At 36.7% G+C, this 72,089-nt stretch overlaps 2 protein-coding genes across 5 annotated transcripts; both read left to right on the top strand.

Annotated features, from left to right (window-relative positions):
• The first annotated feature begins 3,025 nt into the window (after nucleotides 1-3,025).
• On the top strand, nucleotides 3,026-12,706 carry LOC114323010 (uncharacterized). Of its 2 annotated transcripts, XM_082869206.1 has the most exons (8): nucleotides 3,026-3,465; nucleotides 4,648-4,704; nucleotides 4,804-4,879; nucleotides 7,780-7,859; nucleotides 8,007-8,056; nucleotides 8,159-8,243; nucleotides 8,822-8,920; nucleotides 12,343-12,706. In XM_082869206.1, exons 1-7 carry the CDS (start codon nucleotides 3,166-3,168, stop codon nucleotides 8,912-8,914), a joined length of 741 nt encoding a protein of 246 aa, XP_082725332.1. In that variant the 5' UTR covers nucleotides 3,026-3,165; the 3' UTR covers nucleotides 8,915-8,920; nucleotides 12,343-12,706. The 2 variants fall into 2 exon arrangements, with proteins under 2 accessions (XP_082725332.1, XP_082725333.1); XM_082869207.1 differs by lacking the exon at nucleotides 8,159-8,243 and having other exon boundaries at nucleotides 3,045-3,465.
• A 1,893-nt stretch (nucleotides 12,707-14,599) lies between these two features.
• LOC114319893 (uncharacterized) lies at nucleotides 14,600-18,474 on the top strand. Of its 3 annotated transcripts, XM_082869209.1 has the most exons (4): nucleotides 14,935-15,170; nucleotides 16,773-16,867; nucleotides 17,181-17,506; nucleotides 17,983-18,474. In XM_082869209.1, exons 3-4 carry the CDS (start codon nucleotides 17,206-17,208, stop codon nucleotides 18,210-18,212), a joined length of 531 nt encoding a protein of 176 aa, XP_082725335.1. In that variant the 5' UTR covers nucleotides 14,935-15,170; nucleotides 16,773-16,867; nucleotides 17,181-17,205; the 3' UTR covers nucleotides 18,213-18,474. The 3 variants fall into 3 exon arrangements, with proteins under 3 accessions (XP_082725334.1, XP_082725335.1, XP_082725336.1); XM_082869208.1 differs by lacking the exon at nucleotides 16,773-16,867 and having other exon boundaries at nucleotides 14,600-15,170; XM_082869210.1 differs by lacking the exons at nucleotides 14,935-15,170; nucleotides 16,773-16,867 and adding an exon at nucleotides 16,937-16,957.
• Nucleotides 18,475-72,089: the final 53,615 nt, after the last annotated feature.

Raw genomic sequence — 72,089 nt, forward strand, 5'->3', positions numbered from 1 at the left:
ATTTTATTTTATTTTATTTTTTGAAATTATGCTATTTCTATCTAAAAAATAAAATAAAATAAAATTAAAAAACCCTTGTAATAAACCAAAAAAATAGCCAAAATATCGATAAAATAATAATAATATGGGTTTACTAATATTTCAATGTATTCAAATAACAAAGGTAATATTAATTCCCTTTCCCATTCAAATGAACATTTACCAAAAAATAAGCATATTATATGAAAACCTATCAACTAGCAAGGCAACATTAATTCACTTGATCAAAATCATTGATCCAACTCGATCTACTCTTAGATGAGAGACAAGATATGATTTGACTTGAAATGAGACCAACGCAAATTGATCAACTAAACTAAGATGAGGACAAAGCAAAACGATCAACCTGACCAAGATTAATCGGACTAAGATGAGAGGAGAGATTTGCATCGATTTGTTTGAGGATTTGAATCGATCGAGTTTAAAGAAAGAGTGAGAGAGTGGGATGGGTCATACGGGTTTTATTTTAAAAAATACATTTGAAGGAGTTTTTTAAACGAATTCTAACAATAATACGGTGCCGTTTTAGTTAGCAAAAATGAAGACATTTTTCAAACACTTTTAAATGTTATTTAGGTGGCGTATTCATAAACGTTGTCTAAATAAATGTCATTAAGTCCCTTTTTCCTTATAGTGTGGTTTAATATGTAGGTTATTGCCTGTATACAGGGGTGAAGGGAGGAGGGGGTCAAGGGAGTCCTGGCCTGCTAACTTGCTTCGATTGCTAAAATATGGATGCAATTTATGTACTTCATATGTTACTTTAATTGTATTTGCCCCCCCTCCCCCCTCCACTTCTTGTTTTTTTTTTTACTTATAAATTATATTTTGTTGAATGGTTATGAGTTTTTGTAGTGTTAATACAAATCATTATAAGTATGTTTCGAATGGATGCGCCACAAAACAAAACAAAAAATTAGTTACAAATTATTATGGTTAGAGCATCTTCAACGCTTACTCTCTTTTTTTTCTCATCAAATTTGGGTAAATATTTAGATTAAAAACTTCATTTGATACTAAGCATTTCAACGCTAAATTTTCAATTTTCATCAAACAACCCGTCGGCCAGGAGAGCGACCAAGAGGATGTCCAAGCAGTCGATTGGCAATGGGCAAAGCAATGGGCAACTTTGCAAGTAGCTAAGGTCGGCTGATGTATGATGAAGCGCAACGGCCCTCTTCAAAAATTTGATGAACAATGAAGCCTCTCTCAATTTGATGAAACTTTTGTTTTTTCCCCCCTCATTTGATATAGGCTTGATGTCAGGGTTGGAGGAGAAAAAGTAAACGTGTTTTATCAAATTTAAATTTGATTTCAAATTTAAGTAAGTGTTGGAGACACTCTTATATATTATGATTATGTTATGAATATTAAAATATTACATACTATTATGGTGAAAAATGTTATTAACTATTGCGATTTTGTTACAAATCATTGTAGTGTAGTTTTGAAACAGTATAAAATATGCATTTTAAAAGTATATACCATAATTTTACTAGTTTTAAGTCCTTTAAAAAAAAAAAAAAACCAAGTAATTTTATCTGTCATTCATTAGTGAAAAATCTCAAAATCCCAGAGATATTGATTTGTGATTATGTATCAATTTTAAGCAATAAATAATAATCCCAATCAAACAATTAAGACAAATCGACACAACAATTTTAACGTGGAAAAACCACAATTGGAGCGCTTCAATTGTGATAAAAAATCACGGGCCAAAGCCACAAAACACTCCACTAAGAAAACACAAAGAAATTACACAAGTGTACTCTTAATTACCTAACGAATCCATACCCGAATCGAACTGACCCCTACGTGCCTCTTCCAGCCCGTCTTCACTTCGAAATTGTCTTGCCCAATATTGAATCTACAACGCTGATGTTGAATCCACGACGATGAGCCATTCCAGAATCTACCAAAGTTTCAGGCCCAAATTCTACGAAATCCATCGAAGAACAACTCTCTCTTTTTTGAATAAAACAAACTAAATAATTTTTTTGATATAATCAACTCAATTCATGATTAAACTCTCACAGATATCAAAAGAAACAAGTAAAGAAGTTCCAGATGAAAACCCTAATACCTAAGAAGAATATTTGGAAACCGTACCCTAGAAACTGAATTAATCACAGATTTATAGAAAACAGAATTGCGATTTCCGTTCGAGCACAAGAATGGCCGCTCGAGTAGACTGACTAAAATACGTGTTTCAAAACACGGATCTACACTCAAGCGCATGAAGTGTCGCTTAAGCGCAAAAACACAACTCCCAGCTCGATCCCTGACATAGTCAGCGAAGTGACAAACATGATATGATTAAGATCACAAACTCCTGTGCATAGGCACAATTCGTGTTAGATTCGCATTTAAACACTCATAGCCTCACTTAACTAAAAGACTGAACAAAATTACAACTGAAATGAGTTTTGTCAAACGGGATTGCCAATAACAAAAACCTAACAATTAGTACGTAATAATTTTACAATTTTATGTATGCAATGCGATATGTAATTAATTACCGTTCATATACTGGATGAACAATGTGATATTACTTCTCATTTGCATTTTCTAGTGGTAAATCATTTAAATTTAAGTTCGCAAAATAACATTTTTGTAATTATTTTTTATCTTAATTTTAATAGCTATTTGTTGCTTTCAGTCGTCTAAATTAGAATTAATCCAACCGTCTAGACTTATTATAAACTTATTAATATCTTACTTTTAGCTACCCAATACTGTGATGTGATTCTGACTCTGCCCTGCCTATATGTAATAGTTATATATATGGCCTAGTTTGGGAACACTAAATAAGTACATTTTTTGATTTTTTTTGTATTATGTGTAGAAAAAGTAGAAAAGATGTTGATTGATGTGACCCAAAAAAAATAAAAAGATAAAATAAGTGCACTTTTTTGGCAGTAGCCAAACTTGGCCATGAATGCACATCATTCTGACTCTGCCCTGCCTATATGTACACTCTTTTAGATGGTAAGCTGAGACGGGTTTTAAAGAAGTATCCGACCGAGGAACGATTGTGTCTGTGTGTATCTACATACATATACATACATACATACATACATACATACAGGGAAGCGTCTCTGCATAAATAACGCATTTTGCTTAAAAATGGCGTCGCTTATCTGTGCCGTGCCCAGGACCCGTGAGGCCTTGTTGTATTCAATACTATTATCGTCTCGCTTCATCAACAATCCCACTCCAAAACTCAAATCATTTTCCATTCAACTCTCAATGGTTCCTCAACCCCATCGCCATTGCCATTGCCATTGCCCTTGCAGTAGTAGTAGTAGTAACGGAGGAGGAGTAGTAGGTGTTTCTGTTGGTAAAGAAGAGGGACAACTGCTCAGAAGCCCCCAGCTCGTCGCCTTAGAATATTCCGGCCTCAATCTCTCTCACAATTTTTCCCAGGTATATATAAATTATATCAATATAAATTTCCTCTTTTTTTTTTTTTTTTCCTGGGTTTTTAATTCATAGTTGTAATTTCAATTTTATGAGGGGAACGACCAACCTAGCAAGCGAACGAGGGCTTTGGCCTAGTTGTTCACTCGTTCTCTTTGCGGTGTTTGCTTTTTTTATTTCTTTATCCATTATGGATTGTATGTAGTTGTTTATTTCTTTCCAAGTTTGGGATTGGTTACTATTGGCATTCTAGCTATTGCTTTGGATTTTAATTGTCCATTTTTTGATTTAATTTTTTCATATGTGTAATTAATCTTTTACCAATTGAAAAAAAAAAATAATAATAAAAAATATATATGCAAGTTAGGCCATCTCCAACCCTCACTCATATTTTTACTCAAATTTGGGTACAACCTTTATTTGATATAGGGGACTCCAATGGCCAAATCACCCCTAATTGTCTTTACAAATTTGAGTGAAAAAAAGGGTCTCCATTGATTGAGCAATCCTACATCTACTTAAATTCTTACTAACAATCTTACTAAAAACATACATGTTCAAATATTATTGGATGTTTAAATATCATGGTTTTTTTGACAACCAATCACATTTAGCCTCTTGTATTTTCAGTAAGATTTCTACTAGAATTATTGCCATTGATTTGGGTAAAAAATTTGAGTAAAACTTATTTTGTTATGAGTTTGGGTAAAGGATTGGACATGCCCTCATAGAAAACAAAGTTTCCGAGGTAAAGTTGCACACACATGTTGTCTTTCTTGATGGGTGTGATTTCAATGGCAAGTAAATGGAATTGTGTAGTGAGGATTGCAAATGAATAATCCTCTCTGCAATTTGTCTAGATTTTGATCCTCTCCATTTTATTTATCGAGTGGAGATCTCCATTTCATTTTATAAGTTGCAACACATTATCATAATTCAAAATTAATGGTCTATAATGTCATTATAAGTTTTAAAACTTCCTTTAATCGGTTTTGAATCTAAAATAAAGATTTTATTTTATTTTATTTTTTATTTTTTTTATGTATGCTTTTCACTACCATTGACCATGAAAGGTAAATTTCCATTCCATAGTCATCCTTATCTTGATAAATATCTTCATTCTTTATGGAAATTTTGTGTTGGTTTGGTTGATTGTTCGCTTAAATGGTGAGCATGTGCTTGTTGCAGGACTTGGGTCATGTTCGAATTAGGCAACATGTGAACCCTCTTTGTGCGTCACTCTCGGTAATATCTCTCTTTGGGGCATTTCTGTTTATGAGAAATCTACTGTGTTCGTTATGAGCTTTTCTCACTCAAAATGTTTGTTTTCTTTATTTTGGCCAGGTGCCGGCACCAGTTCCAGACTGGAGTGAAGTATATAGGGACTCGACATTGCCACTTATGGTGGATATAGGGAGTGGTAAGAAACAAACGACTCCTGATGCTTTCAACATTATTTTTCTCTTTCTCTATTGATGTTATTGTCAGTTGACTTGATATACGTTGTTCCTAATAGCTTAAACTTTCAGTTTCGGGACAATTGGTGATCTAACATGGTATTAGAGCTTTGGTTTTCAGGAGGTCTTGGGTTCAAGTCTTTTCCTTTGCATTTGTTTCCAATTTTCATTTTGCTTCTTTGCATGTATGAATGTTTCACATTTTCACGTGCAAGATGAGGTTACACATGAGGGATGATGTTGGGTAGCTTGATATACATTGTTGAGAGAGAGTGTTGGATAACTTGATATAATTGTTGGACTTATTTTCTATGGACTTAAAACTTTTGAGATAATTGGTGATCTAATAGTTTTAAATTTGGGCTCTCAAGCTTATAATATGTTGTATATACATGATGAAAAGGTCTAGAGAACTAGCAATATTCGATAACGTTGTTTCATATTTTAGTTGTTTCACAACACTGACAGCAGTGTTTGTGTCCTATTGATGGAAGAGTCACCTGAATAGATCAAATGTCATTTGTCATGTTATTGCATATCATGAGCGTATTGAACCAAAAAGGTCATAATTTTAGGGCTATTTCCTTGTTAATTGTTTTTATGTCCTCGTGGACTCAGTTGTAGATAGATGACATCGAGTATACAATTTCTTGACCCTGACATCTTTTTCAGTAGACCATTATGATAGCTATGTCTATAACAATAGGGCTTTAATTAAACAGTTGAAGTTGACCTCTCTAATATAAATGAATCTGGAATCGATTGTTGAGCCGAGGAAGGGATCCCAAAGCATGCTGAATGATATACTAAGCTGTATTTTCCCTGAAGCAGGTTCTTGGTTTATGAAGAATGTCAAAGGTTTCGTCTGGGAAAAAAAACCTGGATTGATTGGGGTAGCCTTTGGTAGGGAATGCTTTCAAAGGCAGCAATGCCCTCCCCTTAAAAAAAGTGGTTGACCTTGAGAGATTTTTGCAATAAAATGCATTAAATAATTCAAAATGAACAGGCAGGAGAAGTTATATCTATATTCCAAATAGGGCCTGAGCATATTAAACCATAACCAAGTCTTAAAATATCACCCTGGGAGTGCAACTATTGTGAATGAAGGGTTCAAACATTTGTTCAAGGCTACATGCGCTTGATGCGTGGTGATCACCCATTGCTCCCTTTCTCGTTTATCTTGGTTGTGGATGTCTTGGATAGGAAATTTTGGGGCTGAGTTGGGTGATTGTGTGTTGTCCCAAAAGTGATGGTGGTAGATTAAACATTGTAGTCCCTGGGAATACATTCTTATAAAATTGACTCCGGAGATTTTGTTAAAGAACGAAGCTGTGTTTTTGGTCTTCGGAAAAGTTAGAATCTAATATTGATTGATGTTTGACGCTGCACCTTGGAATATTGCTCTAAAATTTACTTTTCAGTTGTTGACTCTCAAAATTCTCTCTCTCTCTCTCTCTCTCTCTCTAAATTTTTTGTATTTACTTTTTATTTATTTTTTAATGTATTTGGAGACTGCATTTAGCCTTTCTCATGATATTCATGGTTTCTCTTGGGATGTCAACTTTTCTAGAGATCTCAGTGAGTGTGAAGTCAAAGAGCTTACCTCCACCTCTCTTCTTGATGGTATTTAGATGAAAGGTGTTGGGGTTTATAAAATAGTGGTACCAAGACTTTCAAATCTTGTTCTAGTTTTGCTAGTCATGAAAAAGGAAAAAAAAAAAGGTGGTTGTTGGTGAAAGAAAGTAAAGTATGCCAGGGGTAGTTGCATTAGTGGGTTATTTTTTAATGATAGCTGCATTCTTTAAATAAAATATTGCAATTTACAGTGAAATTACTAGAAGTTGTGCACTCATTACAATCAATAAACTTTTATTTATAATGTCAAGATTGCAAGTTCACCTAAATGAGCTCTTTCCTCTTTTTTTTTTTTTTAAATAAATTTCCATGTTGAATCTAAACACGCTATTTCCTAGTTGACTTCTTTAATAGAGGTTCTATGAATACCATCATAGTAGTGTAATGTGATTAGGAATGCAATGAAAATGTCGAAAATGTGTTGAACATTGCGATAGATAGAATGATATAACACATAAGAATGAGACTTTGTTGAGTTGTAGATTACTTGTACCTGGAGTGAAGTAATACTCATAAACTAAATGACCCACAACCTCCTGAAGTTGGCCTGCCTTTCTACCAAAAAGAGTATAAATTTGTATGTCTTGAATATTATATCTTTGACCTTCCTGTCTACCAACAGTTATCAAATTACTTTCTCTGAATTTTTAAATCCTTCATATATTCAGTGAGAGCTTCTGAGCCAAGCTTGCTTTTATGGTTTCATCCTTTTGAATCAATTGTTATATGAATTGTTGGTTTGATTTGGATGAATGGCGTGCTCCTAGGGTCTACAGAATGGGGAAGTAACGGCAAAAGAAGAGTACAAACAATAGTAGATATTTAAAGGGAGGATGATATCTTGTGGTGTACCTAACAATGATCTGGCCAATGCATGTTGTAACTAACCTAACCTTTACTATTGCTTTTCATGTTAAACCATATAATACAATGACATCTTTGAGGAGAGGAAATTAAGAACAACCTTCTCATCAGTTCAGGAGTTGGCTTAAATTCCCTCGATAATGTTAAACCATATAATTAATGTATACAGATACAGATGATTATTTATTGTGTTGCAGCTGAGAAAACATATTTTTGATGTCTATATTATTACATGTGATGACCTGCATCTAATTGATGCTGAAATTGTTGTTAATCCTCATTTTCTGAGGTTAGATTTAATTTATGAACTGAGAAGTATGCAAACTTGTTTCTTGAATTGCTCTAACGACATAAAAAATTCCAGGTAGTGGCAGATTTCTTATGTGGCTTGCAAAAAGAAATCTGGATTCGAAGAATTATTTGGGACTTGAAATACGGAAGAAAGTATGGGGATAGATTCCTTGGTTATCAAATCCTGTTGAGAATTCCTGTGATTGAGTTAATGTATAATTGCTTGGTTATTTCCCCTTGAAATTTAAATAATGTGAAGAATTTGTTCTTATATAGTGACATTTTCTTTTGTGTCTGCAGTTGGTCAAACGTGCTGAGCACTGGGTAAATGAGTTGGCATTAAGAAATATGTAAGGTTCCAAGTTATGACTCCTGGTTTTATTTTTAAATTGATAAAAAGAGAAAATGAACGAGGTTTTATTGGCTATGTTGTGATGTATATCTGAATGCAGACATTTCATGTTTGCAAATGCAACGGTTTCTTTCAAACAACTCATATCGACATACCCCGGACCCTTGATGTTAGTTTCCATCCTGGTGAGTCCCCTTTGGCTATGTTTATTTGGGTTGACTGGATTAGGTTGGATTAGCATTTCCATAACAAATAGTCCTAGGACTACGAATCCTTTGGATTGTGTATCATATCCTATGTTTGGATTGAGTTAAGATTATAATGAGGGATTAATAAAATATTATCCAATCCGATGTTTGTTTAAGGGGATTGAAATGGATAGGACATGGGGCATCCAATATACTGACCATAATACCTCTATTATAGTTATTTGATAAGTTAGTCTAGACTTTGACTTAGTCTCCCAATTTATATCCCACCCCCTATATGGGATTGAATAGTTCATCATATGTAGGATACCATATTCGGATAGATTGTTAGTTCGTACTTCAATTTTTTAACCAAACATCAGATTTATAATTTTATTGGACTATTAGTCCAATCCCAAGCACATGTCCGCCCAAACAAACATGGCCTTCTTGTACTGGAACATTTATGAGAAATGCTTTTCACATTTTTATGTAGGAAGGATTTTCTTTAATGGTTAGATTGTATGGCTGTTGTTTAAATTAAAACTTACAATTGTTGGTGTGTTATTTTGCAGTGTCCAGACCCTCATTTCAAGAAAAAGTATCATAAAAGAAGGGTTTTGCAGAAGCCTTTAGTGGAGTCTATTGTAGATAGTTTAATGCCTTAAGGACAGGTATTGCTCAACATATCAATGATTTTGCAAGACCGGTCATATTTGCTAGAGCTAGTGAATGCATTTGCATTATAAATGCTTCTTTCAACAGGCTGGACAAACTGTCTATTTTATTATCAGTTATCTGATTATGACTATAAATGAATTGTTTTAAGAATTGTTCTGTTTGACTATAAAAAAAAGAAGTTACGTTCTGTGTAAACATGAATTTACGTCTTGGGACCGTGGAGACCTTAACTGGATGGAATTTTATCAGGCCATATTTTTTACTTGGTTACTCTGATAGTCACTAAACTCAAGTGTTCAGGAAATGAGAGAACAAAAAAAAAAAAAAAAAAAAAACTTAATTCTCCAAAGACATTTTAGCTTTTCCATTCAAGCCTGTAGTTAACTCTTAAAAGTCATGGGGGATACCGAGGCATTTAACTTATACTTACACATCACAAGAAATGAGAGAACAAAGAAGACTGAAGAACCAGAATTGGCCTTAAACAGAAATAATAACAAATTTATGAAGATAGCCACTTCACCCTATTAGCGCAACATCTCAGCTTCATTTTTATGTAGACATCCTATCCAAAGCAGACTTTTCCAAAATGTTGCATGTTTCTTCACGTGTGGCTTATGTTGATTAGTTCCTTGTGTTGATTCACTCTTTGTGATTGTTTGAACCACTGGATATAGAACCAGCCACTTTTATTTATCTCTTATGTACAGGGGTTGGGTAATTTGTGTATAGACAACTGAACTATGCTTATATTTTTAGTTGAATATGATAATTGATATAGACCCTCGTTAAACTTTAGGCCTCCTGTGTGTTATGTATGATTCCTAGTCTTGTCCTGTCAAAAAGGAAATGCTAAACATACAAATTTTTTATGCAGAAAAGTCATGCAGAGTTGCAATTATGATTCGTAGTGACGGGCTTTTTAATTTCGAATAAATGAATACATGTAAATTATGTTTGTGTAACGTTACCCTGTCAAAAGGCTTTCCCTGTTGCCAACATTACATCAGAAGATATTTTGCTTGGTTAAATGGCTTCGTTTTTTATAGAAGCCATTCTAGAGTTGACACTATTGAATCAGCACTAGGATTTCACAAAATGGCTTCAGAATGCATTTCACACCTCGGAATGCACCGTTCTTATAGAGATAAACTAAAGATAAATGCGCTTTCACATCTTCTTAACCCGAAATGGCTGGGGAGAGGAATGTCTTTCACATCCAACTAGAATAATGAGTAACCTCTTGATTTTTAAATGGCAGTTCCAAAAAAACGTTCTATATCAAAAAAGCGTATTTGTAAAAAAACTTGGAAAAAGAAAGGATATCAGGCAATCTTTTTTTGTCTGTCCTTTTTGTTTTCAAGTTTTTGTCTTTGATGGATGGGTTTTCTTTACCCATCATGTTCATATTTGCAGTGCAGAGAGAAATTCTATTTTCATTGACATTTGAATTCACCTTAGATGATGGTTGATCAATTCTTACATTTCAGTGCTAAGCCTATGTAAATAATCTTGAAATGTTTGATGTAAACAATCTTGAAATGTTTGTTGTTTCTTGCTAAGATTCATTTTTTTTTTTACTGTGCACATTTTTTTACTGTATTTATCTTCTTTTATTTTCTTTCCTTTTTCTTCTTACTTCTCATAAAAGAGAAGTGCATCATATCTGTATGCAAACCAGGTTTTTTTGGACAGTTATTCAAATATGTAAATAGGGAAATCAACTAGGAACTTGCAAAATCATTTTGTTTCTGAACATTGCTTTCTCCCAAATCCAGTCAACATTTGAATTTTATTTCAGTAATTTGCTAGATTGCTGCAAAATCACAAAGCTAGACACTGTTTTGACTATCTTGGGTGAAATCCTCTCTCTGTTTCTCTCACATGGTAAATGATTGTATTTAAAAATGCAAAAAGGGGTGTAACCTTTGTACACTGGGGGGGTATACAAAAAGATAACAAAAATATCATATACAGCATCTACAGAAGATAACTCCCCTATAAAATCAATAATGCAAAGATAAAGGATCACAAAATTTTCATTCCATCCAAAAATTTAAGGAATGTAAAAGTGCCTCATTGATTCTATGATTTCCCTCTTCCACTAGTCCTATTACCCACTCCTCCCCCTTCCACAAACATGACATCAAACAAAGTGGGATGACACCTATGCCAACTCTCATAAAGATGAACCACCGAATCTGCCATCACCCGGCTAACACCAAAAAAATAGAGAAGAGATGCTCCAAAGCTTGTTAGCTACCTCATAGAGTAAAAGGAGGTGGTCCACCAGTTCTTCAGCCTTCTTACACATACAGCAGTAGTTGAGAAGCATATTTCCCCTTTTCCCCAAATTATCAATGGTTAACATAGCCTCCAAAGCCGCGGTCCACACGAAGGACACCTTCGCTGTGATCACTGGAATCTGAATGCTTTTTCATAGAAAGAAAGCTCTAACACTGTGTTATCTAAAATTTTGATTGTTCTTGTACATAAAATGGGAATAGAAATGTGGTACGCCATATGCTCTAAAAAGTGATATGATTGGGGTAGATTTGTATAAATTATACTATAAGATTTAAAGATACTTCTAGAGTAATCTTTAATATATATATATATATTATTAGGCATATAATAAAATTTAGTTTTTTCCCTCCAAATTAATCATGTAGCAAAACATTTCTACAAGCATTATGACCCAATTTTGACATTGTCTTGTCAAAACTTCACTCACCTTATATTATATTTGATTTTTTTCCTTCTTAAGACACTTTTATGCTGTGTTTGGTTGAGGGATTTGAGGAGGAATTTGGAAAGAGAAATGGAGAAGGTAGGTGAAATGTGAAAAAAACATGCCTACATTTCACATAGTTTCACACACCTTTTCTCTTTCCCTTTCCAAATCCCTCTCCCAATCCCCCAACCAAACACAACGTTAAGGAAACATAGCGGAACATTTTTTTTAGATTGTTTTGAATCACTATATTTATTTTGGAACGGAAGTGTACTTTATTTCGGAATGTGCGTTCCAAAACATAATTCATTAGGGTATTAGCGTTTTCTGGTAACATTGCTCTAACATCGCCAAGAAAGTGATGGAATGATTAACGTTGCTAAGAAGAAACCTTTCCCTCTTGTTCTTTTTCCCCTCGAGTATATCTCAACTAGGCAGGAGAGTATAGATCAGGTGGTTAGATATTTTTTCTATTTCACATTTTCGTGAATTCATGAGCATCTCTCTGCCTACTTGAAAGTAATAGACTGTTTTATGAAAAGAGAGGGAAAAAAAGAAGGAAAGTTCTATAGCACACAACTTTATTACTTCTACATCATGATATTTGCAATGTAAATTGTATTGTCGGCACGGCTGTCGTGCATATAACACTTGCTGAGATGTATGATTGTTGTGGAACAGGTATTTATACAATCTGATGTGCTTGAAGTGGCACTTGACATGAGGGAAAAGTTTGATGCTGTTTCGGATGAGCTTATGCACATTGACAAAATTGACACCAGCATGCTTTGTGATGATGAGGGGTGGTTAGTGAGTAATCCAATGGGAATAAGGACAGAGAGAGAGATCCATGCAGAATTTGAAGGTGCAAAAATATACAGGAGGATGTATCAGAAGCGGATATAAATATAATTTATTTTTGTCTAGCCATTATTTGCTTAGGAAGGATAGCTTGTTATGCACTTTTGCTCCAATCCTGTTGTGTAGAACCATGTAATAACCCCAGGTGCCCAGTTCCTTTGTGCTTCAAGAATCAATTAGTTCAGCCCCTGAGTTTTGAGATGTGCAGAAGTGGCTTTTTTTTGTTTCTTATCTGTTGCTCACCGTCTTGGTGGTCATTCATTCTCATTTGAGATGTAATCCTCCATCAAACTAAAAATATGAAAAACCAAAATGATAGCCATCATGAAGCTGCCCAATTGCAGACTTTCTGGGAGTAGGTGGACAAATACTTCAAGATAATTTCCTAAAACAAAATCAAGGGTTAGGAAAACCAGCTCAGCCTATCAAGTTTTACAGGGAAGAGCTTATGCACAAGCATTGTCATCAGGCCGGACTAAACCGTGAAAATCTTAAGCCCAATCCTTGCCCAGCTGGTTTGACCTACATGAGTTTGCGGACTGGGTTGATAGTTCGGTCAACAGGCCGTCTCCCACATACCAATGAGTTGGGATGGCCTGTGGGTTAAGTTCAATGGATTGAGATTTAGGACTTTTTTTTTTTTTTTTTTTTGTTTTTTTTTAAAGTTCATTTTCACTTTTTCTGCTATTTTTTTTTCATAATTTTTGATGAGATTGCAGCGTGAACAGACGGGCGGCCCAACCCAAGCCTAAAGCTTGACCTCCATTAAAAACATGATAGGATTCTCACTTTTATATTTGATTCCTACGATTTAGCTTGGATCTAAATCTGACTTAAAAGACATGTTAAAATTCGATCCTATAATTGAAAATAAATAATATTTCTTATGTCATTACTAAAAAATTTAGATTTTTCTCGATAATAATTAAAAATAAAAATTCAGTTACGACAGATAAATCTAATTTATACTTGTATTGGATTAAACAATTCCCTATTTTATTCGATTTGATCCAATACAATTTAATCCTTCTATTGATACACGTGTTTTGTTTTTTTTTTTTTTTTTAATCGGTAACTAATTGTCCTTTTGCTTAGATCCTCACCCAAACACTAGTAGGAAGCAGGCAACCGAGTTGTTGAAGAGAAGTTTCATACAATGATCATGAATAACAATAATGGTCTTTTCAATCAGTTTCAGAAAAAAAGAAAAAAAGAAAAAAACGTAGTATCATCCTTCTATCATATTTTTTATAATATAATTATTCTCCTATCTATTGATTTTTGTAGAGTAATTAAGGTGGTCATATCACAAATATATCTATACTATTTATTTGTGTACTGAATAATATTTGTATCAATGATTCAGACAATCAAGCCATAAATTCAATTTGAAATCTGAGATCATAACTACAATACCAATTTGAAAAATTATATTATTTTAATCTATTTGTTTATCTTATCTATCTGTTTAGTGTCACTTGTTTGTCCAACTAATTTATCTATTTGTTTATATCACTACTACTACCAACCAATGCCAAATGCTACCACTAGCCACTTCTGAAAATTTTTCTGGATGACTGACAACTAACGGTTTGATAACAGTGGGTAAAATTGAAAAATATTATTGTTCAAAACAAATTTGTCTTTCTCATTGAATAATTTTATTAATCATCTCTTTATAACTAAGGGGTTGTTTAGAATGATTTAAATAAATATACTTCTTAACTTTTTATGAAAAAAATATACAGAAAAATAAAGAGGTGATATGACTCAAAAAAAATAAAAAATGTACAAATATCAAAGATGCCAAACAACCCCTACAACAAGACAATCCTTGGACCTAATGCCATACACCTCCCCACAATTTAATGGATTTCTCAACATATTTTCCCAATAATTCTAGTCACTATAAAAATTGAATCAAAATTTTACCATGAAAGTGAAATGTAAAGTGTAAATTTAAAATTGGTACGTTGTGAGTTGTATTCAGAATAAATTTATTTACATATTTTAATTATGGGCAAAATTTTGAGGAATTGGGGTGCTACTTTAAGTATCACACAATAGTAATTGTTGTGAGGTTCGTGAGAGTTTATTTCAAGCTTATTTCAATAGTAGTTCAGACCGCTTATATTGTTAAGTTGATTGAGTAGATCATTAATGAAAAAACAAAAATAGGCTAATTAAATAAAGTGATATTATATTTCTCTAATTTTACATATTTAATTTTGCTTCAAATGATATGATTTTAAAGAGAATTGGTTGATTATTATTATTTGCTATGTGGGTATGACATAAGTTTAAAGAGAGTTGATTTTAAAGAGAATTGGTTGATTATTATTATTTGCTATGTCGGTGTGATATAATTTTAATGGGAGGTGATTTTAAAGAGACTTGATTGATTATTATTATCTGTTATGTCGGTATGGTATAATTTTAAAGAAAATTGATTGAGGTCGGTAGAGGTGCAATTAATTAGGAGATGAAATGAAAGACAGTCGAACCACACATTCAAAGAGATATCCCTGTTGAAGCACTTATCAAAGAGAGACCCCAATTCGAAACATATTCTTTGATTTTTTGAACAACTTTCAACTCCAGCCCAAACCAAACCAGCTCATTAGGATTTGAATCCCCAATTCAATTCGGTAATCTCTCTCTCTCTCTCTCTCTCTCTCTCTCTCTACACATATTCGATTTTTAAATTTTGACTATGTTTTTTTTGTATAAACATATAAGCTGGTAGTGGTAATGAAAAAATGAGTCAGTAATCTTCTTTGTTGTTGTTTTTGAATAATGTTGGATTTTGAATGATTTCTTAGTCGTTGCTTGTTCGTTTTGTTAATAGCAGTTTATTTCATCATACCATTGTGTCCGTTTAAAATTGATCAATCTTTTATCTATTTTCATGCGTGTGTGTGTTGATTTATTTGTTTATTTATTCCAAATATAGATATATATATATATATATATATATATATATATATATATATATTCTTTTGGGGTTGGGGGTTGTATGGCTGTTGAACTTTGAATCATGGTTTAGATGTTGGATTTGTGTGTTTCCGGTTGCTTTTACTGTGTTTATTGATCTCAATTTTTGCTTGGTTAGAGTTTTTTAAAAATACTTTTCAGAAAATCATACTTTTTTATTTTTTGTGTTTTTTTTTTTTATTTTTACTGAATTTTTTTGATATTTTAAGCAATTTTTTTTTAATATTTAGACATACCTAACATAAATATAGCTAAAAAGTAAAAAATTGTGAAAAAAAATCTTTTAAAAATTTCCCAAATATAAAAAATACAAAAAATACGAGAATTCAGTACATTTTTTTTTGTATTTTTATGTATTTATTAATTTTTTAAAATATTTTTCCATAAATTTTTTATTTTTTAGATACATCTAAGCAAGGTGCATCCAAAAAAGTAAAAAAAATATTTAAAATTTTAAAAATATTCACTAAAAATAAAAAAAATACAAAAACCAAAAAATTTAATTTTCAAAAAACTTAATTCAAAAAACTCAAACCAAACACACTGATTAGCCTTTTGAAGACTTTTTAATAAGTTCCCTTTGTAATGGACTGTTTTCAGGGATTTTTTTTTTTTTTTTTTTGCGAACAAATTTAGAGGAAATTGTCTTTAGCTTTGTTTGGTTGGATGATTTGATGAAAGAAATGAAAAGGGAATAGGAAATGCAATCTCACTGTTTATTTGGTCCTAATGAAAAACACAAGGGAAAATAAAGTGAGGGAAAATATAATCTCACTCTTTGTCTTTTGGGTTCACTTTAGGCTTTTTTTTTTTTTTTCTTTTTTCATTTCCCAACTCAACGGAACATAGTTTGGAATTGGAACCATATCAATTGTTGGTCATTTTGGTTGATATGATAGAATATATTCAAACATCAATGTGATGAACTTTCTTAGAATACATGCTAGGCAACCTTCTTTGCTGGGTATTTTGTAACCAAAAATTTGTTAGGAGTTGATAATTTTATTCACCGAGAAGAAAATCGTTCTCCATTTATTTATGTAGATTGTTTTGCAATCCCGTCTGACTCTGCCACAAACAAAAGTAGAACCAGGAAACAATTCATATACTTTGCATACTCAACACATATAATGTGTCTTCTTTGCTAAATATCTGCCCATTTTTCTTTTCCTTCTATTTGATAATGTCAATTTTTCTGGATGAACAATAAGTTGCTGACATGTGATTTTTTATATTGGAAAAATGCATTCATGGAGAACAAAAGCATCAAGTCATTATGGGTTGAGATGAGGAAGTTGTAGTGATGTAGGACACTGTCGGGAAAGAGGATAGAGAAGAAGGGAGAGAGGAAGTACACAAGGGCCGCAACTCTAATCACAACCTCACTCAATATTCTTATTTCAAAGCTGAATGTTATGATGCAAAGCCCTAATCAACTTAGGCAACTAAATCTTAACACTATTTGAAACTTAGTTCTTAATAAATACAACTATAATTAAAAATAAAAAATATAAATATTAAAGACAATGAAATATATAAAATTTCCATGCCAAACTCTTGCATTAAGTACATATGATATTCTAAGGAACAATTGGCACACCTTTTTTTTTTACCCCATTGAAAAAAATCTTATATGTTCTACTGTTCTCTATTTACATTTTCAGTTCATAAATTTCAAGCTGGAGAAAAATGGGAGGTGGAAATCACAATGATGATGGATCTAGTGACAGAGGACTTTTCACTCGTCTTGCTGGCTATGCTGTTGGACAATGCCTTCCGTCTTTTGGGGCATGTCCTCCTCAAGGATATCCGCCTCAAGGATATCCCCCTCAGGTCTACCCGCCAACTGAATATGGATACCCACCACCAGCTGGATATCCTTTCCAAGGTGGGTACCCACCGGCAGGTTATCCTGGTCCGTCAGCATATCCTCCCCCAGGTGGATATCCACCAGCAAATTATCCTGGTCCATCAGCTCCGCCTTATCCAGGTATCTTCGATTCATTTGTTTCCAAAATTCTTTTAAGGATTTGGAGTCAACTGAGATGTAAAGGTGAATTGCCATTACCACCTTCAAGACATTATTGAATAATATTTTAATTGCCCCTAGAACTTTCAATTGTTTGCACGTGTTTATGCATTGTTTTTGAACTCAAAGCATGAAATAATGGTTTTGATTAAAACCAGAAATAATTGTTTGTATGAAATACTGGTTTTGATAATTTTAGGGTTTGGAAGACTGTTAAATCTTCATGTCTCATTATTGAACTGTATTTCTCGTGTCATTTCTCGGCCTTTTCGTACATCTACTTTTTCAATATAATCTGCTTGTTAAAATTACATCTCTGTTAGGTCCTGGTGATCATTGACCCTAAAGTATACAGATTTAGAGTGCTGTTTGTTTTGCTTGCTACAATGTTGTATTTCTTTTTTCCATTGTTGATAGCTTGTAATTTCTTTGTACAGATTATGGGCCTAGTTTGGGACCATTGATAGTTGGTGGCGCTGCTGCTGCGGCTGCAGCTTATGGGGCCCACCAGCTATCACACGGTGCCCATAATCTTACCCATGGAGGTTACTATGGTCGTCAAGGAAAGTTTAAGCGTGGGAAGCATGGAAGTCGTCAAGGAAAGTTTAAGCGTGGGAAGCCTGTAAGGTCCAAAAAGCGTGGGGGAAAGTTCAAAAAATGGAAGTGATACCACTCACTATTTTATTATCATAGATTGCTAGCATTGGCCTCTTAGTAGTGCTGTTTAGGCTTGCAGTGACTGACAATTGTCTTTTTTATTTTTATTTTTATTTTTAAATTTTATGATTCTGGATACAATTTGGGAGTTATGACACTGGCATATGTATGTGATTACAAATTTCTTGTATGTTATATTTCTACATATATGAATGAATTAGTCTCTTGTAGAAGATGCTGATATAATTCTTAAATAAGTATTTGCTCTGTAATTGTTGCTTGAAATTGCATTATAGATGGATCTGTATTTGCTCTGTAATTGTTACTTGAAATAGCATTATAGATGGATCTGTCATTTATTGTTGAAATCCATTTTTGCCAAAGCCGTAAGTCACTGAATAATTCTTGTATCAATGATTGGGGCAATCAAGTCATAAATACAATTTTGAATCTTTTGAGATCACAAGGACAATAACAAATTAAAACACTGTATTAAGCTAATTTATTTATTTATCTTTATACTACTCCACCTAAGTGTTTAGTGTCACTTGCTTATCCACATAATCTATGTGTTTGTTTATATCACCACCATCAGCCAATGCCAGATGCCACTTATAGCGATTCCGATTTTGACCCGACACTTGTTGTACTCCGGGCTCAAGCTTGTGGTTTCTGAAGGTTGTTCATTGTTGTTTTCCCCCTTTTTTTTATTTGATTTTGGCTATTTGGTTGTATTGAGCGTGTTTGGAATAAGTTGGTTGCTTGATTTTCAAACCTTGTGTTGCCCAGATTTTTGGTCCTCCACTCGAGCAGGACTTCTTGCGTTCGAGCGGGCTTTGCGAATTCTCAGTATTTTACAGGCTTGCAAAACTACTGGGAGAGTGTTTTCTAAGCTCAAGCGGCGTTTTCTTACACTCGAGTGGGTGGGCGCTCGAGCGGCCCTTCTTGAGCTCGAGCGTTGGTTTGTTGCCTGTAAAACTACTGGATATGTGTTTTCTACGCTCGAGCGTTACCTCTTGTGCTCGAGTGGTGAGCGTCTTTTTCATTGTGTCTTGGTGCTCGAGCGACACTTCTTGCGCTTGAGCGCACTGTGCATATATCAGATCACGTCACTTTTTTATCTCTCTCTCGAAAACTCTTCAAAACCCTAGATCTTGAGTTTCTCTCTCTAAAACTCATATTCCCTCTATTATTTCACCTAGATTCATTGGGTTATTCACCCTAGTGCCTTTGAGAAAAAGGTAGAGTACGTTGTGAGTTCTCTTTTCATTCGAACAAAAGTGGGTTTCGGTGTCTTTGGAGTTTTAACCTTGCTTGGCTCGTCTTCTATCTTTGAGGTAGGGATTTTCTATACTTTCATATAGTTTTTAGCTTAGTTATTTGTTGTTGTGTAACAATGGTGAGATTTGGGAGTCTTATAGGCAAACCTAGGGTTTGGGTTTAAAAATCAAAAGAGGGGTTTCTAAGTGAATGTGATATAGATGATTGTGGGATTTGAATATGAGGTTTCTTGTGGCAAAATAGTTGATTTTGGCATTTAGGTTGATATTTGGAAAAAAAAGGGAGTTTGCCTTAAAATGGTTTAAATATTTATTTTGTATAAATAAATGAAATTGGTGTTGCAGATATGAAATTGGATGAATATTGGTATAAATGGTGGAATTGGATATGTATTATCCCACATCTATTGAAATTTGAGTAAATTATCTGTTTTGAGATTGAATATCTGTTTAGAAATATCTGTATTAGGCTATCGGCGGAGGATAATTATGATTGTTGTAGAAATTGCATGAGGATTAGGTAAATTGAAACTAATCTCTTATTGGTTGTCATTGAATATGACTATGTTTTAAATACATTGTATATGTATGATGTTTGAGAGAAGAAAGGGGATGTACTCCATGTTTTGGGAGGAGATAGGAGATGGACTCCATTAAAATTAAGTTGGCCGAAGTGTCCAGAGTGAAAGTCCCGAAACCGCGCGTATACATGGGTGCTGATTCCCGCGGACGAAATTTTCGTAAAATGACAACTTGAAGTAATTGTATGGTAGTTGTGTTGATTTGAGAACCACTGACTTGTAGTCTTGGTTGGGTTATCTGGAAGAAAATGAAATTGGCTCATGAATTGAGATAAAATGAATTAACTTGAAATGAATTGGAGGGAAATAGATTGAGATATAAAATTTGGTACTTTACGATCTTGTAGAGTATGAATGATTTGGCACAGGCATTGTATATGCACATTGTACTTATATCTTTGTAAAAATTCATATGTTGTGTTAGATTGTTTCTACTGGGTTTTGGCTCACCCTATCTGAGAAAAATAATTTTTAAGTGTTGGTGATATGCCTCCGCTAAGGCAATAGCTTGGAGGAACTTTGGCGCAAGAGTTTCCTTTTGTCGTATTTTCTTTTGCATAGCCAAGGACTTTATTTGTGTTGAGCTAGTCTCACTTTTGTTGTAATCAAGCCATGACTTGGAAAGTTGTAAGCGTTTAGGGCATATAAATATCTGTTTAATTTTCATTTCTCTTTACTACTTGTAACACGTGCTGTACATTCATGATGAACTGTTTATGAATGTATGTGTTACTTTTGTATATCAATTTCGATTAATGAAAGCATATTGTTTCTATTACTCTCCCACTTATAGATTGGATTTATTGTATTTTTTGGAAGCGTTACGCCACTAGCCACTTTTGGCAACTTTTTTAGTGAGTGACGATCGATAGTCTAGCGATAGTGGCTAAAAGTGAAAAATATTATTATTCAAAATAAATTTGTTTTTCTCATTGAATAATTTTATTAATCATATCCTTATAACCAAAAATAAAATAATTCTTAGACCTAATGTCATACACCTCACTAGAAATTAATGGATTTCTCAATGAATTTTCTCAATAATTCTAGTTACTACGAAAATTAAATCAAAATCTTAGCATGAAAGTGAAATGTAAAATGTAGATTTAATATTGGTGCGTTGTGAGTTGTATTCGAAATAAATTTATTACATATTTCAATTATGGATACAATTTTGAGGATTCGAGGTGGTGCTGTGAGTATGACACAATAGTAACTGCTCTGAAACCAAGGGGCACAGTAATTGCTCTGAGATTTGTCGGCCTTGTCCGAAACTTATTTTGATAATTCAAACCGTTTATATTGTAAAATTCGTCAAATAAATCATTAATAAAAAAAAAATGAAGTTAATCGAATATCTGTAACACCAAGACCACATTGAAAAAAAAATAAAAAATAAAAAAAAAATTAAACAATTAGCATGATTTTGATAATATTTTTAAAAATAATTAAAATCCGATTATAGGGTTACGTATATCCAATTAACCTGAATTTTAAACATGAATAATATATTCAACAAATCTTATAATATAAATAATTCAAATTATTAAAATAAGTCCAAAACTATCTGCCATGAAAGCTCACAATAGGACCATTGTTCATAAGACATAGCAGCCATCCCATATCCAGGTATTGAGAATGTAGCACGACATGTTTTTTTTTGCTTCTTTTTTATACGAAGGCACTGGTTTTGTCGTGACGAAAGTAGGAGTGAAAACAAAATAATAATAAATAAAAATTATGGTCCATTACACCTCAGTGGAATTTAATATATATATATATATATATATATATATATATATATATATATATTCATACAAAAATTAAAAATTTTAATTATTAATATTTAAAAATTTTATTTTTGATTTGTAATTATATTTTTAAAATACCACTGATTTGATATTTTTTTCAAAAATTAAACCCACTTCAAACATGAAAAATTATGTATACGCATTATATAATTAAAAATAGGGATAATTATAAATTTTTTTTTTCAGAATTTGAGCCTTATAACAAAATAAGCTCTGATTTTTTAATTTTGTCAATTTGAACCCATATATTTTGATTTATTTTCATTTTAAACTATTCGCCTATTTTCGTTAAGTAAAACTGACTAAAAAAAAAGAGTATTTAGTCATTAAATTCAATGTAAATATACATAAAATATCTAAAATATAATTTTTCACGAGTTTAATGATTAAAATATTCTTTTTCATCGATTTTATTTAACAAAAATTGCAAATCAAAACAAATCTAAAATATAAAATTTAAATTGACAAAATTAAAAAATCATAATTTATTTTATTACACGACTCAAACTTTGAAGGGTTTTTTATTTTTTATTTTATAATTTACCCTTAAAAATATTCACTTTTTTAGGTTACCAAATAAAATGGTTGTACACTCTGAGATTTCAACACACTTTTTATTATGCTATTACTTCATGTTTAATAAAGAAAAAATATATAAAAAGGATTGAACTTCTATCAATTTTACATCTCAATTTGAGATCATATTTCGGTAATTTAAACTGTTTATTTTATAATGTCTTTCATATAATTTATAGCGATCCCGGATTTTCCTCTTTCTGTACAGTATTCCGGACTTAGGTTCCATGGTGTTCGTTGTTGTATATATCTTGTTGTCATCCTCTATTTCTCTATATTCGAGTTTTGGGATGTGTTGGGCAGGTTTGCTACAGGTTGGTAGTGAGTTTAAATAAATGGTTGCTGCTCAAATTTTGATGTCTTCGCTCAAGCGAGACTTTTGTCGCTTGAGCGAGTTTTGTGTTTTAGATCCTTCGCTTGAGCCAGGGTTCCTTCGCTCGAGCGAGAGTTGGGTGTTGTGTCTGGTGGCTCGAGCGAGAAGTCTTGCGCTCGAGCTTGTGTCTGCATCTGGTTCTGGACTTGAAGGTTGTAATTCTTGGCTTGAGCGGGCTTTCCTTCGCTCGAGCGAGCGAGGTCTATGTTTTGGGTTTTTTCGCTCGAGCGAGCTTTTCTTCGCTCGAGCATGCTTCTGGGTTGCTGACCTGAAGCTTCGAATTGCTGGCTCGAGCGAGGCTTTCTACGCTTGAGCGAGGTTTCTTTGTGTCTGGTCGCTCGAGCGACCACTCCTTCGCTCGAGCGAGCCTCGAATATATCAGTTCACAGCAGCAGCTTCTTCTTCACCTCTTTTCTTCTCAAACCCTAGATCGGCTGTCTCTCTCTCTACATTTACCTTCTCTCTAAAAATACACCTAGTTCTAGTGTGTTTCTAGCCTAGTCCCTTTGTAAGATAGGTTGTGCTTGGTTGGGCTTCTCTTTGATCTGAAAATCTTAAGGTTTGGAGCACTTTCGAATTTCTTCACATTCTCTATTTGGTCTCTTCATTTGAGGTAGGGATAACTACTCATCTTTATGGTCTTTGACTTAAACTTGTAGTCACTTTGGTTAAATGTTGAAGTTGGGAAAGTTTGGGAGTTAGGGTTTTAAACCTTGAAATTATAAAAGAGGGCTTTTGTTCCTTTGAATTATATATGTATATTCGGGTCTTAAAATGAGCCTATTGATGATTATTGTTAATAATTGGACCTTTGGGTCAATAGTGAAAAAGGGGGAAAATACCATAGCTGGGTATATTTGGGTCATTTGTGCAAATAATGACATTTATTATGAGATAATGAAATTGGTTTGGGAATAATGAAATTGAGAAGTTATGAGAATAAATGGTGGAGTTAAATTGATTAATCACTCACCTTGAAATTGTTGATAATTTATCTATTGATGCATTTATTATCCGTTTAGAAATAATTGTTTTGGGCTATCGGTGGAGGATAGTCTTGATTGTTGTAGACATTGCATGATGATTAGGTGAACTAAAACTAATCAATTGATTATGTCATTGAATATGACGGATGAAATAACATATTGAATATGTGCTTTGCTTGATTATTGTATATGATAATTGTTTATATACATGGTATTGTTTGGGAGGAGATAGGGGATGTACTCCACGGTTTGGGAGGAGATAGGGGATGGACTCCTAAACCGGATATTATTTGGGAGGAGATAGGGGATGGACTCCTAAACCGGATATTATTTGGGAGGAGATAGGGGATGGACTCCATTGATACAGCAAATATGTGTATCTATTGAAGTATGGAAGTGTTTTAATATGAGTTGTTATCTCATTTGAAATGGAAGTATTGTTGATATGAGTTGTAATCTTATTAAATTATTTGGCTAGGTTCTAAGCCATGTTTATGAATTGAAAAGTGGTTAAGCAAAGGAAAGTAAAATAAACATGGACATATTTGTCATGGAATTGGATTGTGTTGTAAATTGGTTGACCAGTGTTAACATTTGTCGAATGCTCATGTTTTAGTTATTGCTCATATTATGTTTAGCATATCTCTACTGAGTGTTGGCTCACCCTATATGGGACATCATTTTCAGGTGTAGGTGATATGTCGCCTCCAAGGTCTTAGCTTGGGAGGTTGTAGAAGTTGAAGGCTTATCTTTTTGTGATTATCTTCCGCATTACATGTATATTAAGCCAATGACTTATTTTGTGTAAAGAGTTAGTACTCTACTTTTGTTGACCCAAGTGTTGACTTGGAAAGTTGTAAGCCTATAGGGCATTTACTTTTGTTGTCAACATGTAATATCTCTTGTAAGAATACTCTGATGAATGGAAATATATTTTATTCTCTTATGCCCATGCATGTCAAGATTGTTGGGTTTTTATGTATATTTTTGAGGGCGTTACAACTTGGTGTCAGAGTGTACTGGGTTCGAATACTTTGGGTACGTGGGAAGTGATTAGTATCACAATGGGTTTGTCTTGCTTGTTAGAGACTTATGCATGATGTTGTATGTTTATTTGATAACATATTTATGTGACTAAATGGGTATGGGATTTAGTTTCTAGGATGTTGATTGGATCCTTGGGTTTCTGGGAGTCCTGTTGGAAAAGCACTTGATCAATGCTATTTCTAACCAGAACTTTAGCAACGCCTTGGGACTGTCATTATCTGGAAATAAAATTCATAAGTACTTTTGTGATTATGTGCTTACGTGGAATGAATTACTGTTGTCCAATGTATTAGGACGCGAGTGTTATAGCTTCGGTACATTTATGAATGTGCTAATGATCTTCGTTACCTTTATTAGGATGTCAGGACGGGGGCGTGGTGGTAGGCGAGGTAAGCCTAGGAGGCAGGAGGTGCCTATACCGGATGAGATTTCAGCGCAACAGGAGGGGGTTGGTCAGGCCAATGTGGCCGAGCCAGTAGGTCAGCAAGCCATGGACGCCTTAGCCCGCGAGATGACAGGAGCATTGAGTGAATCCATGGACATTCTCAGAGCTGAGAATCAAGTCCAGGCCCATGTCACTGAGGCAGGGCCTTCTTTTCTGAAGAGGGAGTTTTTCCGATCTAATCCGGATGAGTTTCTGTGGGATCCGAAAGAGCCACTTAAGGCGGATGAGTGGCTTGAGCAGATGACAAAGACGTTTGAGATGCTTGGCATCGAAGATGGGGCTTTGAAGGTGACCTTGGCGTCCTTCCAGCTGAAGGGAGACGCGGGTCAGTGGTGGAAGTTCGTCCGGGGCTATATTGGAGGGACTTGGGAGGCTTTCATTGGGGCCTTTCAGGAGAAGTTTTTGTCTCCCGTTGTCAGGGAGTAGTTGAGGGATTAGTTCTGTCAGCTCAAGCAGTTGAGTTCATCGGTGGTCGAATTTGAGGCCGCATTTACTAGTTTGTCTAGGTTTGCACCTGAGCTAGTGGCGTCTGAGGAACGCCGTTGTCTGGAGTTCGAAAGGAAGTTGAGACACGGACTCAAGGTTAGGGTTGCTGGGTCCATGACTCGGGATTATGGACGTCTTGAAGATGCTGCGGCCCATATGGAGATTATTATGCACGAGGAGGAGGAGAGGTTAAGGGGCTCCAAGAGGAGTCAGGATGGCCAGGGGGATGGCAGGAGGCAGAGGGGTTCTAACCCTCAGCAGTCACAGAGTGCTTTTGTGAGGTCTACCTTTCCAGTGCCGAGTTCAGGTTCTGGGAGAGACAGTTAGGGAGACGTTACTTATTACAAATGTGGTCAGCTGGGTCACAAGTCTCCAGCTTGCCCGTAGAGGGGAGGAGGGCAGAGAGCAGCTTCATCTTCGGCTCGTCCTCAGAGCCAGAGTTAGGGCAGAGGTCAGCCGATTTCTTGTTACCAGTGTGGTCAGGCGAGGCACCTGAAGAGGTTTTGCCCGCAGTTGAGTGGCACATCTGGTGCATCTGGTTCGAGGCAGACTCAGAGTCATCAGCCAGCTCAGTCAGTTCAGGCCTCGAGGGCCAATCAGGGAGCCTCATCGTCTCAGTCTGTACAGCAGACTTATGCTCCGAGAGGTGAGCAGGTAGATTAGAGACCTTCAGGGCGTGTGTATGCTGTTACCACGTAGGATCTTGTACCGGCTCCATCTATTGTGAGAGGTACCTTTTTGTTTTGCAACTCGGTTACTAATGTGTTGATTGATATGAGTGCATCCCATTCTTTTATATCTGCTGCATTTGCATCTATTTTGGGGTTTGAGTTGGCGTAGTTAGCTTCTCCTATTTGTGTTGTATCACCTGTTGGGGGTGAGTTGATTTTGAAGCAGGGGTGTAGGGGTTGTGATATTCAGGTCGTCGACCGCTGGCATTCATTTCCTTTTGTAGTTATGGCTATGTCGGGTTTTGATGTGATTTTGGATATGAACTGGCTATCGTCATACCGGGCTGTTATTGATTGCTACTGCCAGTGGGTTACTGTGTGTACCTTGAGCGGGGATTGTTTCCATTTCTTGGGGGACCGAGTTTGGTAGTGTTTTGCCACCAGTGTATGATCTGCGAGGGCAGAGTGAGCTTAGTTGTCTTATCGCTAGCTGTATGAATAGTGAGTGTGATGAGACCCAGACTGTATTGCCGAGAGTGGTTTGTGAGTACCCGGACGTCTTTCCCGAGGATCTTGTTAGTTTGTCATTCCATCGAGAGGTGGAGTTTTCTATTGATTTAGTGCCCGGCACAGCGCCGATTTCCATGGCACCTTACCGTTTTGTCCCAGCCGAGTTGAGTGAGTTGAAGATTCAACTCCAGGAGCTGCTAGATAAGGGCTTTATCCGCCTTAGTACTTCACCGTGGGGAGCACCGGCCCTCTTTGCTAAGAAGAAAGATGGGGCCTTGAGACTTTGTATTGATTACCGGAAATTGAATCGGGCTACCGTTAAGAACAAGTACCTTATGCCTCGTATTGATGATCTGTTTGACCAGTTGAAAGGGTCCCGTTGTTTCTCTAAAATAGACTTGAGATCGGGTTACCATCAGTTGAGGGTCAGGGAGGAGGATATCCCGAAGACGACATTCCGTACGTGGTATAGCCATTATGAGTTTCTGGTGATGCCTTTTGGGCTCACCAAAGCACCGGCAATGTTTATGGACTTGATGAACCAGATATTCCGAAAATTCCTAGATCGTTTTGTAGTCGTTTTTGTGGACGACATTCTGATTTATTCACCTTCTGAGGAGGAGCACGAGGAACACTTGAGAGTGGTGCTTGAGTTGCTTAGAGCCCATAAGCTGTATGCCAAGTTCGAGAAGTGTGAGTTCTGGCTAAGAGAGGTTAAGTTCTTAGGCCATGTAGTCTCCGGGGTAGGGGTGTCTATTGATACATCCAAGATTGAGGTAGTGCAGGATTGGGTACAGCCTAAGAGTGTTTTTGAGATCTGTAGTTTTCTGGGATTAGCTGGGTATTACTGTCGGTTTGTGAAAGATTTCTCCAAGCTAGCTTCACCATTGACTAGATTGACGCGGAAAGGGGTCAAGTTTGTATGGAGTGAGACTTGTGAAAAGTCATTCCAAGAGCTGAAAGTTAGACTTACCACCGCTCCGATTTTGATTATTCCGGAGAGAGGGTCTGGGTTGTGTGTTGATGTAAGAGGGGAAAGTGATAGCCTATGGCTCGCGGCAGTTGAAAATACACGAGAGGAATTACCCTACACATGACCTAGAGTTAGCAGTTGTGATTTTTGCCTTGAAAATTTGGAGGCATTACCTTTATGGTGAGAGGTTCGAGGTGTTCTCGGATCATAAGAGTCTAAAGTATCTGTTTACACAAAAAGACTTGAACTTGAGACAGAGGAGGTGGATGGAATTTATTGAGGATTACAACTTCGAGTTGCATTATCATCCAGGGAAGGCCAATGTTGTGGCCGATGCCCTTAGCAGGAAATCCGTTAGTGGTGTAGCTTGTATAGCCATCCGGGAGTGGGAGATGTTGGGTGCACTTGGCAAGTTTGATTTGCTTCTGGGTGAATCTGTTGAGTTTGCGGCTTTGTTTTCAGTAGTTGCGCAGCCTACACTTGTGAATCGAGTGTTAGAGGCACAGAGAGGTGATCTTGAGGTAGAATCCCTCCGGGAGAAGATCTCTAGTGGGAAGGTTGAGAAGGGTTTGACTGTGTATCTTGACCCGAGTGTGAGATACCGAGACCGTTGGTTTGTGTCGGAGTTTTATCGAGAGGAGGTACTCCGAGAGTTTCACCATTCACACTTTGCAGTGCATCCGGGAGGCACTAAGATGTATCGTGATTTGGGTCGCCAGTTTTGATGGCGGGGTATGAAGAAAGATGTGGCAGTTTTTGTATCTAACTGCCTTACTTGTCAGCAAGTGAAGGTCGAGCATCAGAGGCCAGCGGGTTTGTTACAACCCTTGCCTATAGCTGAGTGGAAGTGGGAGCATGTCACTATGGACTTCATTGTAGGTCTTCCGAGGACTCACCGGGGTAGTGATGCCATTTGGGTGGTTGTAGACCAGTTGACTAAGCCGGCGCACTTTATCCCTATGCGCGTGAGAGATTCGATATACCATCTTGCCGACTTGTATATTCGGGACATAGTGAGGTTGCACGGGGTCCCAGTGTCGATCATCTCAGATAGAGATCCATGTTTTACTGCTAGGTTGTGGCAGAGTTTGCAGAGTGCCTTGGGCACTAAGTTGACTTTTAGCACGGCTTATCATCCTTAGACTGACGGGCAGTCCGAGCGTACTATTCAGATCCTTGAGGATATGCTTCGAGGTTGTGTCCTTGGCTTTAGTGGGTCGTGGGAGAGGCACTTGCCCTTGGTGGAGTTTGCCTACAACAACAGTTTCCAATCGAGTATTGGTATGGCACCATTTGAGGCCTTGTATGGCCAACCGTGTAGGTCTCCAGTTTGCTGGGCTGAGGTGGGTGATGCACCTTTGTTGGGCCTGGAGTTGGTTCGGGAAACGACAGAGAAAGTTGGCCTTATCCGTAGGAGGCTTGTTACAGCCCAGAGTCGCCAGAAGTGTTATGCCGACTGTAGGAGGAGGCCTTTGGCATTTGAGGCCAGTGATCATGTTTTCTTGAAAATATCACCTAGGCGGGGATTGATGAGGTTTGGTAAGGGTGGGAAGTTATCCCCTCGATTTATTGGCCCTTTCGAGATCCTTGAAAGGATTGGCGAGGTTGCCTACCGTTTGGCTTTGCCACCGCAGTTGTCCGGAGTGCATGACGTGTTTCGTGTTAGTATGCTTCGGGAGTACGAGCTGGATCCATTGCATGTATTGGATTGGACCGACTTAGAGGTAGATGAGGATGACTCATATGAGGAGAGACCCGTGCGGGTCTTGGATAGGCGGGATCAAGTCTTGCGAGGCAAGACCATTCCCTTGGTAAAAGTTTTGTGGAAACATCACGGGGTGGAGGAAGCCACTTGGGAACGTGAATTGGAGGTTTGAGAGAAATATCTGGACCTATTTGTGGATGTTTGAGCATATGTTGTATATTTTGCTGTATTGATAAACTTTAAGAGCATTGAATATGTCTTAAGGTGTAAAACATTGTATATGTTTCAGTTTATGGAAGTATTTTGGAACTTGCCTTGAAATGGAAGTTTAATTGAACATTGTATGTGTTGAATGTGTTGTAGAAATGCAAAATATCATTAACATTGAATATGTTATGGAATGTTGGAATATAGTGTTGGAAATTGTTGGATTTCAAAAAATGCATGTTGATAATGCATGTTGTAACTTATGTCATAATTTGCCTCTTGAAAAGAGATGGGATGACCGGTAATGGGTCAAGATGTTGAAAATGGAATTGTAATGTTGTTGAGAATTGAAAAATCTTGTTTTTGAAACTTGTATCTAATTTCGGGGACGAAATTCTTTAAGGGGGGGAGGTTATAGCAATCCCGGGTTTTTCCTTTTATGTACAGTATTTCGGACTTAGGTTTCGTGGTGTTGGTTGTTGTATATATCTTGTTGTCATCCTTTAATTCTTTATATTTGAGTTTTGGGATGTGTTAGACAGGTTTGTTACAGGTTGGCAGCGAGTTTAAACAAATGGCTGCTGCCCAGATTTTGATGTCTTCGCTCGAGCGAGACTTTTGTCGCTCGAGCGAGCTTTGTGTTTTAGATCCTTCGCTCGAGCGAGAGTTGGGTGTTGTGTCTGGTGGCTCGAGTGAGAACTCTTGCGCTCGAGCTTGCGTCTGCGTTTGGTTCTGGACTTGAAGGTTGTAATTCTTCGCTCGAGCGGCTTTCCGTCGCTCGAGCAAGCGAGGTCTATGTTTTGGGTTTCTTCGCTCGAGTGAGCTTTTCTTTGCTCGAGCATGCTTCTGGGTTGCAGACCTGAAGCTTCGAATTGCTGGCTCGAGTGAGGCTTTCTTTGCTCAAGCGAGGTTTCATTGTGTCTGGTCGCTCGAGCGACCACTCCTTCGCTCGAGCGAGCCTCGAATATATCAGTTTGCAGCAGTAGTTTCTTCTTCACTTTCTCTTCACCTCTTTTCTTCTCAAACCCTAGATCGGCTATCTCTCTCTCTCTACATTTACATTCTCTCTAAAAATACACCTAGTTCTAGTGTGTTTCTAGCCTAGTCCCTTTGTAAGAAAGGTTGTGCTTGGTGTGGGCTTCTCTTTGATTCGAAAATCTTGAGGTTTGGAGCACTTTCGAATTTCTTCACCTTCTCCATTTGGTCTCTCCATTTGAGGTAGGGATAACTACTCATCTTTATGGTCTTTGACTTAAACTTGTAGTCACTTTGGTTAAATGTTGAAGTTGGAAAAGTTTGGGAGTTAGGGTTTCAAACCTTGAAATTATAAAAGAGGGTTTTTGTTCCTTTGAATTATATATGTATATTTGGGTCTTAAAATGAGCCTATTGATGATTATTGTAAATAATTGGACCTTTGGGTCAATAGTGAAAAAGGGGGAAAATACCATAGCTGGGTATAGTTGGGTCATTTGTGTAAATAATGACATTTATTATGAGATAATGAAATTGGTTTGGGAATAATGAAATTGAGAAGTTATGAGAATAAATGGTGGAGTTAGATTGATTAATCACTCACCTTGAAATTGTTGATAATTTATCTGTTGATGCATTTATTATCCGTTTAGAAATAATTGTTTTGGGCTATCGGTGGAGGATAGTCTTGATTGTTGTAGACACTGCATGATGATTAGGTGAACTAAAACTGATCAATTGATTATGTCATTGAATATGACGGATGAAATAACATATTGAATATGTGCTTTGCTTGATTATTGTATATGATAATTGTTTATATGCATGGTATTGTTTGGGAGGAGATAGGGGATGTACTCCACAGTTTGGGAGGAGATTGGGGATGGACTCCTAAACCGGATATTATTTGGGAGGAGATAGGGGATGGACTCCATTGATACAGCAAATATGTGTATCTATTGAACTGTGGAAGTGTTTTAATATGAGTTGTTATCTCATTTGAAATGGAAGTATTGTTGATATGAGTTGTAATCTCATTAAATTGTTTGGCCAGGTTCTGAGCCATGTTTATGAATTGAAAAGTGGTTAAGCAAAGGAAAGTAAAATAAACATGGACATATTTGTCATGGAATTGGATTGTGTTGTAAATTGGTTGACCAGTGTTAACATTTGTCGAATGCTCATGTTTTAGTTATTGCTCATATTATGTTTAGCATATCTCTACTGGGTGTTGGCTCACCCTATATGGGATATCATTGTCAGGTGCAGGTGATATGCCGCCTCCAAGGTCTTAGCTTGGGAGGTTGTAGAAGTTGAAGGCTTGTCTTTTTGTGATTATCTTCCGCATTACATGTATATCAAGCCAATGGCTTATTTTGTGTAAAGAGTTAGTACTCTACTTTTATTGACCCAAGTGTTGACTTGGAAAGTTGTAAGCTTATAGGGCAATTACTTTTGTTGTCAACATGTAATATCTCTTGTAAGAATACTCTGATGAATGGAAATATATTTTATTCTCTTATGTCTATGCATGTCAAGATTGTTGGGGCTTTATGTATATTTTTGAAGGCGTTACATAATTCATAAAAAAATAATTTGAATTAATCTGATAATCGTAACTAAGGATGGACCCAGAGGGGGGCAGAGGGGGTGATCGCCCTCCTTATGATTTCAAAAGCACAATTTATTATAGTAGTATTAGCTATAATTATTTACACATCATAGAGACTCGCCCCCTCTACATATTTTTTTTTCTTTTAGAAAAATTTAAGTAGCTATCACTCTATATATATGAAACAAAGGATCAAAATATAATATTAAAAAAATAGACAAAAAAAAAAAATGTCTTTGTTATAACTATTGTTAATCACATTCATTGAGAAAACCATTGCACAAGATTTTAATATCGATTCTATTATAGACATGTTTAATGACATGAACTAATGTTGAGCACAACAATTCAAGATGCCTCACTTTAATATAGGAATTATTTTATGGTTTCTATTTTTTGTAACTAAATATGGATACAAAAACATGCTATTTATATATTTTTTTCATCTTATTTTCATTTTTTAAACTAGTAGAAATTGATACTATAATTCATACTTTCTTTTTAAAAAATTTGTTTGTATATATATGTTCGCCCCCATATGAAAATCTTGAATCCGTCCTTGATCGTAAACTTTTTATTTTATCATGTTTATCTCTAATGAAAAAGAGAATGGTTTATGTTATAAAATATACTTGTTATCTATTTTTTTAAAGACAAACAGGATAAAAGGAAAATGTTACGATTATTGAATTGATTTAATTTTTTTTATGAATAATATAAATTTAAAGTTCTACAAAATAAACGTTTTAGTCGTCGAAATGAGACTCAAGGTTTGCCCTACGTGTCCTCCAAATTCAAATATGTGAACTTAAGAGAAGCTAAACTCTATTATAAAAGCTTATGTAACATGGCTAAATTATATTTTGCTCGAGGAAAATTCACGTGGTACTCTAATTTCAATTTGATTAGTTAAAATAGTGAACTCCACTTTTGTATATGTGGGGATTGTAGACACCCCATTTTTTACCATCCTCAAGACTTGGATGTTCTTGCAGGGTACATCCAGCAACAAGTTTGATCGCTCGTCGAGTACTCGACTTTCGCGACGGAATGCTCTAGGTTTGATCCTTCCAGACCCTATTTCCATTTTGTCTCATATTTTGACCATGTGTTGGTCTTTGTATAGTGGTGTCCTTGATGCACTGCCGGCCATGGTATGGCACTGTCGGCCATCAATGAGGCACTGCCGGCCACCACTGATGGCCGGCCGGCCACCACTGTATTCAGAAGATATTTTTGCAGATATTTTGACAGTTGTTTGCACAGATTAGCCCATCTGCTTGCACGTGGATGGCTGGATTTGTTTGGAGGCTTCTTGTATCTCCTATATATAGAGCTCATCTATATGCATGCAAAGGTTACAAGTTTTGAGCTAAGTGAGAATTCTCTTTCTCTCTCTTTCTAGAATACTCTCTCTCTATATTTTGTGCTTGAAAGTGTGTTTTCTCTTCACCTTTGTGCTAGCACCCTTAGCCAAACACCTCTACCTTAGGATTGAGGATTTTGGAGGTCTTATTTGAGCTCCTTGGAGTGGTTTTGGCTCAGAAGTTACTGAATTGTTGCTATGCTTCAAGGGTAAGAACTTGTCCCCTTTTAAGCTTTGTTTTGAATAAGTGCTTGGCCATCTTTGTATGCTACTTTGAAGCTGGTTTTAGACTAAAAAAATTTCTGTTTTTAAGGTCTTTAAATGGTGGTTTAGGCCTTGTGTGGTTAGGGGGTGGTTCCCCTCATTGGCTCTTTGGTGTGTAAAGCCTTTTGAGCCACCTTTCTAGGCTTTTGTAATAACCTTTGCTTGGCCTTCTAACCACTGAAACTCAGAGGAATTTCAGCGGTGGAAAGTTGGTTTTGAGGCTCAAAATAGGAGGGGGTGATCCCCTCTCCTTGTATCTTGTTTGCTTGTGTTGATGGCCCTGTACTTGAGCATGCTTTTCTACTCTTTTGTGACTTAGTTCAAGCATGCCTTTGGATTTGTTTTGACATGCTTTAACTCTGATTTTGGCTGGTTGGATCACTTCTTGCTTGCTTTTAGTACTTGTAGTGCAATCATGCTTGTTGGCCTAATATGCTTCATGTTTTAGCCTATTATTCTAGCATGTGTTGGCTCCATCTCAGCATGTTTTTGCTCATATTTTAGCATGCTTAAGCTCTGTTTGTGTGGTCTTGGTCATATGTGCTTTGCCTTGTATAGCTGAAGTGTAAATGCCCTTGACTAGTTTTGAGTTTTAAGGTCCTTAGCATGCTTTGTTTGAGTTGTTTGCATGATATGGCATCATTTAGTATGTAATCTCAGAGCATATACCTCTATCATACTCTCACATACTTCACATCTTTATTGCTTTTGAGAGTTGTGCCTTATGCCTTGTTTATGAGCCAATGAGTGCGCATGCTTTTTCTTGCCTTTTGTGCCTAAGTTTCTGCATGATTAGGCCACTGTTTTGGCATGATGTAGCTCTGTTTTGAACTGATTTGGTCATTTGAGCATTGTATTGCATGCCTCTAGTGTTGTGTCCTTCACTAGTTTCATGCTTTGGAACTTAAACATGTTGTGCATGTGTTGCTTGCATGTTTTAGCATTGTGTTTCATGTCATTTCAGCACTGAATTCCTGCCATCTCCCTCATTTCTTCACTGTTGATTTGTTTTGAGGATTGGTTAGTCTTGAGGTTGTGTTTAATGCTTGGGATTGAGGTTTATGCTTAAATGGCTTTAACCCTCTTTTGAGGGTTCCTCCTAGTCAAAGGCATGGTCTCTCCCATGCTTTAAACCTTTCTTTTGATTGACCTTCCCCTCATTAGAGGATTTTCACATTGGACTTAACCGGTTAATGAATGGCTCGGTAATGTAAAATGTGTAAACAAGAATTGAGCCAAGTAAAACATGCCAAGATAAGCATGTTATGCGTGTATTGCATTGTGTTCAATCGGACGTTATATTGAACACAAGGTGGATTAGTCCATTTCATACTTGAAGTGATGAAATGAGCCACTCTTCCTTTGTCTCCATTGCCTTTGATCTTCCATGATAAGGTAGTGGTCCTTGAGTCTTGTTTGTTGTGCATTCATTGAATTTGTGCAAGTTGGATCCTTGGCCATCATGCATTGAAATGCTTGATTGGTGGCTTTAGACCCAATGGTGCCACTCCCTTGATGTTTTGAGATGATAAGTGTCACGCCCCACTTTTTATTGCTCGAAGTCATTACCAAACTCATTAACTTAATTCAATTCCAAGGATAACATGCGGAAATAAACTCATACATTCCATCTGTAGAAGCGATTTACAATACTCTCATTCGTATGCAAAGTAAATATTACATGAACATGCTTAATGAATTGCCCTTGGGCTTACATCACGTAAGGTACAAGAAGAAGGGTGTAACCCTTTTACAATAATGGCATTCCGCCCACATAAGAGAGGCCCCGTGGCCAACAAATCAGAAGACCCAATTCTTGCAGCACATTCTGCTCAATACCTGAAAAAGATTCAACAACGTGGGATGAACATATAGTCCAGTAGGGAACTCAACATGGCCCTCAACAATAACAACATACAGATAGCTATGATCATGAATACCCATTCTCATACTAGAATAGTAATGTGACAATTTATACAAAATATATATGTATGGACTTTTCTTGAAAATAACCATTTCAATCAATGCCATAGGCGATTCATCTTTCTTTTTCTTTTCATTAATCCCCGTTCCCAATCTTTCATAACATTAACAATACCTTAGGAAATAATTTCACTAAGCCCACTACACTCTTCCATTTTCCAAATATACACAGATATGCTTTTCAAAGTATATGTTTCTTTAAAAAGTCCGTTCTCCTTCACACTCTCCAAAAGACAAATATGACATTTTGGCTTTTTCCCGATAAAATCAACTCTATACACGTACTGTTATAAAAAGAAATAACAACTCACTGACATGCATAAGATAAACCAATGAGGCAACTCGGCCCTCCAAAACCATAATCAACACAATCCATGATATTCCCAAACACACTGAAATATCAACAACAAAACTTTGCTCTACTAGCCATGTGCATAGTAAGCCAAAGATACACCTCTCTCAACAACATGCCAGTTTACCAGGCGCTAGCTGGAAGGGTGTGGTACCTTAGATTCTCAGCGCATTCAGTTCTCCAGGCGCTAGCTGGAAGGTCACTGTCACGCCCCCAAACCGCCCCTAGTAGTTTGGTGCCGTGATGGCCAGTAATCCGAGATTACCGAAGGCCGACTTACAAGAATCATACACAATCAGAGTATAAAATATGGGGCTTACAAGTGCGGAAGCTACATATATACATATACAGAATCTAAATAGTCCATGAGAGCCGTGCTTAAGTCCAATGAAATGACATACATTTTTACAAGTCTTACAACTTAGATACAATAAGGAAATGAGATACAAAATACATCTTGACCAAAAGGCTTCTCAAGCCGACATATACAAGTGCACATGAAATATAAGCTAAGAAGCATAATCTTCAAGATGGTACAAAATGCTAATCCAAAACACGTCGGCAATGCACCCAAAAACACATCGGCTACACGTCTAGGCCTCATTGCCTTCTTGCTCATCACCTACATATATATATAGAGAGGGTGAGCTTGGATACTCAGTGAATGATATTAGAAATAAAGGTTTTGCATGATTGATATCCAAGATTCTTTCAAAACAATACATAGCATACTTTACAATCAAGGGGGTAAATCAAGTTCATTGCCGGCCTTTCAAGTTCCTTGGATGTTATTACATCTACATATTACAAGTGCGATGACATATCAAGACAAGAGTGCAGTTGCATTATAGTCCCCTGCAACTAAGGACTTTCAAGACAAGAGTGCAGTTGCATTATAGTCCCCTGCAGCTAAGGACTTTCAAGACAAGAGTGCAGTTGCATTATAGTCCCCTGCAGCTAAGGACTTTCAAGACAAGAGTGCAGTTGCATTATAGTCCCCTGCAACTAAGGACTTTCAAGACAAGAGTGCAGTTGCATTATAGTCCCCTGCAGCTAAGGACTTTCAAGACAAGAGTGCAGTTGCATTATAGTCCCCTGCAGCTAAGGACTTTCAAGAAATGTCATCAAAACAAGATAGCGTTTAATATACAAGTAGGGATAGTCATTCATGCTAGATCAAGTACTTTTCAAAACAAGGCAAGACGAGATTTATGAAAACAAGTGTAACATAGCTTTATTAAAAATACCACTCACATAGTTCTTCACATGTCGGAGTCGAGACAAGCCCAAGTCCTACAAACACATGGCAAAGCCTATTGAATGCACCTTCAACAAGTTTCGTATGTACACAAATGATTTCGAAAAACATGCTGGGCACCAACCAGGTCTAGGCCGAGGTTCCACACCTCCTCGCCGAGGTGTGTTCCCGAGGGCCTCATGCAAGGAAAAGAGGTCGGGAAACTCCGGGTTTCCCTCTGCTGATGAACATGAAGAACATGGGTGGGAAAACATGAAAAATATGAATGTTCAATCATAATCTGTCATCACAAATCTGGGATTTTCATGCCATGAGTTTGAAAACATGGACCTGGGTACCCGTACTTGGAATTCTTGCGGAAATAAACACAAAAACATGATTCTTTATGCAAGTTTTCGGATCAAAACAAGACTTTCTTGAAGAACACATGAATGTCATTTTCTCTTTCTAAAATCGAACTTCAAAACAATGCATGGCTTACAAATCGTATCCGATCATGCAATGCAATAACATGAACATAGAGAACATCATGAGCAGATCAAGAATCTAACCTTAGAACACGGATCTAACGGTTCGATCTCTAGGAATCAAGCTTGAAGATCTACTTCCTCACTCTAAAACTCCTTCTTCCTCCTAGAGTTTCTCTCTCTACAAGGCAAGGTTATGATACCAAATGATAGTTTTCTTTACCCGGTTCTGGGGTTAACCCTCTGCTGAGACACGTGGCGGCGACTGGTTGGGTTTTCCCCTGAAAAGGTGGCTGACAGACCAGACAAAGCATGGTGGAAGGGTGTTCAACAAGTAAAGCGGTATGGGCTCTCTGACGAGGCGATGACATCGGCTAATAACAAGGCGTATTTAACAAGCTACACGGAATGGCACTCCGGCAAGGGGTGACATCGGCTAACAAAAGGACTTCGGCAACTAAGGTGACAATGACCTCGGCTAGGAAGGACGACACTTGACTAAGCTGTGCCACATCTTGGCCTAGATGTGCCACACCTCGGCCTAGGTCATACCACTCCAGGACGAGACCACTTGGGTGCAGGGTAACATCTCGGCTAAAGTGTCAAGGCAAGGACGGAGGTCAACAAGGGGTTCCAAGATACTTCTAGACTGAGGATGACCTCGGCTTGGAATGATCTAGGCGTAACGTAACCTAGGCTTGGAATAACATCGGCTAGTATAACTCAGGCAAGGCGTGACCTAAGTTTCACATCAAGGAAGGAACAAGACAAGCACACTACACTTAGACAAATCACAAGGCTTCAAAACAAGGCATGGATCACATCCGCTCAAGCGAAACAAGTCACAAACATACACACGCAAGCTTAACAAGTCATAATCATACCGATGCTCATGAACATGATGAGGACATAAAATGTGGGTTCCTACAGTCACGGTACCTCTGATTCTCAGCGCAAGGTATAACACCACCAATCGAAATGCAACAGGGCATAACCAACATGTACAACATATATACATAAACCATCCAGATACAAACAATTGTGTTAAAGTATATGAACACATAGGTGTGTGGAGTCCATACCCTATCTTCTCACACACACTGGAGTACAACCCCTCTCTCCTCCCTAACAAGTATACATATATAATGTATCTCAAAATTTCATCACATAAGATGTTCAATCAACAATGGTGTAATGCATACACGACAATTCAACACAACCACGTCATCCTCCACCGATGACCAAGGACAAAACCTCTAGATGCAAATATTTAGTACATCTATTAAAGACTCAATTACTATGAGACCACAAACCCGACAACAAAATTAACATGGTAGTTCAAGATACAATCCCACACATGTGTGTGTTCAACACTCATGAAACAACAATTCAATTTTCATACGAATTTCAAAATACCTTTTCCATTTCACGAAACAAGTTCCATATCCCTTTTGCTTTCACAAAATCAACTCCGTCCCTTTTGTTGTTACAAAACCAAATTCATTCCTTTGTTTTACAAAACCACTTCCATTGGTAATAAAGTCATAACTCACATTAGTCCACTACATTCATTTCCAACCCATTCCAAAGCCAAAGTTAATCCCTTTAGGCATTAACACCTTCACCCAACTCACATCAACAATAGAGATTTAAAATATAGGTTCACTATTCTCCATTTTAATTTATCAATCAAAATATGATTTAGGCCTTTTTCTTCTATCAACTACAACATGCTAATTTACACTCCAATTAGCCCAAAACAACCATTAATGACAACATAACCATTTTTCAACACCCAACCCTAGGTTCCTTCTCACGATTTCAAACAAATCCAACACGGATATGATTTTTATGCAATACAAAATTACCACATGTCTATCTATAGACGAAGTATTGAAAAAGAACAAGAAGAATCCCTACCTCAAATGTAGAACCCAAATAGAGAAGATGAACTGAAATCAAAGTGCTCCAAATCCCAAATTTCTTGGATCACAACGAAGCCCTCGACGATCAACACACTTCTTACAAAGGCCCAAGGTGAGGAAAACACTCTAGCTAGATCAATCCTAAGAGAGAAGTTCGGTTTTAGAGTGAGGTGCTCTTCAATGGAGGTTTTGAAAAAGTAAGAGAGAGAAAGGAAATCAAAAAGTGATAAAAAGGTGATTTCACGGACTGATATAAAAACGGGTCCGCTCGAGCGCACAACACCCCGCTCGAGCGTTAGACACAGGTTCACACTCGAGTGTCCGAAGATCCGCTCGAGCGCCGGATGCACTCTCCCAGAATTTTCTGCAGACGTCCAAAATGCTGAGAGAAGAAAATTCACACTCGAGCGTCCCAACTGCCGCTCGAGCGGAAAGGCAACAACAAAAACCCGCTCGAGCGTCAAACCACCGCTCGAGCGGAGAGACCAAAGCACACAACCAACTTATTCCCAACTTGCCCAACACAACCCAAAACTCTAAAACAAAGAGTAAGGGATAGAAATGAGGATAAGACAACAACGAATCTACGGAACCGAGTCCGGATTACAGTCAAACAACAACAGGGAATACCAGGATCGCTATAATAAGGAGTGGCATAGTACAAATATGTCCCTGGAAAACCTCTCATTTTTCTCTGTTTTGTGCTCTGTTGCAGTTTGGTGTCACAGCACACCAGTGGCTGGCAGTTCTTCATTCTTGGCCGGCACCCTTTCATTGTTGACCAGTAGATGGCCGGCAGCCACCATTCATGGCCGGCAGGCCACTGGTGCACTCCCCAGCATTGTTTTGGTAAGGTTCAGTAGAGAGTTCTTGGAGACACCCTGCAAGCAAAGCCTCTCAAGAGCAAACCAAAGAGTTTTTCGGGATGGCAACCGAGAGCATGCATCCTTTATTACTCAAGGCAGAGCTGAGGTAGCCTAGTTTACATGTTTTGCATACTTTGGTTTTGTAATTTAATTAATTTGTTAATTAGTTAAAGTGTTGTAATAATTAGTAAATAGTTTGCTAGTTATTCAATTCGGTTTTGTAATAATTAGTCTAATTAGCTAAATTAGATTAGTTAGGTTAGCTTAGCTTAGAGTAGCTTAGCTCATTCATTCAGGCCCTCCTTCGAGAGGGCGCAATGTTGTAATAAGTGTGGGTGTGTGTGTGCATGTTTTCTAACCCCCATTTCTTTCTCCCTTTTACTTAACCGCTTTTGATGGTTAATTTAGGGAACAATTTTCAATTAGCATACCTTATGCTTTGCATGTTCACATCATTCATTTGTCTTGAATGCACCGGGCTCGGCGCATCATACAAACTGCATTGTATTTCAATACCTATTTGAATACGCGTATCAATTGTTGTAATCATATGCCATCTTAGATAGCCGAGCCTATTTAGTTGCATTATTGCATGCGTTGCATTAGGCATCTTAACATAGTTAGGATCATGCATTGTTTTCTAACAAGCTTTTGTTTTGGCTTGGAGTACACTGTAAGTGTTTACGCTTTAGCATACTTGCATGAGTGTGAGTGTTGACATGACAACATGCTTGCCATGAGGCTATTTGCTTAAGTGCTTAACTACTTGAATGCCTGTGGGTGGAGGATTTATTGCCTGGTTTGGAACAATTCGATGATTGTGAGTTTTAAGCCCACTTTGCGGAGTGGCAAAATCATGTTTTAAAGCCCACTTAAGGGTGGCAAATCCGCGCTTTAGCCTACTTGTGAGTAGCACTTTCAAACCATTTTCGAAAACAAACATGAATTGTTTTGTTTCAATTCTCGCAATTTTAGTCTATACTTGTATTCTGTGCGCATCACATAGTAAGTTAGACTAATAGCCGGAATAAGAACACATTAGGTTTATAAAATAACATACCATGCTTAGTAGAGGGCGATCTTTTGATCGGGCGAGTGGGGGTGCTCATTTTAGGACCTTTCCCTCTCGTACCCAAGTTCCCGAGCTGAGGCAACTTTGGTGATGACGGACACTTGTCCTTTGGCACGAGTCAGGGTTTCCTAAATTTTCCAAAACAAAATATTAATCTGGCAAAACAGTCCATGTTTGGCGCTTTTTCATTCAAGATTGATTTTTCAAAACCAATTGCTAGATTTGGACTCTTTGGTGTTTATCAGTCTCACATTGCACTTTGTGAGATTAGATTCAGAACCATGACAGGAGTCTGAATTGTAGTAAGACAAAATTCGCGCCCTCTTCGAAAGGGGGGCGCGTGAAGAAAGTCGGGTCTACAGGGATGTATTTTAAGGGTCCTACTACGTGGCCGAAATATAGCCAACGTGTTGGCCGAGGTGCCATGAGGACGAGCTAGTTTTCCGAGATGATAACGGTGTTGCCGAAATATGGTACGATAATATCAGAATCCGAGATATTTGGATAGAAGACAAGAGTCCTAGATGAATGATACGCTTAGTTCTGATAAGGATGAGGCTACCGAGTAGTTCATCCCTATCAGACCAAGAGTCCGAGATAAGCATTGTACTTGAGTCCTATGAAGTAAGACTTCTAGGGGATGAGGACACTACTAGTTATAAAAGTGAGACACCCCCGTGGGTCTAAGTTATACTTTTACTTGTGCATTGAGTACTTTTTCGATATCTTGAGAGATAAGATTGATTGACTTGATCGTTGGAATGCCCTTGGGTGGACGAGCTACCGTGGTATTCTTGTTTTCTTGTTGGCAGGTACTTGGTTTAATCTATTTTGCCGCGTACTCCCCAGCTAAGTTTCCTGTTTGGTTGTGAGGTTGGAAATGAACGCCCACAATTTGGCGCCATCTGTTGGAACTTAGTAGGAATAGATGGCCAACATTGAGCAAGGAGGCCGAGAAGGATCATTTTGATTCTTGAATCCTGGTTCTTGGTTTTTGACGAGGGGACATTTGAGTCCCTGTTTCTTAATGCTGAGGAGTATCTCTAGTATGTTGTTTAGCCGACATATTGGAAGATCAGACAATATAGGGTCCATCACCTCAGGTTGCCAAGGTAATAGAACCTAGGGAACAGTTGTGGGGACGTATTTTCGAGGTCATGCCATGTGGACGAGGTGTGTCTGAGATGTTGGCTAAGGTGCCACATGGACGAGCCAGATTGCCGATATGATTGTGGTATTACTGAGCTATGGTGCGATAATACGGAATACAAGATATTTGGATAAGGGACAAGAGTCCTAGATAAGTGATGTGCTTAGTTTGGATAAGGATGGGACTTTTGAGGAGTTCATCCATATCTAACTAAGAGTCTGAGATAAGTATTGTGCTTGAGTCCCATGAAATGAAACTTCTAAGGGATGAGGGCACTATTGGCTATAAAAGTGAGGTAGTGGGTCTAAGGTATGATTTTACTTGTGTATTGAGTACTTGTTCGATATCTTGAGAGATAAGATTGACTGACTTGATCATCGGAGTGCTCCTGGTGGACGAGCCACCGTGGTATTCTTGTTGGCATGTGCTTGGTTTAATCTATTCTGCCGCGTGCTCTCCAGCTAAGTTCCTTGTTTAGTTATGAGGTCGGAAATCAATGCCCACAATTTGGCGTTGTCTGTAGGAACTTAGTAAGAATAGATGACTAATGTTGGATAAGAGGTAAGAGTCAGGGACGACATGTACAATGAGGAAGAGGAGTATGTAGATCCCAACGCTAGAGTGGGAAACAATGATGAAGAAGTGTAGGAAGTGAACCTTGAGGCCAAATACGTTGTAAGAGGGCGTAATGTCCTGAGAAGAGGGAACCAGGAAGAATACTACAAAAAAAGCGAATGCTAGGTATGGAAAGAAAGATGCCTGAGAAAAGACGATGAGCTAAAGGACTTAGTGAACAAGTTGATGGATCTGCAGACTGTGGTAAATGTCATGATATAGAGCAATGTGATGCAGTCGGCATTGCCTTTACCAGAGACGCCGACTCTGGCAGGAAACACCAACGCTCGGAAGGAAGGGTTGGGTACAATACTAACAGTCCCCCAGCATGAGAAGAGACCAACAAATTCACATCGGTGATCCCAGAACGCCGGATGAACAGAATCCTAGCGAGAGGAGTCCCAAAGAACCCCAAGGACCAAGAGAACCTATATCAGGGGATCTCGGTAGGTCAACGGGCAGGGCCTTTGTTTTGATGACGTGGTAGATGTAGAGAAGTCTAAGAGGACCCACCCTATCACGGGAAGCAGTGTGCCAAAAAGGCTAAAGTTGACTGAGAGCCGAGCTCCTAGATGGACGAAGGATGACTTACGAGATTACCTAAACAGGAAGAGGCAGGACACCAAGATCACATCCAATGCCCAGCCAAAGACACCATTCTCGGTGGTGTTGGACACGTTCGAGGCACTAAAGAGATTCAGCACACCGAGGTTCCAGATCTATGATGGTAAGTCAGACCTAAACTTCAATATTGGTTTATATTTAAATGCAATGGCTTTGTGGAGTGGGATGAACAATTACTATGTAAGATGTTCCCATCGACATTTGGGAAAATAATGTTGTCTACAAATTACCAAAAGGGTGTGTAAAGAGCTGGGAAGGCCTGACTAAGATTTTTTTTGGCCAGATTCGTTATAAACAAGATACAACCATTGAGGGTAGATTCACTATTGGCAAAACAACCAACCTAGCAAGCTAACGAGGGCTTTGGCCTAGTTGTTCTCTCGGTCCCTTTGTGGTGTTTGATTTTTATTTCTTTATCCATTATGGATTGTATGTAGTTGTTTATTACTTTCTAAGTTTGGGATTCGTTACTATTGGCATTCTAGCTAATGTTTTGGATTTTAATTGTCCATTTTTTTGATTTAATTTTTTCATATTTGTAATTAATATTTTACCAATTGATGAAAAAAAAAAAAACATAGCAAGTTAGGCCATCTCCAACCCTCACTCATATTTTTACTCAAATTTGAGAACAAATTTGACAACCAATCACATTTAGCCTCTTGTATTTTTAGTAAGATTTCTAGTAAGATTGTTAATACGTGTAGAATTATTGCCATTGATTTGGGTAAAAAATTTGAGTAAAACTTATTTTGGTATGAGTTTGGGTAAAGGATTGGACATGCCCTCATAGAAAACAAATCAAGGTAAAGTTGCACACACATGTTTTGTCTTTTTTGATGGGTGTGATTTCAATGGCAAGTAAATGGAATTGTGAAGTGAGGATTGCAAATGAATAATCCTCTGTGCAATTTATCTAGATTTTGATCCTCTCCATTTTATTTATCAAGTGGAGATCTCCATTTCTTTTTACAAGTTGCAACACAGTATCATAATTCAAAATTAATGGTCTATAATGTCATTATAAGTTTTAAAACTTCCTTTAATCGGTTTTGAATATGAAATATATATATATATATATATATTTTTAATGTATGTTTTTCACTACCATTGACCTTGAAAGGTAAATTTCCATTCCATACCCATCCTTATCTTGATAAATATCTTTATTCTTTGTGGAAATTTTAAGTTGGTTTGGTTGATTGTCTGTTTAAATGGTGAGCATCTGCTTGTTGCAGGACTTGGTAATATGTCAACATGTGCTTATTGCAGGTCATGTTCAAATTAGGCAACATGTCAACCCTCTTTGTGCGTCACTCTTGGTAATATCTCTCTTTGGGGCATTTCTGTTTATGAGAAATCTAATGCATCCATTATGAGCTTTTCTCACTCAAAATGTTTGTTTTCTTTATTTTGGCCAGGTGCCGACAACAGTTCCAGACTGGAGTGAAGTATATAGGGACCTGACATTGCCACTTATGGTAGATATAGGGAGCAGTAAGAAACAAACGACTCTTGATGCTTTCAACATTATTTTTCTCTTTCTTTATTGATGTTATTGTTAGTTAACTTGATATGCATTGTTGGATCTATTGTCCAAATTGGGAAGTTAAATAAATAGATTCATGAATAAATCAAATTATATACCAAGAATACATGCTGAGAATTACTATTAAATTACAACAGAAATACATAATACAATAGAATGGTAAAAAAAGCAAACCGAAGCCTGCACGGTAGTAGTATCCTTAAAACAGATTTTTGCCGCCTCACGAGTCGAGTGCTTGAGGAATTTCGATGTTTGTCTCCAAGGATACGACGGTCAAAAACTAGCTACGACAGAAGCACTATCTGTCTAGCTTAATTAGTGAACAAAAGCCGTGACAACACTCTCTCACTATAGGAACTTTCTGTTAAATGATGATTTGTAAAATGGAAGCAAAAATTTCTGTATTGAAACTTGACAGGAGGGTCTCAATTTATACATGTATAGGGGAGAGAGGAAGAGCCTCCAGCCTTTATGGCTGGTCACTAATGTACTATTAACCTCTGCAATATTGCAGGAGTTACAAACATATTATACACATGTGTATAATAATCCTACAACAGCCACACCCAAACCATAGGTCTGGAAAAATATATATAGAGTTTGGTGGACCACCAACCCAAGCCTGAGCCCTATAGCCGGTAGCCTCAAGCCGAATGACCAAGGACTCGGTCTGGGTGGCCGCGCATGCGCGCGTGTGGCACTTTTTGCAGAACCAACTTGAACCATAGTTTTGGCCCAAACCCATCCTATGAAGCATCCATAACTCCCTTCCTTCGAAAAGTTGAAAGATTTGGATGCCCAAAGGACTCACACCCTTTAGCCAAAAAAGGGATTTAAATACTCTTCAATGGATTCTTCTACAATCAATGTGGGATAAATGTTACACACTAATCCCAATATCTCTTTTCATGAAGCTAATTTCATGAGGCAATTTCTCAATCAATTATTAATGGTTTTTGGCCATTCATATACATATACATATATATATATATGTTGTGGTGTAAAGATCTCATTGTAAAGTATTTAGACCCACTTGGACCCAACACAATAGATGGTTAGGATCGACTTTAATATTTAATTAAAGTCACCAAAAACCCATTTTTTTCAACAATTCCCCACATGAATAAAAATTAACCGAATGACTCAACAAACGGACACCATTTAACAATAATGACTCAGAGAGAGAGAGAGAGTACAATGGACTAACCCCGACATTAGAGAAGGTAGCTTTTGGCTTTGAACCTCTCCCAGTGAAAACCGATCGAGTTTACTGGCTGATCAGTGAATTTGACATCTTGAACTGCTCTGCCATTTATGTAAACTGAGACAATAGATCTCACACGGAGATTATTCCTACCACCATTCTATTCTCACTGGTGTGCCCCATATGGCTCTAAGCACTAGCCTAGTTCAGTGAGTGGTTTTAAAGAATTTTTGCCTTCCTAATTCTTCTAAGCAGCCCCACTTCACATTCACATAGGTGACTCTTCAAAGTATCCTGCTATATCCTGTTTGAATCCTCAACACATAAGAGCTATTAAAAGCTTTGCTTAACCTTCACCCCCATAGGTATCACTGTTTAAAGGAATGGCTGGAGGGTTTTACTCCCACAGTGACATATCATTGTTACATGCAATTAGGTTGTCCCATTGAACCTAGATCTTGGGATCTCTAGTCAACTAAGTTGGATTTTCATTCCGGTAACTCCCAAAGGCCTCAGCCTCATTCCTTTTGATGACATCTCGACTAACACTCGATTTAACTCTTTGGTTAGCGGATCTGCAATGTTGTCCTTAGACTTTACATAGTCTATAGAGACAACTCCATTCGTGATTAGTTGTCGTATGGAATCATGTCTATGACGGATATATCTAGACTTTCCATTATACATATTACTTCTTGCCCTACCAATTGCAGATTGGCTATCACAATGAATACAAATAGCTGGCACAGGTTTAGACCAACGTGGGATATCTTTAATGAAATAGAGAAGCCATTTAGCTTCTTCCATTGCTTTATCTAAAGTAATAAACTTTGATTCCATCGTTAATCTAGATATACACGTTTGCTTGGAAGATTTTCAAGAAACGGCTGTCCCACCAAGAGTGAACACATATCCACTAGTGGACTTTGAGTCCTTTATATCTGATATCCAATTCGCGTCACTATAGCCTTCTAGCACTGTTGGATATCGAGTGTAATACAGTCCATAATCCTGAGTCTAGCATAAATACCTTAACACTTACACAATGCCCTTCCAATGAGTAGCATTGGGATTACTCGTGTATCTACTAAGTCTGCTAACTGAGTAGGCTATTGTAACAACCTCGACCTATGATTAAAGTTAATCCATGCTTAATTATGCTTAACAAGTAATTAAGAAGAAATCCTGAGTTAATTATACATGCATTGCATTATTTTGTGTTTATATGTGTTTAACATGGAAAAATCTGTTCATGCTTTTATTTCGGTCTGCAAATTGAAGGCCTTATCGGCATCCAATCACGAAATTGACTTGATTTATGTGTTGATTGGAATTTTTAGAGTTTTATGGTAGTTTCAATTGAAATTCGATTCGGAACGATTTAAATAGATTAATTTGATGCCCATGTGATTAGCCTTAATTAGCTATCAATGGGTAAGCCTATATAAGGCACCTATTGCCTCCACTCATCTTTCTTTCCTTCATTCAACACACTCTTGAGCCTATACACACACACAACTGTGAGAGAGTGAGGGGGAGAGATTGGAGTCAATTTGAAACCAAGCTAGCAAGAATTAGAGAAATTGAAGAGAATTTAAGAAGTTACAACTTCAACACTTGTGAACTCAAGCCTCTAGGTAAGAATTTTATCCTTAAACCTTGAAATCTAGACTATAATGCATGAACTCAAGAGAATTATGTTGATTTATACAAGAATTGAGTTAGAACTTGGGAATTGTAAGTCATTCCATGCATGCATGTCCATATCATGAAGTTTTGAAGTTCTTTTCATGAGAAATATCGCATGCATGTTCATATTTTCGTTGTAATCTAAGAATTCACCATGTTTTTGAGTTGAATATTTCATTTGATCATGTTTTGGAAACTATGAACTCAAATTATGCATTCATGCCATATTTATAGCATATTTCTACACTTCAAGTTGAATTTTACACAATTAGCAAGCTACTAGGCCATGATTTCTTGAAATGATCTTTAATTCATGTTGTTTTAAGAGTTTCCATGTATTGTCTCAAGTTTTGGCCTAGAAAAATTAAGTTTTGGTGCTTAAAGATTAAGTTTTGAACTTGGAGATCAAATCTGGAAATTTCAGAATTTGCATCTACGCTCGAGCGTAGGAATTCATGCTCGAGCGACCACTCTGAGTGCTTGCACTTTCGCTCGAGTGACCTGAAGTACGCTCGAGCGTGAAATGAAAGCCCTCAGAACTTCTTGCATTTTGTAGTACGCTCGAGCGACAAAAGTCACGCTCGAGCGAGGGTCTGAGTCTCATGCTTGAGCGGGTATCGAGTGTCCATCGAGCATGAAAAACAAGCAACCAGGACTTTTTCAAAATTTACAAACTGCTCGAGCGAAAGAAGTTACGCTCAAGAGGACCCTCACATTTTGCATATCCGTTCGAGCAAGGAAAGCCACGCTCGAGCATGGACCCTGTTTTCAGCAAGTTTTGGAAAATATTTTCTAAAGCAATTGTGCATCCTCATTTCATCCTAGGCATTCCTAGGACATGATTGAGACACCAATATGAGGATAAGGGGTAGAAACACACTAAGAACAAATGAAATAAGTTATGTATAATCTGAACGTGTGTTTCAATGTATGTATCTGTTATGCTGTCTAGGTCACACCCTACAAGGAAGCTGAATTGCCTACTCAGTTTGTTTACTTGAAGCATCTATTATCTGTGAGTAATAACTTAGTAAAGCTATGTTCAAGTTAAATTATTTTTGGCATATGATATAAGATCTATTGAATTGAATGTCATGTTTTATACTATAAATGATTGTCCAACAATAATAAGCATTTATGACATTATGCTATGATTCAAGTATGTTACAAGTTCCCGGTATCAGAGGTTTCTTATGGAACTGATAAGCTATCTGTATCTGACTGCAGGTTCCTAAGTGGAATTGACAAGTTTACAAGTTCCCAGTCCAGAGGTTTCTTTATGAAATTGACAAGTCATCCTTACCCGGGCGGAGGTTCTTCTATAGAACTGACAAGTATGATTTATGATGCTCTGTATATGATCCATCAGTGCTAACGGATACATCACGTAAGATTAAGCATGAACTCTGATTTTTCTGTATACATGTTCAGAATGAGAATATGAATGTGAACTTTGGTTTCAGACATGGTTATGGGACATCATTCATTTACCCCTTTACTTTGTTATTATTCACTGGGCCTTCGCTTACTAGTTATTTGTTATGTATATAGGTGAGCGGGCTCGTGTTCAGGCTTAACATGATACCTGAAGCATTCACCTTTTACGCCTCACGAGGAGGTTCCAGATCAAGTCATGTTTTGTGGCTGTGTTAATATGGATGTATAAGACTGTTCCTATTGCTTTATGAACAAGTTTTCCTTTTATGTGTACATGAAGTGATGTGTAAATACTGTACCTATGACATCACTTGTATGTTTATAAAAGTTTAAGCTTATCAGTCCCATGTATGTCTGCACAACTCAATGGACTATGTATTTCTGTTATGTATTTACTTCTGCAACCCCTAATTACAAGTCTAATTGTTAAGAGGCCTTCTTTAATCCAAGGATTACTGGCCGGTTACGACGCTACACCTATAGGGGCGGATTTGGGTCGTGACAGAGTGGTATCAGAGCACATGTTATATCGCACACACGAGTCCATATGAGCTTAGGATGTCCTAGTAAGAAGTAGGGGCATTCCATCTGTATGTGTAAGTGTGTGTTTGAAAGTGAAAGCATAAATCCGATTATAATCATATGATATGGAAACAAACAATTTGAATAATGTAAAAAGGACTATTTGCCTATGTTTATATTGTCCTATTTACCCATCGCAAATGGACAATACAAGAAGTGATAGAACAACTGAATTATCTGAGGCTTGAATGAGTAGGATGAAGCAAATGCTCGCAGCTTTAACTAAAGTAATGGCACAACAACAGAGGCAACAACCCTTACCTCATTCGCCTCCATCGGTACAAGTTGAACCGGACAACAATGACATAATCAATTTAACTCAAAAATTTATGAAGATGAAGCCGCTAACTTTCTTGGGTGGCATTAAACCATTAAAGACAAAAACCTGGCTAATAGAGATGGAAAAATTATTTGAAGTATTCCCATGCTCCGCAACCCAGAAAGTACTTTTGGCTACCTACACCTTAAAGGATGAAGCCCAGAGATGGTGGCTGTTGGTTCGAAATAACAACGGGAACATGACATGGGCATAGTTCAATGAGATATTTTACAACAAGTATTTCCCCAAATGTTTCAGGGATCAGAAAGTGTCAGAGTTTCAAGAACTTAAGCAGGGTAGGATGTCCGTAGCTGAATATGAAGCCAAATTCACTGAACTAGCTTGGTTTGCTCCACATATGGTGGATACCGATTACAAAAAGGCACGAAAATTTGAAGGTGGCTTGGATTTGAAAGGGTTTGACCGCGTAGGCATTTTGAAATTGCCTACCTATGTGGAAGTTTTAGACAGAGCAATAATGGCAAAAGCCACTTTGGTAGCAATGAAACAAGCCAAAATGCCAACAACAGAATGGAAAAGTAAGAGGCCTGGATATAATTTTCAGAAGGGTCGTTCCTTTTTCATGAACAAAAAGCAAAATACTAGATCTTCGAGTAGCTCAAGCCAGAGTAGCGGGTCTATACCAGTCTGTTCAGAATGTGGAAGGAGGCATAAAGGCATATGTCAATGTGCATCGGGTGCATGTTTCCGGTGTGGCAAAACTGGTCATATGATTAGAGATTGTCCAATGAGGTTTGACAATGTTAGCCACCTAACGGCAAGTTTAGCCAGATCTGTTCCTGCAGCAAGGGCCAATACTAGAACAAATGCCAGAGGTAATGCTAGAAATAAGACACTAAGGCAAGGAAGGGTGTTTGCACTCATGCCTGGAGATGTACAAAGTACCAAAACAGTGGTGTCAGGTATAATTTCTATTTGTGCTCAAAATACCTATGTACTGATTGATTCTGGTTCTACGCATTCATTTGTCTCACATGCTTTTTCTCGAAAATTAACTAGACCGTCGGAACCTGTGAATTGTTTGTTATCCGTGTCTACACCATTTGGGGGTTCTATGATATGTGCTTATGTATACCTGGCATGTGATTTTATGATTGGTGATATGACGTTGTATGTTGATTTACTGCCCTTGAGCATTGATCATTTTGACTGTATTTTGGGTATGGATTGGCTGACTAAATATTGTGCTACTATTGATTGTGTGAACAAAATCGTCATGTTCAAACCACCTGGCATGCCTAAGTTTACTTTCACTGGGAATGGGGTAGTTCCTCCGCTATACTTGATTTCGTTCATGAAAGCTAAGAAATTGTTAAGGAAAGGCTGTCGGGGCTATTTGTGTTGTGCATTGACTGAATCTTTAGATAGTACCAGTGTAGAAACTATTCCTGTGGTTTGTGACTTTCCTGATGTATTTCTTAATGATCTACCCGAGGACTTAATTGATAGAGAAATTGAATTCACTATTGATGTAATACCTATAACACAACCTATCTCCAAGACCCCTTATAGGATGTCGACTTTTGAATTGAAAGAGTTAAAAGTCCAACTTTAAGAACTCTTAGACAAGAAATTCATCCGCCCGAGTACCTCACCTTGGGGCGCTCCAGTTTTATTTGATAAAAAGAAAGATGGATCCTTGAGGCTATGTATTGACTACTGTGAGTTAAACAAAGTAACCGTCAAGAACAAGTACCCACTACCCCGAATTGATGACTTGTTTGGTCAACTTCAGGGAGCCTAAGTGTTTTCTAAGATTGACCTTAGATCCGTGTACCACCAGTTGAAGGTCAAGGCAGAAGACATAGAGAAGACCGCATTCAAAACTAGATATGGGCATTATGAATTCCTAGTCATGCCATTTGGGTAACCAATGCACCTGCTGCCTTTATGGACCTTATGACTAGAGTGTTCAAACAATTTATGGATGAACTTATTGTTGTCTTTATTGATGATATATTGATTTACTCCAAAAGTAGGGAAGAACATGAGAATCATTTGAGAACTACCTTACAGATTCTGAGAGAAAAGAAGTTACATGCAAAACTTTCCAAATGTGAATTCTGGTTGGACAACGTAGCCTTTTTGGGCCATGTAATCAACAGGGATGGTATATCAGTAGACCCATAGAAAATTGAAGCCATTGTTGATTAGCCAAGACCAACCAATGTGTTTGAAGTTAGAAGTTTTCTAGGACTTGTTGGCTACTACAAAAGATTTGTAAAAGATTTTTCAAAACTTGCCATGCCATTGACATAGTTGACACAAAAAAATGTACCATTTGATTGGAATGACCAACGAGAGTCGGCCTTCCAAGAATTGAAAACAAGACTTGTAACGGCACCAATCTTGACCTTGCCCAACGGAACTGATGGATTTCAGATTTACAGTGATGCATCTTACAAGGGTTTAGGTTGTGTGCTAATGCAAAATGGGAAGGCGATTGCTTATGCATCTCGGCAACTCTGTCCTCATGAAAAGAATTACCCGACTCATGATCTTAAACTGGTAGCTGTGGTGTTTGCTTTGAAAATCTGACATCACTATTTGTATGGAGTAGCTTGTGAAGTGTATGTTGACCATAAAAGCTTGAAATATTTCTTCACTAAAAAAGAGTTGAACATGAGACAGAGGAGATGGTTAGAGCTAATCAAAGACTATGATTTGTAGATTTTGTATCACCGAGGGAAAGTTAATATTGTAGCAGATGCCTTGAGCCAAAAATCAATGGGAAATTTGTCATGTTTGCTTACCGGCCAGAGAGAATTGTTATATGACCTGGAAAATAATGAGATTGAGATTGTATTGCGAGAATAGGGTAGAATCTTAGCTGCTATTTCCGCTCAGCCTGCAATCATTGAAGAAATCAAAGAGAAACAACTGCAAGATGAATTCCTAAAAAAGATCATGGATGAAATTAACTCAAAACCAAGGCCCGGGTTTATACTTGACAACAATGTGTTGAAATTTCAGGGTTGCCTTGTGTGCCAGATTATAATGATTTGAAGAAACACATTCTGACAGAGGCCCACAATTCCAAGTTTGCTATGCATCCAGGAAATACGAAAATGTATCATGATTTGAATAGAATTTTTGGTGGCCTGGAATGAAAAAGGGTATTACAGATTTTGTGGCTAGATGTTTACACTGCCAACAAGTTAAAACTGAACATCAATGACCCGCTAGTTTGTTACAGCCACTTCCAATACCGGAGTGGAAATGGGAGCACATTACCATGGACTTTATCGTGGGATTGCCTCACTCTTCTTGAGCTATGGATTTTATCTGGGTTATAGTTAATCGTTTGACTAAATCTGTCCATTTTCTGCCTGTTAAAACTATTTATAATGCGAACAAGTTAGCAAACATGTATGTGAATGAAATTATGAGATTACATGGTGTACCAGTATCTATCGTATCTGACAGAGATTCGAAGTTTACATCAAGATTCTGGTAGAGTTTGCAACAGACTTTGGGAACCGAATTACGATTGAGTAGTGCCTATCATCCACAGACAGACGGTCAAACTGAAAGAACTAATCAGACTTTGGAAGATATGCTGCGAATGTGTGTCTTAGACTTCCAAGGTAATTGGGAGACTTACCTTCCTTTAGCCGAGTTTGTATACAATAATAGTTACCATTCAAGTATTGGGATGGCTCCTTATGAAACTTTGTATGGAAGAAAATGTCGTTCTCCTATCTGTTGGGTAGAAGTAGGTGATAGGCCGCTGTTGGGCCCAGAACTTGTGCAAGAAACAACTGAGAAAGCGAATCTGATTCAGCAACGTCTGAAAACTGCAGAAAGGCGCCAAAAGAGTTATGTTGATGTTCGAAGACGAGACAGGGAATATGAAGTCGGGGATCACATGTTCATTAAAGTGACTCTAATGAAAGGCCAGACACGGTTTGGTGTAAAAGGGAAATTGACACCAAGATACATCGGGACATATGAAATTCTTGAGAAGATCAATTCGGTAACATATCTAGTAGCCTTACCACCAGTTATGGAACACATGCATAATGTCTTTCATGTCTCAATGTTGTGGGATTATTTGAGAGATCCGCTCCATGTAATAGAACCAACACATGTGCTTTTGAGAGTTGACTACACGTATAAGGAGAGACCAATATAGATTGTTAATCGAAGAATCAAAAGACTAAGGAACAAAGAAATCCCACTAGTAAAGGTTGATTAGCAGAATCATGGAGGAACTTATGCAACTTGGGAAATAGAAGAAGACAAGATGAAAAGATACCTGAACTGTTTCCTTTGGACCCGGTGTTTTTCCAAAATGAAGGTAAGGGGGAAAGACTGTAACAACCCCTATCCATGATCAACGTTAATCCATGCTTAATGCTTAACAAGTAATTAAGAAGAAATCCTGAGTTAATTATACATGCATTGCATTGTTTTGTGTTTATATCTGTTTAACATAGAAAGATCTGTTCATGCTTTTATTTCGGTCTATGAATTGAAGGCCTTATCGGCATCCAATCACGAAATTGACTTGATTTATGTGTTAATTGAAATTTTCAGAATTTTATGGTAGGTTCAATTGAAATTCGATTCGGAATGATTTAAATAGATTAATTTGATGCCCATGTGATTAGCCTTAATTAGCTATCAATGGACAAGCCTATATAAGGCACCTATTGCCTCTATTCATCTTTTTTTCCTTCATTCAACACACTCTTGAGCCTATACACATACACAACCGTGAGAGAGTGAGAGGGGGGAGAGATTGGAGTCAATTTGAAACCAAGCTAGCAAGAATTAGAGAAATTGAAGTGAATTTAAGAAGTTACAACGTCAACACTTGTGAACTTAAGCCTCTAGGTAAGAATTTTATCCTTAAACCTTGAAATCTAGACTATAATGCATGAACTCAAGAGAATTATGTTGATTTATACAAGAATTGAGTTAGAACTTGGGAATGGTAAGTCATTCCATGCATGCATATCCATATCATGAAATTTTGAAGTTCTTTTCATGAGAAATCTCACATGCATGTTCATATTTTCGTTGTAATCTAAGAATTCACCATGTTTTTGAGTTGAATATTTCATTTGATCATGTTTTGGAAACAATGAACTCAAATTATGCATGCATATCATATTTATAGCATATTTCTACACTTCAAGTTGAATTTTGCACAATTAGCAAGCTATTGGGCCATGATTTCTTGAAATGATCTTTAATTCATGTTGTTTTAAGAGTTTCCATGCATTGTCTCGAGTTTTGGCCCAGAAAAATCAAGTTTTGGTGCTTAAAGATTAAGTTTTAAACTTGGAGATCAAATTTGGAAATTTCAGAATTTGCATCTACGCTCGAGCGTATGAATTCACGCTCGAGCGACCACTTTGAGTTCGTGCACTTCTGCTCGAGCGACCTGAAGTATGCTTGAGCGTGAAATGCAAGCCCTCAGAAGTTCTTGCATTTTGCAGCATGCTTGAGCGACAAAAGTCACGCTGGAGCGAGGGTCTGAGTCTCACGCCCGAGCGGGGATCGAGTGTCCGTCGAGTGTGAAAAACAAGCAACCAGGACTTTTTAAAATTTACAGACCGCTCGAGCGAAGGAAGTTACGCTCGAGCAAGCCCTCACATTTTGCATGTCCGCTCGAGCGTAATTTCCTTCATGTCAAACTTAGAGTTTAACAACTTCTTGGTAGTTTTGATAATATTATCATTACAACCTATAATGAGCATATCATCAACATATAGACACAAAATGACATACCCTCTGTCGGTGTCTTTGACATAAACAGACTTGTCACATTCATTGATTTTAAACCCACTTGACAACATTATGTTCTCAAACTTCTCATGCCATTGTTTAGGTGCTTGCTTCATGCCATATAATGATTTGACAAGTTTACAGACTTTCTTGCTTTGCCGTGGAGTTGAAAACCCTTCAGGTTGCTCCATGTAGATTTCTTCGTTCAAATCCCCATTTAAGAAAGCTGTCTATACATCCATTTGGTGTATCTCCAGATTGCGTAAAGCTGCTATCGCAATCACCATGCAAATGGATGCTATCCTAGTTACAAGTGAGTACGTATCAAAGTAATCCAGGCCTTCTCGTTGCCTGTACCCTTCGATAACGAGCCTAGTCTTATACTTATCAATTGAGCCATCGGCCTTCATCTTTCTTTTAAAAATCCACTTGTAGCCTAAAGGCTTACTACCTGGAGTTAAATCCACCGACTCCTAAGTGTGGTTCTGTAACATGGAGTCAATCTCACTTTTGATCGCTTATTTCCACAAAGGACTTTCAGGAGAAGTCACAGCTTCGTGGAAAGTTTAAGGTTCGTTCTCAACCATATAAGTCAAGAAGTCTGAACCAAAAGACTTGGACATCCTAGCCCTTTTACTCCTTCTAGGTTCATCTAAAACCTCAATTTGATCATCACCTTGATCATCAACTTGATCATTAATATGATCATCATCACTAGCAAGCTCATCAAATTGCTCCAAAGACCTTGAAACCCCTTCTTGGGTTTGGTAAGGAAAAATGTCTTGAAAGAAACATGCATTCCTTGACTCTATGATGGTATTCCTATGTATATCTGAAATTTTAGACTTATGTACAAGAAACCGATATGCATTACTATTATGTGTATAACTAATGAATATGCAATCCAGAAATTTTGGGCCTATCCTAACCCGTTTGGGTATATGTATTTCCAACTTTGCAAGACACCCCCACATTCGTAAGAATTTATAAGAAGGCTTGACGCCTTTCCATAACTCATACGGGATCTTGTCTACCTTCTTCCGGGGTACTTTATTTAGAATGTAATTCGCAAAGAGAATTGCTTCCCCCACATGTTCTATGGCAATCCTGAACTTATTAACATTCCATTCATCATCTCTTTTAGCGTCCTATTCTTCCGCTCAGCAACCCCATTTGACTGAGGAGAATAAGGCGCCGTGGTTTGGTGGATAATCCCGGATTGAGCATACTCATCACCACGATCACTTCTTAAAGCCTTAATCTTGCGGCCTAATTGATTCTCAACTTCATTCTTATATAGAACAAACTAGTCAGTAGCCTCATCTTTGCTTTTGAGCAAATACACATAACCATACTTAGTGCAATCATCAACAAAAGTGATGAAGTACTTATTTCCACCACGTGATTGTATAAACTTTAAGTCACATACATCACTATGTATTAAGTCCAGTAACTCTGAATTTCTTTCAATAGACTGAAACGAAGATATTGTCAACTTCGCTTCAACACAAGTTTCACACTTGTGTTTCGGATTAATGTTAAAAGATAATATATGATCTAATTTGATCAATCTACATAATGATTCAAAGTTCACATGTCGTAGTCTACCATGCCACAAATTGGAAGACTCAAGCATGTAAGCAGAAGAAGATGCATATTTATTCATCTTTGGGATAATAGTCATTACATTGAGTTTGAACATACCCCATAACATATATCCCTTACTCACATACACTCCACTCTTGGTCAGAACGACCTTGTCGGACTCGAAGACCATGCGAAAACCATGTTTGCTGAGAAGAGACCCCGAGACAAGATTCTTATGAATGTCCGGAACATACAGGACTTCGTTCAAGGTTAGCTCCTTTCCTGAGGTCAACTTCAGGACCACATTTCCTTTCCCCTCAACAATTGAGGTAGCAGAATTCCCCATAAACAACTTCTTGCCATTGGTAACCGGCTTGAAAGTTGTAAACAACTTCTTCTCGGAGCAGATGTGGCGTGTAGCCCCAGTATCAATCCATCATTCTCTTGGATTTGAACCCACTATATTCACTTCAGAGACAACGACAGACAAGTGCATGCCATCCTTGTCACGGAAGTGCTTTTGCATATTTTCTATGTGAGCCCGAGGTTTGGTTTTGTACGGCTTCTTCTGCTTGTGGCAGTCACTAGCCCAATGCCCCTTGCTACCACAGTTGTAGCACTTCCCTAAGAACCGATAAATAGGTTCCTTGTATGCTGGATTCTTTGCAAAACCACTCCTCAGATAGTCCATCATATGTGGGATACCATATTTGGATGGATTGTTAGTCCGTACTTCAATTTTTTAGCCAAACATTGTATTAATAATTTTATTAAACTATTAGTCCAATCCCAAGCACATGTCCGCCCAAACAAACATGGCTTTCTTGTAATGGAACATTTTATGAGAAATGATTTTCATAGTTTTATGTAGGAAGGATTTTCTTTAATGGTTACATTGTATGGCTGTTGTTTAAATTAAAACTTATAATTGTTGGTGTGTTATTTTGCAGTGTCCAGACCCTCATTTCAAGAAAAAGTATCATAAAAGAAGGGTTTTGCAAAAGCCTTTAGTGGAGTCTATTGTAGATGGTTTAATGCCTAGAGGACATGTATTGCTCAATATATCAATGATTTTGCAAGACCGGTCATATTTACTAGAGCTAGTAAATGCATTTGCATTATAAATGCTTCTTTCTACAGGCTGGACAAACTATTTATTTGATTATCAGTTATCTGATTATGACTATAAATGAATTGTTTTAAGCATACTATAAAAAGAAGAAGTTATGTTCTGTGTAAGCATGAATTTACTTCTTGGGGGCCGTGGAGACCTTAATTGGATGGAATTTTATGAGGCCATATTTTTTTACTTGGTTACTCCGATAGTCACTAAACTCAAGTGATTAACCTTCAGGAAATGAGAGAACAAAAAAAAAAAAAAACACTTAATTCTCCAAAGACATTTTAGCTTTTCCATTCAAGCCTGTAGTTAACTTTAAAAAGTCATGGGGGATACCAAGGCATTTAACAAACACTTACACATCACAAGAAATGAGAGAACAAAGAAGACTGAAGAACCAGAATTGGCCTTAAACAGAAATAATAACAAATTTCTGAAGATAGCCACCTCACCCTATTAGCGCAACATCTCGGCTTCATTTTTATGTAGACATCTTATCCAAAGCATAGACTTTTCCAAAATGTTGCACGTTTCTTCACGTGTGGCTTGTGTTGATCAGTTCCTTGTGTTGATTCACTCTTTGCGATTGTTCGAACCACTGGATATAGAACCAGCCACTTTTATTTATCTCTTATGTACAGGGGTTGGGTAATTTGTGTATAGCCAACTGAACTATGCTTATATTTTTAGTTGAATATGATAATTGATATAGACCCTCCTTAAACTTTAGGCCTCCTGTGTGTTATGTATGATTCCTACACTACAGGAAATATAGAATTTAACGGCATTTATTTAGCGACGTTTTTATAAACACTGCTGTTTCTAACCTTTAACGACGTTTTATAAACGTCGCATTTTGTTTTGATTAAAACGGTACCGTTTTTTAAACGCCTTCACGTGTGTTACAATAATATTCCTCCCCTTCTCTCCGTAGCTCTGTGAGAATCAGAACCCTTTTCTCTCTCTCTCTCTCTCTCTCTCTCTGCGACCTCATTTTGAATCTGGGAAACATTCGGAGTCAGAGAAACCAATCCCTCAAATCTCACTCACTCACTCGATCGCTCGCTCTCTCTCTAAACCCTTCAGTCTCAGAGATTACGATTCAACCTTCTGCGGCTCGGTTTCATCTCAGATCCAATCTCAGAGTGATTTCAACTTCGAAGTTCTCTCTCTCTCTCTCTCTCTCTCTCTCTCTCTCTCTCTCTCGATTTTAAAGCTCCACCGCCACCACCATCTGCATCGTTGACTAAGGTGAGCACTACCGTCTACAATATCAATTTCGTTTTCTCTCTGTCTCTCTCAAGCTCTTCGTTCCGTCGATTCTTCTCCTAGGGTTTACATATGTTTAAGATTTTAGATCTGAGTTTTCTCATTCAAAAATATATGTTTGAGATCTAAGATTTCTCATTCAAAAATATGTTTGAGATTTGAAATTTCTTATTCAAAAACATATGTTTCAGATCTGAGATTTTTCATTCAAAAAATTTGTTTATGATTTGAAATTTTTTTCCCCATCTGTTTGTATTTTCACTACTTTTTTGATGTCATTGGAGTCAATTTGTTTTTTGTTTTTTTTTTCTTTCCCGGTTAAATGTGTTGTATTTTGTATTGCACGCTTTTCTTGCCTTGGATTTGTGGTGTTTTGGTTGACTTTGTATTGAGAATGTATTCGAGCGATGTGTGATAATCTATTTAAAATTAATTCTAGTTTTTTCTTCGAATGCAGAGACTAAAAATAAAAAATAAAATAAAATAAGAATCTCGTTGTTAAAGTAAAGTTTAGAACTTGAAATTTTTATGTTGAATGTACTTCTTTTTTAATTTGTATCAGAACTGAGTGCAGAGTTGTTTGTAACGATTAAATTGTTTGTTAGGAGCAATAATCTGCGGAGATTTAGTTTAGAATCTTAATTGACATGGTTTTAATATGAATCAGTTCAGAAAAATACTCTTTTAAGTGGGCTACCTTGTTAGAGACTCTGTATTTACATGCACAGTAGTTGTGCAAATAATGGGAGCAATATCATGGCTGGTCTTCGCAACATATTGTTTGCCATGATATGACCAAGTAGCTGTTTACTGCAATGCATACTATTACTAGAGAAAGCGACTTTGCAGTGACTATATAAAGGCTACCTTTGTCTTGGGGATCACTAATTGGTTATTGTCATGAGTTCTTGTGACTGCATTGTAGTGTAGTAGGTTCTCCATTGTCTTAGGGATCATACTAGTGTAGGAACTCCCTTGTCCCAGCTTTGAATTACTACCTACGAGCAGTTCAAATGGCATGACAGTTGTTTCATTACCTTTTTAAAAAAATAAAAAATAAAAAATGATTGACGTTAGTTTTTTCTCAAAGATGAGCATTTTAGAATTATATTTGAAATCTAATTTGAAACAGTGATTGGTTATCTAATTAGAAATAGGGAAATCTGACAAGATCGATGCCTGTTAACAATTTCACTGTATTTGCAGCCAATAAAATAAAGTTAATAGCCTCATATTTGCTAATAATGGGCATTTGGTACAACTTTCATCCATATTTGGTCTCCATTTTAGGAATGTAACATTAGTTCTTTCATTCTTTTGTCTTGAAACTGAATTTCATTTATATTTCTTAATACTATACCATATCTCAAGGTCTTGTTACAACTTTTAAATGGACTTGTTATTGTGTCTACATCGTTTTGGGCCAAGTAAATACCAATGCTATTTTGAAACTGTGTCAGTGAAAAGATCCAATGGGCTCAATGTGAAGACTGTTTTAAGTCGCACAAAGTTCCTGCCGATGCTTTTCTTTCCTCAAGATGGACCTGTTCTGAAAACTGGTGGGATCTAGAAAGGTAAAATTGGTATCCATTTCTGCTTCTGAATCCTGGACTTTTTGTTCCTATAAACAAATTTTTGTTTTTGTTTTTGTTTTGAGCTATGTTGTTGATTGCATTCAAAACGAGCAATGAAGCCAATATATGTTCCTCATCTCATTGAGGGATGTAAATGTGGATACAGGGTAGGTGCTCTTGCTCCCAAGTGGTTTTATAGCATCATGTAATGATTGTGCTTTATGTTTCAAGGCTTTGTGATGTGATTCCAAGGGTTGCCATACTGATCTGAATGGTTCATATGACAGGCTGTAATGCTTGTATCACTTTATGAACTTGTACTTTCTTGAGTGCTCGACTTTCAATATGATAAAGAATTTCTCTTTATGTAGTAAAGTGGAGATACATTTCTCAATATGAACTTGTACTTTCAATATGAAATTTATGTAGATAGATGCAATTATATGTTGCTACATTTATTACTCTCTGTTTGAATTGTTTGGATTGGGGAATGAGAAAATAAAAGAAATGATTGAACTTTTTGTTTTATGTGCTTTGGTGCTTTTGTTTTGATGAATACGAAAGGAGTATGTGATATATTTATTTTTTTCTTTATATTTTAGTGGGTAATCTTTTGTATTAATACGTAATCAATCAGTTTATTTTTCACCCAATTTCGCTGTTTTCGGTGATAAATGAAATCCATAATTGATCATTTTCTCTCTATTTTTCATGAGAGAAGAGTTTTTGTTTTTGTTTGTTTGTTTCTTATCAATTTCTCAACAAATCAATCAATTCAAACAAAGACTGTTAATGGGAATATCTATTTCTCTCTCCTCTCTGTCTTACTCTCTCCTCTGATTTGTAAAAGTAAGTCAAGTTCTAAATACTGTATGGTGTTTGATGTGGGTGTGTAGGGACAGGGCAAACCCACAAAATACACAAAGGACAATGGCTATTGTGGTGGGAGGAGTGGCTGGTTTTGGGCTTGGAATTGCCTGTTTGTTGTTTCTAAAATCAGCTTTTAAGAAGCGAGAAAACAAGTATGGAGGATGATGATGAGGTTAGTTTCCAACCTTCTACTACTCTATTTTCTGCTTTTTTTCTCTGTTTTTTTAATTTTCAAAATGAAAATATTCCTCTTGCTATGAAGAATTTATTAATTTTTTTTTTTTTTTTTTTTTTTTTTTTTTTTTTTACAGTTTGGTATTTTGTGTGTGTGTGTGTGTGTGTGTGTGTGTGTTGTGTGTGTGCAGGGTGAGACTACTACTATTTTGTGCTTAGCTGCTAAGTTGGAGGGGTGTAATGTAAAGGAGAGAAGTTTTGCTTTTTTGACTCTGTTTTGCATTCAGATATTTCTTCTCCACCTAGTTCCTTTTTCATTAGTTTTCTTTCTTTTAAACCAAACAGCCCTATCTGTCTAAAAAAATACACATTTTAGTCATAGTTGGCCTTTTTCTTTTGAATGTACATGCACAGATTGAAATATATATATATATATATATATATATATATATCTATATGTGAATAGTAGCTTTTAGTTGGCATTAAAGGTTTGTTCTCCACTTTACTACATAAAGAGCAATTATTAGGTAATTAAACACACATGTTCAAGTGAAATTGTGTTGCCAAGTGATAGTCAATAAAAAACCTTCGTTTTTACCAGTTACTCTAGTGACTAATCTCCAAAAAATTAGGTTTACTCTGGCAAAGAAGCAGGAGCATATTAGGTAATTAAAAATCTATTGTACCTTTTACCTTTTACATTGGTTTGGTCATATCATGTATTTAGTTCTCAATCTCATCAAGCAATTAAAATTTGAACTCTGGTAGATGGATTTATCGGATCCATTCTGTTTTTGATGATCTTGGGTCCAGAGCTCTTCCAACTTTCCTCAATTCCACCATGAATGCTATTGAGGTACTACTACTTTCCTCTTCTATTTCTCACACTCATTTTTGTTTGTTTGTTTTTTTTTTTTCCCCATATGAATTCAGTCAGATTCATACTATGTTCAACTTCAAGATGCAATTCAAATTACTCTTTGATGTCTTGTGAATTTTGAAATGGCTGTTTGGGTAAAAAAAAAAAGCAGAGAGTTTTGTTCTTAGTTTACAATTTCACAGAAATTATCACTAAAAGCACATGTAAAATTGAAATATCTGCTGTGTGGATTGAAAACTATGCAGAAAATTTGCTTATTTTCTCTTAAAAACCTTTCTGTGAGTGTAGTGTATCATCTTAAATTTAATAATGTGATATCTGAAGATTGTTCTCTTTATGTTGAATTGTAATGTGAGTAGGGAATCATTGGAATGGTTGGGCTTTCTTGATCTAAGAAAAGGGTTATCAAGATACTTCACGATGTCAATGGAATCATAAAACCATCCAGGTTGGTTCATGAATTCCTCAATTTTAGAGTAATGCTACTTGATTGATTGATCTACTGGAAACTAGAAAGTTTTGGTCTCCAAAAATATAATCCAAATGCCTTCATTTTATTTTTTTCTTTGTGATTTTAGAAATGAATACAATATAAAGTTCAAAACACCTAGTTTTTATTTTGTGCTAAAACAGTTTTTGAATTTTTTCTAGAAAGGGGGTTGTTTCTAAAAAAAATTTATGAAAAGATTTTGAAACATGGAGAGAATGATTGCTATCAACCTCTTCCTAATGGGCACAAGCTTTTCTTCCATGATATAAGATGGGTAGCTGTACGTGCAGCTGTTGCTATGGGTGAGGAAGGCGATATGGTTGTAAGTCTTCGAGACCCCATTCTGCTTTTCTTACCAGTTAATTTATCAATTCGTATTTAGTGCCATAAAATTTGGGGGTAAAAGTCACTCAAAACTAATGGGGATAGAAACACATTGATTTGTGAAAGAGAAAATTAGAATCTGTCAGCTTCAACAGTTCCATTACTTAAATGATAGAAATGAGTTTATTCCTGAACTTTTCAATAGAGATACATAAAGAGTTTTGTTGTTCTTGACAACAGGTGGCTGCTCAAAACAATGATCCTCAAATGATTGAGTTTATTGAGCGTGAATTTCTAGCTGAGCAGGTGATCTGGGAACCTCATTTTTACATGTACCAGTTAATACACATGAATGTTTCTTTTTTTTCATCCCTAAACAAACAAAACTTTGGAAGAAAACACTGTGAGTAAAGAAGAAATAATCTTCTATGAGTTTTCTAATATTGTCGACTTCTTTCTTATTTTTTTCCCTTCGTTAGGTGGAAGCAATTAAGAAAATTGCAGACTGTCACTCAGTTGAGACTGGTTGGAAAAGGACATGGTATGAATCAAGTTTCAATGTCACTCATCGCTATCCGTTTCTGATTTTTCTTTTCTTTTTTGAAATTTAGCTGTGTCACTGCAATTTCAATTTCTTCTTATATGATATTAATTTTAGAACCTGTGGTGTTATTGCTTTCAGGATGAATCTGTACTAATATGGTTCTCGGGGAAAGAGGAGAAACACCTCAAACTAAGTCACATGTCTAAAATCATTTCATGGCAGCGCACTGTAAGTTTCTTGCTGTGATGGAAATATCATTGTATAACTACTCTGTCTACACTTTAAAGCTTATGAAGGAATAGTAAATATTCATTGATGTCGAAGTCTACACTTTCAATTTTTTTTATTTGACTGCAACTTTTTCAAACAGATTGGAAAGGTGGTAGATGAACAACTTATCGAACAAGGTATAAAGTTATTCTCTATCACTGAGCATATTTTGGATGATCCTTAGCACACCATAATATTGTTATTGAGCCAAATATACTCAATGACTATCATTTCATGATCCTTTTGGCTATTATGGAGTTTCAGTGTTTCATTTCTCTTTGGAATTTCAGGATGATGCATCAAAGAACCTAGTGACTAAGTTACACTCTGCTAAAGCTAAGCTTGATTTGGTGACTCAAACAAAATCCAAATTTGTTTTGGAGAATAGCAAGGTTCATGTATTAAATTCTGATTTCTATAGCTTGAGTGGATGTACATAGATACTAAGGGTAGAGGTTTTTTTTTTTACTGTTTATTTTTTTACTGACCTTCAAGTGTTTTGAATTGCTTGAAGAGTTAGTGTTGTTGTTCAGAGAGAACTTCAAACTCGAGTCTGATCGCTCTTGCATACATCTGGAGTTCGATATATTGTTTACTTTTATTTTTGGTTGTGTTTGTTGTTTGATTTTGGTTTAGAAATAATCATATAATGTTTTTAGTCAATATATTGAAATAGCAGTAAAGTTTTATCCATATTATTACTAATTTTTAGCTTTATTACAATTATGTTTTTTAGTTAAATCCAACAGAATTAGCATAATCTCAACAAAAAAAAAAAAGAGAAGAAGCTATGAACGGCGTTTTTCCAAAATGCCACTGCAGTGTTAACGGTCACATTTTTAAATTTGGAAAAAATCTATCACGGCGTACGTCGCTAAATACTAGATGATGTCATTTAACCGTTATGTACCACACTTAGTGGCGTTTTTAAAAACGCTGCCTATACTAATCTAATGACATTTTTAAAGCGTCATAATGTTATAGTGATGGCCGCATCTTCGACATTTGATACTAAACGTCGCAAAAAGAATTAGAGGCGTTTTTTACACTTATAGCGGCATTTAAATGTAAAATTTCCAGCAGTGCTAGTCTTGTCCTGTCAAAAATAAAATGCTAAACATACAAATTTTTTATGCAGAAAAGTCATGCAGAGTTGCAATTTTGATTCGTATTGACGGGCTTTTTAATTTCGAATAAATGATTACATGTAAATTATGTTTGTGCATCGTTACCTTGTCAAAAGGCTTTCCCTGTTGCCAACATTACATTAGAAGATATTTTGCTTGGTTAAATGGCTTCATCTTTTATAGAAGCCATTCTAGAGTTGACACTATTGAATTAGCACTAGGATTTCACAAAATGGCTTCAGGATGCATTTCACACCTCGGAACGCATCGTTCTTATAGAGATAAACTAAAGATAAATGCGCTTTCACATCTTTTTAACCCGAAATGGCTGGGGAGAGGAATGTCTTTCACGTCCAACTAGAATAATGAGTAACCTCTTGATTTTTAAAGGGCAGCTCCAAAAAAACATACTTCTATATCAAAAAAGCGTATTGCTAAAAAAATTTGGAAAAAGAAAGGACATCGGGCAATCTTTTTTTGTCTGTCAATTTTGTTTTCAAGTTTTTGTCTTTGATGGATGGGTTTTCTTTTCCCATCATGTTCATAGTTGTAGTGCAGAGAGAAATTCTATTTTCATTGACATTTGAATTCACCTTAGATGATGGTTGATCAATTCTTACATTTCAGTGCTAAGCCTATGTAAATAAACTTGAAATGTTTGTTGTTTTCTTGCTAAGATTCATTTTTTTTTTCACTGTGCACATTTTTTTACTGTATTTATCTTCTTTTATTTTCTTTCCTTTTTCTTCCTACTTCTCATAAAAGAGAAGTGCGTCGTATCTGTATGTAAACTAGGTTTTTTTGGACAGTTATTCAAATATGTAAATAGGGAAATTAACTAGGAACTTGCAAAATCATTTTTTTTGTGAACATTGCTTTCTTCCAAATCCCATCAACATTTGAATTGTACTTCAGTAATTTGCTAGATTGCTGCAAAATCACAAAGCTAGACACTGTTTTGACTATCTTGGGTAAAATGGGCGTATACTTTGTACACTGGGGGAGTACACAAAAAGATAACAAAAATATCATATACAACATCTACAGAAGATAATACCCTTATAAAATCAATAATGCAAAGACAAAGGAACACAAAATTTTCATTCCATCCAAAAATTAAAGGAATGTAGAAGTGCCTCATTGATTCTATGATTTCCCTTTTCCACTTTCTCAAAAGTCCTATTACCCACTCCTCCCCCTTCCACAAACATGACATCAAACAAAGTGGGATAACACCTATGCCATCTCTCATAAAGATAAACCACCGAATCTGCCATCGCTAACACCAAAAAAATAGAGAAGAGATGCTCCAAACCTCATTAGCCACCTCAAAGAGTAAAAGGAGGTGGTCCACCAATTCTTCAGCCTTCTTACACATACAGCAGTAATTGAGAAGCACATTTTCCTTTTTCCCCAAATTATCAATGGTTAACATAGCCTCCAAAGCCGCATTCCACGCAAAGGACACCTTTGCTGTGATCACTGGAATTTGAATGCTTTTCCATAGAAAGAAAGCTCTAAAGCTATATTATCTAAAATGTTGATTGTTCTTGTACGCAAAATGGGAATGGAAATGTGGTACGCCATATGCTCGAAAAAGTGATATGATTGGGGTAGATTTGTATAAATTATACTATAAGATTTAAAGATACTTCTAGAGTAAACTTTAATATATATATATATATATATTATCAGGCATCGAATAAAATTTAGTTTTTTCCCTCCAAATTAATCGTGTAGCAAAGCATTTCTACGAGCATTATGACCCAATTTTGACATTGTCTTGTCAAAATTTCACTCACCTTATATTATATTTGATTCTTTTTCTTCTTAAGACACTTTTAAGGAAACATAGCGGAACATTTTTTTTGGATCGTTTTGAATCACTATATTTATTTTGGAACGGAAGTGTACTTTATTTCGGAATGTGAGTTCCAAAACGTAATTCGTTATGGTATTAGCTTTTTTTGGTAACATTGCTCTAACATCGCCAAGAAGGTGATGGAATGATTAACATTGCTAAGAAGAAACCTATCCCTCCTGTTCTTTTTCCCCTCGAGTATATCTCAACTAGGTAGGAGAGTGTAGATTAGGTGGTTAGATATTTTTTCTTTTTCATATTTTCGTGAATTCATGAGCATCTCTCTGCCTACATGAAAGTAATAAACTGTTTTATGAAAAGAGAGAAAAAAAAAGAGAGGGAAAAAAAGAGAGAAGGAATGTTCTATAGCGTACAACTTTATTATTTTTACATGATGATATTTGCAATGTAAATTGTATTGTGGGCACGACTGTCATGCATATAACACTTGCTGAGATGTATGATTGTTGTGGAACAGGTATTTATACAATCTGATGTGCTTGAAGTGGCACTTGACATGAGGGAAAAGTTTGATGCTGTTTCGGATGAGCTTATGCACATTGACAAAATTGACACCAGCATGCTTTGTGACGATGAGGGGTGGTTAGTGAGTAATCCAATGGGAATATGGATAGAGAGAGAGATCCATGCAAAATTTGAAGGTGCAAAAATATACAGGAGGATGTATCAAAAGCGGATATAAATATAATTTATTTTTGTCTAGCAATTATTTGCTTAGGAAGGATATCTTGTTATGCACTTTTGCTCCAATCATGTTGGGTAGAACCATGTAAGAACCCCAGGTGCCCAGTTCCTTTGTGCTTCAAGAGTCAGTTAGTTCAGCCTCTGAGTTTTGAGACGTGCAGAAGTGGATTTTTTGTCTTTTTTTTTTGTTTCTTATCTGTTGCTCACCCTCTTGGTGGTCATTCATTCTCATTTGAGATTTAATCCTTCATTAAACTAAAAATATGAAACACAAAAAAGATAGCCATCATAAAGCAACCCAATTGCAGTTTTTTTGGGAGTAGGTGGACAAGTACTTGAGATGATTTCCTAAAACAAAATTAAGGGTTAGGAAAACCAGTTCAGCCTATCAAGTTTTACAGGGAAGAGCTTATGCATAAGCTTTGGTATCAGGTCGGACTGAACCATGAAAATGGAGCCCAAGATTGCCTAGGGGTTCTAGCTGAGCCGGCCTGTGGACGAAAATCTTTAGCCCAATCCTTGCCCAACAGGTTTGTCCTAATTGAGTTTACGGGCTGGGTTGAAAGTTCGGTCAACAGGCCATCTCCCACATACCAATGAGTTGGACTCGTGAGCTGTCCTGTGAGTTAAGTTCAATAGATTGAGATTTAAGACTTTTATCTTTTATTTTTTAAGCTCATTTTCACTTTTTCTGCTATTCTTTTTTCATAATTCTTGATGAGATTGCAGCATGAACAGATGGGTGGCCCAACCCAAGCCTAAAGCTTGACCTGCATTAAAAACATGATAGGATTCTCATTTCTTCTATATTTGATTCCTACGATCTAGCCTAGATCCAAATCTGACTTAAAGACATGTTAAAATTCGATCCTATAATTGAAAATAAATAATATTTCTTTTGTCACTACTAAAAAATTTATATTTTTCTCAATAATAATTAAAAACAAAAATCCAGTTACGACAGATAAATCTAATTTATGCTTGTATCAGATTAAACAATTCCCTATTCTATTCGATTTGATCCAATACAATTTAATCCTTCTATTGATACACGGTTATTTATTTATTTTTTATTTATTTTTTTGATAACTTATTGTCCTTTTGCTAGATTCTCACCCAAACACTAGTAAGAAGTAGGCAACCGAGTGGTTGAAGAGAAGTTCCACACAATGATCATGAATAACAATATGGGGAGTTCCTGGCCGGTTCTTTGGATCAGACTTAATTCCTATAAGGTCCTGACTCAAAAAGATTTAGTACATCTTTCCATTTTATTCTTGACATTCAGTCTAAACAAAGAAATCACTCAACTGTTCTACTTTCTCTCTCTGTCACAACTGTTCGAATCTCTCTCTGTTAATCGGCCACCAAAGACTACTTCTGACTACCGGTGACCATCATCGACCTCCGATGATTCATTTGGCCTTTATCTTTGATTGCCGACAGCCATTACTGACCTCTAGCAACTACCTTCGAATTTTGACAATATTTTTTTGTGTGACCATTTTTCATCTCCACCATGTCAATACCGCCAGTACCTCCCCAAACAAGGTGGTAACAAGAGAAAAAGAGAAGAATAAAGATTAAGAAAATGAAGGAGAGAGATGAGGAATTCTTACCAGAAAAAAATTCTTCACATTCATTGATTAACACAAAGAATCAAAGACAAATCTAGTAAAAAAATTATGATCGACACATTCAGTGATAAATTTAACCACTGTCTGCTCGTAACGCCCCAAAATAATTCAACATGAACTACCTACATTAATTAACATTCACTAAGACATGGCAATAAACCTCCCTTCATTACATAGTCAATAAGAGAGTTTATACAAAAGTTTCACATGCGGATACACATTCAATGATAAAAATATACATGAATCTATAGCTTGTGAAACATCTAGTCCCAAAACAATAAAATGCCCTTAAGGGCATACATCTTGCAAGGCAATAGCCCGGTTACACAGAATGGTCTCTCAGACCCATACACGTTTAGCCCTTGGCTTTACAAAATTTACAACAAAAACAAGTGAGCTATTTACTCTTCACAAAATATCCACGCCCTCAATTCGGCGGGATCACCACATCTTTACCTGCACCAAAGTCCCATAGGGGTAGCATAAAGCCCAGTAGAGAATTGTCACAAAGTATATACAGTTATGCAATTCTCAATGAAATATAAATGTTCATGTTATGCCATCCTCTCTTAAAGAAAATTCCATTTCATGCTCTTTTTAAAATTTCTATTTCAATAAAAGTTAGCAATCTCGACACATTTCAAACAAGCTTTCAATTTTAATCAATAGGGGCGGTAAATACGACACTGGTAATCCCTAGGCTGGTGTCTGCAAGTAGACTCTACGAGTACTACCAAAC

Source organism: Camellia sinensis, chromosome 5, assembly GCF_055761805.1.
Source record: "Camellia sinensis isolate YWXY chromosome 5, ASM5576180v1, whole genome shotgun sequence".
NCBI lineage: Eukaryota > Viridiplantae > Streptophyta > Magnoliopsida > Ericales > Theaceae > Camellia > Camellia sinensis.

Excerpts from the sequence above, each read along its gene's own strand:
- LOC114323010 (XM_082869206.1), top strand. The coding sequence starts at position 3,166 with ATGGCGTCGCTTATCTGTGCCGTGCCCAGGACCCGTGAGGCCTTGTTG. Across the intron at positions 4,880-7,779 it reads TATGGTGGATATAGGGAGTG|GTAGTGGCAGATTTCTTATG; the intron begins GTAAGAAACAAA and ends AAAAAATTCCAG. Across the intron at positions 8,244-8,821 it reads TGATGTTAGTTTCCATCCTG|TGTCCAGACCCTCATTTCAA; the intron begins GTGAGTCCCCTT and ends GTTATTTTGCAG.
- LOC114319893 (XM_082869208.1), top strand. The coding sequence starts at position 17,206 with ATGGGAGGTGGAAATCACAATGATGATGGATCTAGTGACAGAGGACTT. Across the intron at positions 17,507-17,982 it reads ATCAGCTCCGCCTTATCCAG|ATTATGGGCCTAGTTTGGGA; the intron begins GTATCTTCGATT and ends TTCTTTGTACAG.